The sequence below is a fragment of the Theropithecus gelada genome, chromosome 20, assembly GCF_003255815.1.
Source record: "Theropithecus gelada isolate Dixy chromosome 20, Tgel_1.0, whole genome shotgun sequence".
Classification (NCBI taxonomy): Eukaryota; Metazoa; Chordata; class Mammalia; order Primates; family Cercopithecidae; genus Theropithecus; species Theropithecus gelada.
Window position 1 is genome coordinate 67,163,348 of NC_037688.1, and position 70,988 is coordinate 67,234,335.

At 45.3% G+C, this 70,988-nt stretch overlaps 2 protein-coding genes and 1 non-coding gene across 10 annotated transcripts in view; all 3 read left to right on the forward strand.

Annotated features, from left to right (window-relative positions):
- The first annotated feature begins 21,098 nt into the window (after positions 1-21,098).
- FOPNL (FGFR1OP N-terminal like) lies at positions 21,099-44,547 on the forward strand. Of its 7 annotated transcripts, none has more exons than XM_025370652.1 (6): positions 21,099-21,190; positions 25,846-26,043; positions 27,034-27,105; positions 30,149-30,233; positions 36,720-36,856; positions 42,763-44,547. In XM_025370652.1, the coding sequence occupies exons 1-6, from the start codon at positions 21,163-21,165 to the stop codon at positions 42,837-42,839; spliced, it is 597 nt and encodes a 198-aa protein (XP_025226437.1). In that variant the 5' UTR covers positions 21,099-21,162; the 3' UTR covers positions 42,840-44,547. The 7 variants fall into 7 exon arrangements, with proteins under 7 accessions (XP_025226437.1, XP_025226440.1, XP_025226441.1 ...); XM_025370655.1 differs by lacking the exon at positions 27,034-27,105 and adding an exon at positions 40,753-40,755 and having other exon boundaries at positions 36,720-36,862; positions 42,768-44,547; XM_025370656.1 differs by lacking the exon at positions 36,720-36,856.
- LOC112614936 lies at positions 33,105-33,208 on the forward strand. Its single transcript, XR_003117231.1, has one exon. It is a non-coding gene; the product is annotated as a U6 spliceosomal RNA (small nuclear RNA).
- An 8,683-nt stretch (positions 44,548-53,230) lies between the features above and the next one.
- The window catches only part of MYH11 (myosin heavy chain 11), a 158,421-nt gene continuing 140,663 nt past the window's right edge, over positions 53,231-70,988 (forward strand). For both annotated transcript variants that reach the window (XM_025371299.1, XM_025371300.1), the window contains exon 1: positions 53,231-53,315. The gene's annotated coding sequence lies outside the window, so the exon portion shown is untranslated. The remainder of the gene's footprint in view (positions 53,316-70,988) is intronic.

The window sequence follows — 70,988 nt, forward strand, 5'->3', positions numbered from 1 at the left end:
CCTGTCCATCCATCCATCCTTCCACCACCCATTCACTCATCCATCTATCAACTCATTCATTCATCTGTCCATCCATCCACCCACCCATCCATCTCTTTATTCCTCATTCATTCAATAGTAGAATATTCAAAGTCCCATGTCAGGTTTTTTGTTTTTTGTTTTTTAAGACAGGTCGGCTCTGCTGCCCAGGCTGGGGTACAGTGGCCCCATCTTGGCTCACTACAACCTCCGCCTTCCGGGCTCCACCTCAGCCGCTTGAGTAGCTGGGACTACAGGCATGCACAATTTTGCCCAGCTAATTTTTGTATTTTTTGTAGACACGAGGTCTTGTTATGTTGCCCAGGCTGGTCTCAAACTCCTGTGGTCAAGTGACCTGCCCACCTTGGTCTCCCAAAGTGCTGGGACTACAGGCGTGATCCACCACATGAGCTGGAATATCTTTTTCTAATTTGGTTAAGGTGACCGTATATTACTAGTGGCCGGCCTGGGGTAAACCGTGAGAATATAAAGAAAGATAGCCACAGCCACAGGCATAAATCAACCCTTAAGCCTGCCAAACTGACCAGGCACGATAGCTCACGCCTGTAATCCCAGCACTTTAGGAGGCCAGGTGCTGGATCACTTGAGACCAGGAGTTCGAGACCAGCCTGGGCAACATGGTGAAACCTGGTCTCTACTAAAAATACAATAGTTAGCCAGGCTTGTAGTCCCAGCTACTCAGGAGGCTGAGATGGGAGGGTCACATGAACCCGGAGGTGGAGGTTGCAGTGAGCCAAGATCACGCCACCGCACTCCAGCCTGGGCAACAGAGCTAGACCTTGTCTCAATAAATAAATAAATAAATATGTCAAACATCTAGACTTCCGGTTATGTTTAAGATTACTTTTTTTTAGGCCAGGCGTGGTGACTCATGCCTGTAGTTCCAGCACTTTGGGAGGCCAAGTTGGCTGGATCACTTCAGGTCAGGAGTTCGAGACCAGCCTGGCCAACGTGGTGAAACCCCCTCTGTAAAAAAACACAAAAATTAGCCAGGAGTGGTGGTGCACACCTGTAATCCTAGCTACTCAGGAGACTGAGAATCGCTTGAACCGAAGAGGCAGAAGTTGCAGTGAGCCAAGATCATGCTACTGCACTCCAGCCTGTGCAACAGAGCATGACTTCATCTTAAAAAAAGAAAAAAAAAAAGACTAGGTGCAGTGGCTCGCGCCTATAATCCCAGCACTTTGGGCGGCCAAGGCGGGCAGATCACGAGGTCAGAAGTTTGAGACCAGCCTAGCCAACATGGTGAAACCCTGTCTCTACTAAAAATACAAAAATTAGCTGGGTGTGGTGGCACATGCCTATAATCCCAGCTACTCAGGAGCCTGATGCGGGAGAATCACTTGAATCCGGGAGGCGGAGGTGGCAGTGAGCCGAGACCACGCCATTGCACCCCAGCCTGGGTCACAGAGTGAGACTTCATCTCAAAAAAAAAAAAAACTAAGAAAAAAAAAAAGAAATTGGTATTTTAAAACCAGTAAGACAGTTTGATTTGCAACCAAAAAAAAAAAAAAAAAAAACCAGTTTAACCAATAGGAGGTATTTTGTTTTAAGAGCAGAAAAAATAGGATGAAAATAAATCAGACAGGTAGCTACCTATTTGACACGTTCCTCCAGCTTACTCTGAATAAACCTGCCCAAGTATGCCCAGTGTCCACCCATCCCCTGAAAGGGACTGAGGAAGATCTATTATCTAGACAAATTATTTGAGATATAATATTTGGACATCTTAAACTGCCCTGTAATCTGTCATGTATTTTCTGTTTGATTCATCATTGAACAACAAGCCAATTGCTGTTCTTACATACCATTTGATACTCAGGGACATTTAGTTTTTTTTTTTTTTTTTTTGGTGAGATGAAGTCTCAGTCTGTCATCCAGGCTGGAGTGCAGTGGCACAATCTCAGCTCACTGCAACCTCCACCTCCCAAGCTCTTATAAATGTTGTCTAGAGTATTTTGGAACTCCAAATTTAATTTGACATTCAGACCAAGATGCAATAAAGAAACATTTATTGATCACAAAAAAAGAGAGAAGGCCAGGCGCAGTGGCTCACACCTGTAATCCCAGCACTTTGGGAGGCCGAGGCAGGTGGATCACTTGATCCACCAGAGGTTTGGGGCCAGAAGTTTAGGACCAGCCTGGGCAATATGGCGAAAACCAGTCTCTACTAAAAATACAAAAAGTTAGCTGGGCGTGGTGGTATGTGCCTGTAATCCCAGCTACTCAGGAGGCTGAGGCTGGAGGATCACTCAAGCCTTGGAGGTGGAGGTTGCAGTGAGCCAAGATTGCACCACTGCACTCCAGCCTGGGTGACAGATAGAGACTCTGTCTCGAAAAAATAAGAAATGAAAGAGAGAAGGAAGAGAGGCCAGATGATGTGCTGGAGGCTTCTGAAAGGGTAGGTATGTACCAGGAATGGAGAACGTGCAGTTAAGAACAGGAAGAGAAAAATCCTAACCATAGCGCCTTTATTTATTTGTTTATTTGTTTATGTATTTATTTATTTATCTGAGATGGAGTCTCGCTCTGTTGCGCAGGCTGGAGTGTAGTGGCACAATCATGACTCACTGCAACCTCTGCCTCCCAGGTTCAAGCGATCCTCCTGCCTCAGCCCCTCTAGTAGCTGGGATTGCAGGCACGCGCCGCCACGCCGGGCTAATTTCTGTGTTTGTAGTAGAGATGGGGTTTCCCCATGTTGGCCAGGCTGGTCTCAAACTCCTGACCTCAGGTGATGCACCCGTCTCGGCCTCCCAAAGCGCCGGGATTACAGGCATGAGCCACTGTGCCCGGCCGATGACTCCTTTGACCAGTACTCTCGATTCTGAGTGATAGAAATTCAAATCAGCCTAAACCAACACATATTGGCCCATGGATCTAAAATGTCCAGTGGTAGAGCTGGCTTTGGTCACAGTCCAGGAGCTCAATGGTCTGTGTCACTTGGTTCTACTTTCTCCTTGTTAGTGTCATTTCAACAGGTGATTCTCGCGCAGGGGCAAAGGTGACACCCAACACGTCTGGCTCTATCCTACCTAGCAACCCCAAAGCAAAACTCTGTCTTGTCCAATAGCTACAGCAGATGTCTTGGGTTTGAGCCTCATTGGCCCTTCTTAGGGTCACATGGCCACACCCGAACCAATCAGTGAGACTGGCAAGGCTGGGTGATGTCCCGAATGGCTAGACCTGGGAGTCTTACGCCCACCCCTGCAACCCCATTGACAGGGCTGAGGGCAGGGGAGTCAATGGTTCCCCAGAGGAAAGTTAGGGTACTGTTTCTGAAAACACGGACAATGAAGGCTGAGTGGAAACAGCAGTCGTGGAAAGCACACAACAGACAAGTGCCTGTCTTTCTCTCAGCCTCTGCCACTCAGGGCCGCCTTAAATTCCTCCAGTGTGCTAATTGATCCCCCAGGTCTTTTGCACTGTTGTTCAGTGTTTTTCGAGTGCTCTTCCATTCCTGTGCCTAAGTAACACCTGCTTATCCTTCAGCCATCAGCCTCAGCATCATCTTCTCAGGCAAGCTGTAGCAGTTGTGTTTTCCAAATGTGGCCACAATTATTCATTCATGAGTAGATGCTCAATAGTATCTTTCGAATGAATGAATGCATGAATAAAAGGTTAAAAATGTAAACAACGTGATCTTACACTCCTATTGAGAAGGGTGGTCTGTTTTTCCTTCCGTTGACTCCAGAAGAGCTTGAGGCTACTGTGGAAGTGACATGGTGTGACTTTTTTGTTTGTTTGTTTTTGAGATAGAGTTTCATTCTTATCACCCAGGCTGGGGTGCAATGATGCAATCTCGGCTCACTGCAGCCTCCACCTCCTGGGTTCAAGCGATTCTCCTGCCTCAGCCTCCCGAGTAGCTGGGATTACAGGTGCCCGCCATCACACCCAGCTAATTTTTGTACTTTTAGTAGAGACAGGGTTTCACCATGTTGGACAGGCTGGTCTCAAACTCCAGACCTCGGGTGATCCATCTGCCTCAGCCTCCCAAGGTGCTGTGATTACAGGCATGAGCCACTGCGCCTGGCCAATAATATCTTTTGAATGCATGAGTGAAAGGTTAAAACGCAAACAAGGTGACTTTGACACTCCTGTTGTGAAGGGTGGCCTGTGTTCCCTTCCCTTGAATCCAGATGAGCTTGAGGCTACTGTGGAAGTGACATGGTGTGACTTCTGAAACTGGTCATAAAAGGTGAAAAGCTGGCTGGACATCATGGCTCACACCTGTAATCTCAGCACTTTGGAAGGATGAGGCAGGAGGATCACTCGAGACCAGGAGTTCGAGACTATGAAGGAGTGGAGTGGACTGGGTTGTGACCTGCCAAGGACAACAAGCAAGACCTTTGTTTTTTGTTTTGTTTGGTTGTTTTTTTTTTGTTTTTTGTTTTTTAAATAAAGATGCCTCCCTAGCCAACATGGCAAACATAGCCTCTAGTAAAAATAGAATAATTAGTTGGGCATGGTGGTGCTCACCTGTAGTCCCAGCTACTCAGGAGACTGAGGCAAAATAATCACTTGAACTCAGGAGGTAGAGGTGGCAGTGAGCCAAGATCACGCCACTGCACACCAGCCTAGGTGACAGTGAGATTTTGTCTCAACTGAAAAAAAAAAAAAAAAAAAAAAAAAAAAAAAGATGAAAGTTCCCACTTGGTTCTCTTAGGATGCTCCATCTTGGAACCCAACCGCCATGCCATAAGGAAGCTCAAGCAGCCCATGGAGGGGGCCCACATAGAGAGGAACTGGGATCCCTGCCCACAACCCTGGCTGAGTTCCCACCTGACAGCCAATATCAAATGGCCAACCATGAGACTGAGCCATCCACAAAGTGGGTCTTGCAGAACCCTGATAACATTGTATTCAGTGACAGAAACCAGACACAATAGGCCATGTAGTGTCTAGACACTTTGAAGTGTCTAGAACAAGCAGATCTCTAAAGACAGAAGATAGATTAGTGGTTGCCAGGGACTACGGGAAGAGGGAATAGAAGAAAGTGCTAATGGTATATGTTTTGTTGTTGTTGTTTAGAAACAGGGTCTCATTCTGTCACCCAGGCTGGAGTGCAATGGTGTGATCATAGCTCACTGCAGCATGGAACTCTTGGGCTCAATTGATCCCCCTGCCTCACCCTCCCGAGTAGCTGGGACCACAGGTGTGTGCCACCACATCCAGATAAGTATAGGATTTCTTTTTAGGGAAAAGGAAATATCGTGGAATTAGATAGCAATAGTTGTACAGCCCTGTGAATATACTAAAAAACATTGAATTGTATGGTTAAACGTGGTGAAATTTATGGCATGTCAATTACATCTCAGAGACAACCAAAAACAAGTGGGTCCTCCAGCCCCTGTCAAGCTGCTGCATGCTAAGCATGCCACGTGGAACACAGACTTGCTGTCCAGGCCACATCCTGCCCAAATTGCAGATTTGGGGGTGAAACCAATGATTGTTGTTATTTTAAGCCACTAAGTTTTAGGATAGTTTGTTGCATAGAAACATGTGCTGCCCAGCCTCCTTAACATTGTGGAACCTCATCTCCACTAAAAATACAAAAATTAGCAGGGTGTGTTGGCACATGCATGTCATCCCAGCTACTCAGGAGGTTGAGGCATGAGAATCACTTGAACCTGGGAGGCGGAAGTTGTAGTGAGCCGAGATGGTGCCACAGCATTCCAATCAGGGCAACAGAGTGAGAATTCATCTCAAAAAAAGGAAAGGAAAAGAAAGGAAAGGAAAGGAAAGGAAAGGAAAGGAAAGGAAAGGAAAGGAGGAAGGGAAAGCAAAAGAAAGAAGAAAGGAAAGAAGGAAGGAAGGAAAGAAGGAAGGGAAGGAAGGAAGGAAGAAAGGGAAGGAAGGAAGGAAGAAAGGGAAGGAAGGAAGGAAGAAAGGGAAGGAAGGAAGGAAGAAAGGGAAGGAAGGAAGGAAAGAAAAAGACATGCTGATACGGAAGCCTTCCCTAACCACCAACCTAGGCTAGGTTATGGCCCCTGTCTGTCTCAGAATCTATGCATTTTTCATCGTAGTATTTATCTCAGTTTGCAATTAAATATTTGATGAATTGCTGCCCTCTCTCTTGGCCAGTGAGCTCTGTGTGAGTAGGAACCGGACCGTGTTTATTTTTTTGAGACAAAGTCTTGCTTTGCTGCATAGGATAGAGTGCAGTGATGTGATCTCAGCTCACAGCAGCCTCCACTTCCTGGGTTCAAGCAATTCTCCTGCCTCAGCCTCCTTAGGAGCTAGGACTACAGGTGTGTGCCACCATATCCAGCTAATTTTTGTATTTTTACTAGAGACAAGGTTTTGTCATGTTGGCCAGGTTGGTCAAACTCCTGACATCAAGCAATCCACCCTCCTTGGCCTCCTGAAGTGCTGAGATTACAGGTGTGAGCCACCTCACCCAGCCAGGATCCTGTTTATTTTATTCACTGTAGTATCCTTAGTACCTGGTACATAGTAGATGCTCAATAACATCTTTTCAATGAATGAATTCATCAATGAAGGTTAAAATGCAAAGAGATTTAGGGTTCAAGTGGAGGCTTCCTGGGGTCTTCCTTGTTGAGTAGGAGACAGAGTGACCGAAGAGCAGGAGGATGGAGGTGAGGTAGAGGATTTGTGGAGAATGGAGAACATCTGGGAAGGGGAGAGGAAGGATGAGGAATTTGACAAGAGAAAACTGGAGCATAAATATGTTCTTACACACCTAATCCAGGCCCTCTGGTGTCCAGGCAACAAGAATGGAGACCACGGAGGAGTGGAGTGGACTGGGCTGTGACCTGCCAAGGGGAGAATGGTGAGGAAATAGCCACTTTTTTTTTTTCTTTTTTGAGACAGTGTCTAGCGTCACCTAGGCTGGAGTGTAGTGGCACGATCTCAGCTCACTGCAACCTTAGTCTCCTGGGCTCAAGTGATCCTCCCACCTCAGCCTCCCAAGTAGCTGGAACCACAGGTGGGTATCACCATGCCCAGCTAATTTTTGTAATTTTTGTACAGATGGGGTTTCACCATGTTGCCCAGGCCGGTCTTGAACTCCTGGGCTCAGGTGATCTGCCCGCCTCAGCCTCCTAAAGTGCTGGGATTACAGGCATGAGCCACTATGCCCAGCCCACTTATCAAGTGCTTATTATGTCCTAGGCACTGTGCTAAGTGCTTTTCTTGCATTAGTTCACTTTATTTTATTTTATATTTTATTTTATTTTATTCTATTTCTTTGAGAGAGAGTTTCACTCCTGTTGCCCAGGCTGGAGTGCAATGGCGGGATCTCGCACCTGGCCCATTAGTTCATTTTATCCACAGTAATATCGCAGGAGTTAGGTACTATTATGGCCTCCTTTTAATAGCTGTAGAAATGGAGGCTCAAGGACGTGTGTGGTGGCTCACACCTGTAATCCCAGCGCTTTGGAAGGCCAAGGTGGGCGTATTACTTGAGGTCAGGAGCTTGAGACCAGCCTGGCCAACATGGCAAAACCCTGTCTCTACAAAAATACAAACATTAGCTGGGCATAGTGGTGCATGCTTGTAATCCCAGCTAGTCGGGGGACCGAGGCAGGAGAATTGCTTGAACCCAGGAGGCAGAGGTTGCAGCGAGCCAAGACTGAGCCACTGCACTCCAGCCTGCGCAACAGAGTGAGACCCCATCCAAAGAAAGAAAGAAAGAGAGAAAGAGAGAAATAAATAAATAAATAAAGGAAGTAAGGAAGAGAGAAAGAAAGAAGGAAGGAAGGAAGAGAGAAAGAAAGAAGGAAGGAAGGAAGGAAGGAAGGAAGGAAGGAAGGAAGGAAGGAAGGAAGGAAGGAAGGGAGGGAGGGAGGGAGGGAGGGAAGAAGGAAGGAAGGAAGAAAGGGAGGGAGGGAGGGAGGGAAGGAGGAAGGAAGGAAGGAAGGAAGGAAGGAAGGAAGGAAGGAAGGGAGGGAGGGAAGAAGGAAGGAAGAAAGGGAGGGAGGGAGGGAGGGAAGGAGGAAGGAAGGAAGGAAGGAAGGAAGGAAGGAAGGAAGGAAGGAAGGAAAGAAAGAAGGAAGGAAGGAAAGAAATGGAGGTTCAGAGAGGTGCAGCAATTTGCCCAAGGCCACACAGGTAGCCAGGATTCATCATCCAGTTCTGTGTAACAACGGAGCTTGGGCAGATAATCAGGATGCTGCAGTGGGGCTCTAGGTGGAAAATCAAAGCTTCAAGGAGATCAGGGACATGTGTGTAAGAATATTCTCAAGAACCAGTGCAGCAGGGAGGTTCCAGGCATGGAACCAGGTGCCACCTCACCTGACTGAGTTCAAGATTGGCTCTAACCCAAATCACCTGCAAGACCTTGAGCAACATACTTAACCCTTCTCTGCTTCAATTTTATTTTTGTTACATTGATCGAAAGTCTGAAAGGAAAGGAAGTCCTCATTGGTACAGAGGTTAGGAAAATTGGGAGAGATTTTGGAAAGGATATCAGGTTTATCCTACATTCTTTATCAGTATGAAAAAATCCTCCTTTGGGCTTTTTGTTTGTTTTGATTTTTGTTTTTTGTTTTGGGTTTTGGGGTTTTTTTTTTGAAACAGTGTCTTGCTCTATCACCCAGACTGGAGTGCAGTGGTACAACCTCGGCTCACTGCACCCTCTGCCTCCCAGGTTCCAGCAATTCTCCTGCCTCAGCCTCCTGAGTAGCTGGGACTACAGGCGCCCACCACCATGCCCAGCTAATTTTTGTATTTTTAGTACAGACAGGGTTTTGCCATGTTGGCCAGGCTGGTGTTGAACTCCTGACCTCAGGTGATCCACCCACCTCGGCCTCCCAAAATGCTGGGATTACAGGGGTGAGCCACCACACCCAGCCAAAAAAGTCTTCATTTGGTTAAGCACAGTGGCTCACACCTGTAATCTCAGAACTTTGGGAGGCCAAGGTGGGAGGATCACTTGAGGCCAGGAGTTCAGTACCACCTTGGGTAACATAACAAGAACCTGTCTCTACAAAACATTAAAAAATAAAAAAAAATTAGCCAGGTGTTGTAATGGTGTGCGCCTGCAGTCCCAGCCACTCAGGGAGGTTGAGGTGGGAGGATTGCTTGAGCCCAGGAATTCAAGGTTGCAGGGAGCTATGATTGTACCACTGCACTCTACCCTGGGCAACAGAGCAAGACCCTGTCTAAAAAAAAAAAAAAAAAAAAAAGTCTAGGCACAGTGGCTCATGCCTGTAATCCCAGCACTTTGAGTGGCTGAGGTGGGTGGATTACTTAAGATCAGGAGTTTGAGACCAGCCTGGCAAACATGGTGAAATCCCGTCTCTACTAAAAATAAAAAAAATTAGCTGGGCATCGTGGTGTGCACCTGTAGTCCCAGGTACTCAGAAGGCTGAGGCAGGAGAATTGCTTGTACCCGGAAGGCGGAGGTTGCAGTGAGCCAAGATTGCACCGTTGCACTCCAGCCTAGGCAACAAGAGCGAAATTGTGTCTCAAAAACAAACAAACAAACAAACAAAAAACCAAAAAACTCTTCGTACTAGGATCTGTGAGTTCATTACAACAACTACACATCATAGATTTGTCTAGTCCAGCCCGACTATCAAATACTCTGTCTACTTGCTGGACAGATGAAACTGAAGGACCTTGAACTGGGTGTCAGACTGTTTTTTCATCTGGCCAAGTCTCTTCCCAGCTGTTTGACCTTGGGCAGGTCATTTTAACTCCCTCAGGCTTGCTGTCTTCATCTTAAAATCAGGATGACAGTAGCATCTACCTCTTGAGATCGCGTGAGAAATAAATGCAAGGATGCATGTATAATGTTTCATACTGTGTCTAGTATAGGGTGAGTACTTCTTCAAAAATAACAGCCACACCTTTTCCTAGGATTGCATGCAAAGCAATAATATTGCAAATAAAGGCAGTTGTTGTTTTCTTCCTTAATAAATCAAGAGAGAATTAGGATTCTTTTGGGATTCAGACTAATCTCTTTGAACCAGCAGTTTGCATTTGGTTGCCATAGTGTCCTGGGCCATGAATGGCTGATAGAGAGGCATGTCATATTTTCAACAGTTGCCTTGACTTGTCTGATGAGGAGATGCCGTTTCTATTAAGTAGCTGTCTCCAATTTGTAATATTCCATCTGTGGCTTTTCCCAACCCTTATTCTTCAACAGCCTCTCTCTCCAGATCCTGAGAAAAGCCATATCTACCAGGAAGAAAACGACTAAATCGTGGTAAAAGACATTTACCTTTTCTGAACTCAACCTGTAGGTTTTGTCCAACTGCGTTCCCCTGACAAAATGCATTTCAGCAAGTTTTACTTCAAGAATTTGTTAATCCCTAATGCTTTTAGTAAAGAAGGCATTGAATGAATTTATTGCTCATCCCTCTGAAAGTGACCTGAGAATGTCATTGTACCTGGAGGATTTATTTTACTTCCTCTAAAGGACCGAGAGTAATATCCAGCACCTTCCCCCCACCAAAAACGTTCTACTTTGAGGTCAGGTACAGTGGCTCATGCCTATAATCCCAGCACTTTGGGAGACCAAAGCAGGAGGACCGCTTGAGCTGAAGAGTTTGAGACCAGTCTGGGCAACATAGCAAGACCGCATCTCAATTAAAGACAAAAGTCCACTTTGAATTTGGTTCACACCTACAATGCCAACAATTTGGTAGGCTAAGGCAGGAGGATCGCTTGAGGTCAGGAGTTTGAGACCAGCCTGGCAACATAGTGAGACCTTGTCTCTACAAAAAAAAAAAATTTTTTAATGAAACTTCTCACGTGACAATTTTAATCATGAAAGCTATGTACATGCCACAGTCTGGAACTTGGGATCTCAAATGGTCATGGATTCCATGTTCTCCGTCCCCATATAGAAGGGAGGAGGGCTGGCCTTTGGACTCCCCCAAGTCTGGGTTTGAATCCCAGTTCCACCACTTTCAGTCTGGTTGCTCTAGACCAGTTATTTAATGTTCTCTCAACATCAGTTTCATCTGTGAGATGAGCTACCTTGCAGGACTTCATTCGGTCCTTCCGCAAATATTTGTTCTACCAGAGCAGAGCGAGATAACAAGATGTCTGTCCTGTAAAGCAGTCCAGGGTGGGCACCCAATGTGAAACAGAGCCTCAGCCACGCAATGCCACAGCGTGTTCCAGGGTCGGGGAATTCCGGGGAGCTCCCAGGGTGCCTACACTCCTGCTGTGCTCCTGGCACACACTGAGGGGAACGCCCTCTGCTCTGAAATTACTGACTGATGAGTCACCCTTGAGCGCCTGAGGAAGTGGAGCAAGTAGACCACAGGCAGCCTGGACCTGCCATTGGTTTCTAGGATTGAGTCACAGGCTCCCTGGAAGACTGAAAGAGAGATCAATTCGATCAAGGCTCTTGGGCTGGATCAAAGCCTAAGAAGTGGGGGAAAGGGAGGAGGAAGCTGGGCTTCCACGCAGTCTCAGCAAAGGCCTCAGCCTGCAAATATTCTACAAATATTTGAAGAAGGACTGAATGAAGTCCTACAAGGTAGTTTATTGTACAGATGAAACTGATGTTTAGAGAACATTAAATAGCTGGCCTAGAGCAACCAGACTTGCAGTGGTGGAGCTGGGATTCCAACCCAGATCTGGGGGAGTCCAAAGGCCAGCCCTCCTCCCTTGTATATGGGGACTAAGAACAAGAAATTTAAGATTATTTGAGATCCCAAGTTCCAGACTGTGGCATGTACATAGTTCTCATGTTTAAAATTGTCATGGGGAAGCCAGGCTCTGTGGCTCATGACTGTAATCCCAGCACTTTGGGAGGCACAGGTGAGCAAATCACTTGAAGTCAGGAGTTCAAGACCAGCCTGGTCAACATGGTGAGACCCTGTCTCTACTAAAATATATAAAAATTAGCCAGACGTGGTGGCGGGCAGCTGTAATCTCAGTTACTCGAGAGGCTGAGATGAGAATCACTTGAACCTGGGAGGCGGAGGTGGCAGTGAGCTGAGATTGTGCCACTGCACTCCAGCCTGGGTGACAGAGTGAGACTCCATCTCCAAAAAAAAAAAAAAAAAAAAAATTGTCATGTGGGAAGTTTCAGTTTTTAAAACAATGTTTTCATAGAAACAAGGTCTCACTATGTTGCTCAGGCTGGTCTCAAACTCGTGGCCTACAAAGGCCTCAGCTTACTCCCTCAGCAAGCTCTGCCATTGAGACAATCCTACAGAATTGTCCCAAACTGGGGTGAGAGGGCTGGAACTTGATACCCCAGCATGGATCAGGCATTGGAAGTTGCCTCCCCTCAAGCAAGGGGTATGACCTTGGACCTGGGAGAAGGGCACTGGTGATGCATCTCTATTAGAAGTTTCCTTTATCTCTATGCCCCTCCCTCTTCTCAGACCTTCCACCCCCAAAACACATTTGAGAAGAAGAATCGAATTAGCCAGGAAAGCTTTAGGAAGAAATGACATTTAAACAGACCTGGAGACCAGGCACAGTGGCTCATGCCTATAATCCCAGCACTTTGGAAGGCTGAGGCAAGTAGATTGCTTGAGCCAGGGGTTTGAGACCAGCCTGGCCAACATGGTGAAACCCCATCTCTACTAAAAATACAAAAAAATTAGCTGGGTGTGGTGGTGCACACCTGTAGTCCCAGCTACTCGGGAGGCTGAGGCACGAGAATTGCTTGAACCCGGGAGGCGGAGGTTGCAGTGAGCCGAGATCGTGTCACTGCACTCCAGCCTGGGCAATACAGCAAGACTCAGTCTCAAATAAATAAATTAATTAATAAATTAAAATAAGTCTATGGACAGAAGTAAGGCTGGGTGTGGTGGTTTATGCCTGCAACCCCAGCCTTTTGGGAGTTCTAGGCAGGAGGATTACTTGAGCCCAGGAGTTTGAGATCAGCTTGAGCAACATGGCGAGACCCCAGGTCTATGAAAAGTAAAAATAGCTGGGCATGGTGGCACGTGCCTGTGGTCCCAGCCACTAGGGAGACTGAAGGATCACTTGAGCCTGGAGGTCGAGGCTGTAGTGAGTTGTTAGTTACTGTATGGTTACTGTGTAGTTAGTTACTGTATGGTGCCACCGCATTCCAGCCTGGGAAACAGAGACTCTTGTCTCAAAAAGAAAAAAAAAAAAAAAAGTTAGTCTCTGTAGAACGCTGACCCTCAATCACTGAGTCCTCCCCAGAGGACTTTTTTTTTTTTTTTTTTTTGGGGGGGGGTCCCCCCCTTTCGCCCAGGCTGGAGTGCAGTGACCGGATCTCGGCTCACTGTAAGCTCCGCCCCCCGGGTTTACGCCATTCTCCTGCCTCAGCCTCCTGAGTAGCTGGGACTACAGGCGCCCGCCACCTCGCCCGGCTAGTTTTTTGTATTTTTTAGTAGAGACGGGGTTTCACCATGTTAGCCAGGATGGTCTCAATCTCCTGACCTCGTGATCCTCCCGTCTCGGCCTCCCAAAGTGCTGGGATTACAGGCTTGAGCCACCGCACCCGGCCCCCATTTTTTATTTTTTTGAAACACAGTTTCACTATGTTGCCCAGACTGGAGTGCAGTGGTGTGATCACAATCACGACTCACTGTAACCTTGACCTCCCAGGCTCTGGAGGTCTTCTCACCTTAGCCTCTGGAGTAGCTGGGACTACATGTTCACACCACCACGCCTGTCTAATTTTTGTAATTTTTTTCTTTTTGTAGAAATGGGATTTCACCATGTTGCCCAGGCCGACCTCAAACTTCTGGGTTCAAGCAATCATCCACTTTGGCCTCATAAAGTGTGGGGATTATAGGTGTAAGCCACTGTGCCTGGCTACAAGTTCTTTCTTTCTTTCTTTCTTTTTTTAATGAAGTTTAGCTCTTGTTGCCCAGGCTGGAGTGCAATGACACGATCTCGGCTCACTGCAACCTCTGTTCAAGCCCAGGTTCAAGCGATCCTCCTGCCTCAGTCTCCTGGGTAGCTGGGATTATAGGCATGTGCCACCACACCTGGCTAATTTTCCTGGGTGGCTGGGATTATAGGCATGTGCCACCATGCCTGGCTAATTTTTGTATTTTTAGTAGAGACAGGGTTTCACCATGTTGCTCAGTCTGATCTCAAACTGCTGACCTCAAGTGATCCACCCGCCTCAGCCTCCCAAAGTGCTGGGATTACAGACGTGAGCCACCATGCCTGGCCTACAAGTTTTGCTTCACTTGGGCGAACACCTAGTTTTGGGATTACTGGGCCAAGTGTACCTATGACTTAATAAGCAATTGCCAAACTGCTTTCCAAAGAGACTATACCACTTTGTCTTCCAACCAGCAGTCTATATGTGTTTGCCAACAGTATTATCAGTTGTCTTTATTTTAGCCTTTCTGAAAGGTGTGCATACTTTTTTCTACTATCAACAGTGAATGAATATTCTTATACATATATCCCTTGTGAGTAGGTGTGATTATATCTGTAAGATACATTCTTAGAAGTAGATTTGATGAGTCAAAGGGTGTGAAAATCTGATTAGATATTGACAAACTGCCTTCTGGATGGTGGTGTTAATTGCCTACCTACCAACTACGTATGGCAGTGCCTGTTTCAACATATCCCCAGCAATTCAGTGTGTTACTCAATGTCAGTGCATGTTTTTAATATATGTATATAGGTATTTATTTTTTTAGAGATGGGGTCTTGCTGTGCTGCCCAGGCTTGAGCCCACTGGTTCAGTCATAGCTCACTACAGCCTTGAACTCCTGGGCTCAAGCAATCTGCCTACCTCAGCCTCCTGAGCAGCTAGGACTACAGGAGTGGGCCACCATGCCCAGCTACTTTTTTTTTTTTTCTTTAAAAAGACATGGGTTCTTGATTTGTTGGCTGGGTTGGTCTCAAACTCCTGGCTTCAACTGATCCTCTCACTTCAGCCTCTCAAAGTGCTGGGATTACAGGCATGAACTGCTGTGCCTGGCCATTAGTACCTGTTTTTTTTGTTTGTTTGTTTGTGAGACAGAGTGTTTCTCTGTTCTGTCACCCAGGTTGGAGCGCAGGGGCGCATTCTCAGATCACTGAAACCTCTGCCTCCCAGGTTCAAGTGATTCTCATGCCACAGCCTCCCAAGTAGCCTGGATTACAGGTCCGAGCCACCACACCCAACTAATTTTTTGTATTTTTAGTAGAGATAGGGTTTCGCTATGTTGACCAAGCTGGTCTTGAACTCCTGGCCTCAAGCAATCCACCTGTCTCGGCCTCCCAAAATGCTGGGATGATAGTCATGAGCCACCACACCTGGCCAGTACATGCTTTTAAATACAGTTTTACTTGAGACAATTGCATGTAAGTATCCACCTCATAGGGTTGTTGGTGAATACTTAATGTAAAGCTTTTAGAGCAGTCCTTATCGTACAGAGAGTACAATGAATGTTAGTTACTGTATGATTACCACTGCCCATCAGTCAATCACATTATTATTTGCCTCTCTCGCCGAGTTCCTCGTCAATATATTCAGGAGTTGTTTGGATATAAACTTTCTTAAACTGCGTTTTTTATCTGCTCGTCCATCAGCACACCAATAATCAACACGGAAGACTTCTGTGGACTCCAAAAATGTGTGGGGAATTCCCCCCGCCAGCAAGCATACAATTTTTTTTTTTTTTTTTTTTAAAGATTGAGCCTCACTCTGTCACCCATAGCATGATCTCTGCTCACTGCAACTTCTGCCTCCCAGGTTCAAGCGATTCTCCTGGCTCAGCCTCCTGAGTAGCTAGGATTACAGGGTGCATGCCACCACACCCAGCTATTTTTTGTATTTTTAGGGGAAACAAGGTTTCACCATGTCGCCAGACTGGTCTGGAACTCCTGAGCTCAAGTGATCCACGCACCTCTGCCTCCCAAAATGCTGGAATTACAGACTTGAACCATCACACCTGGCCAGCAAACATCAATTCTGCAGCTGACACCAGCTGGGTGTCCTTCCATTTAAGCCTGACATCTTCTACCTGAAAATAGTGTCGTTTCCCACAGGGTGAGGGCTCCGTCCCCAAGACTGCCCTACTTCAGACACCAGTCACAAGTCTGGGCCTCTGAAACTTCTGATGGACCGCCTTCAAGTTGGGGCTTCCATGACCCCCATTTTGGGTTCCATTAATTTGCTGGAGCAGCTCACAGAATTCAGGGAAACACTTAATTTTGTTTACACAGATGAAGTGACACATAGGGCAAAGTATAGGGGAAGGGGTGTGGAGCTTCCATGCTTTCCCTGAAAGCAACACCCTTCAAGAACCCCCACATGTTCTGTTATCCAGAAGTTCTCTCAACCCAGTTCTTCTGGGTTTTTATGGGACACTTCATTACATAGGTGTGATTGAACACTGTATAGAAATGTGATTGGACAGGCCAGGCACGGTGGCTCAAGCCTGTAATCCCAGCACTTTGGGAGGCCGAGGTGGGTGGATCACCTGAGGTTGGGAGTTCAACACCAGCCTGACTAACATGGAGAAACGCCACCTCTACTAAAAATACAAAATGAGCCAGGCATGGTGGTGCATGCCTGTAATCCCAGCTACTCAGGAGGCTGAGGCAGGAGAATTGCTTGAACCCGGGAGGCAGAGGTTGCGGTGAGCCGAGATCATGCCACTGCACTCCAGCCTGGGCAATAAGAGCAAAACTCTGCCTGAAAAGAAAAAAAAAAAAAAAAGCCAGGCACGGTGGCACACACCTGTAATCCCAGCTATCTGGGTGGCGGAAACAGGAGAATCGCTTGAACCCGGGAGGGAGAGGTTGCAGTGAGCGGAGATCGCACTACTGCACTCCAGCCTGGGTGACAGAGCAAGACTCCATCTCAAAGAAGGAAGGAAGGAAGGGAGGGAGGGAGGGAGGGAAGGAAAGAGAAACAAAGAAAGAGAAAGAAAGAAAGAAAGAAAGAAAGAAAGAAAGAAAGAAAGAAAGAAAGAAAGAAAGAAAGAAAGAAGGAAATAAATCTATTGGACAGAAAGTACATGATCTGAACCCAGCAAAGCCTGTCTGCTCAGACTTTTCTTGGCCTCTCTGTGCAGCATTTCTTCCTTGAGGGTAGCGGGCAGACCCTCTCTGGAATGAGGATCTTTTGACCCAGTCAGATTAGAGTCCTGCCTGAAGCAGGTCAGAGGTGGACAGGAGACGATCAGAGAGGGAAATTCTGTTTCCTGAGGCCTACAGTGCCTCAACATTATAATGAGGACAATGGGAGTTAGATGCCAGGAATTGTGGATTCGAAAATTGATACCTATATCATAACACCACAGCAGTGCTTTTTCTGAGGGACTTAAAAATACCACCTATGGAATTTAGTTAATCCCCAAAAATGTCTTGAAATGTCGGCCAGGAATTCAGTCACTGTGGTTTTACAGAGTAGAGAAACAAGATAAGACCTTTTCAAGATTACAGAATAGATATGTGTCCCACAGACAATATTAATCTAGTTTGGAGTAGGAAGACATTCCTCTAGGTTACAACCACTTTCAAACTTTTTTGATGGCTGATCACTTTAAGAAATTCAACAGGTACCAGAACACACATGTATACCTGAAATGAAAGCTCCAGAAAACCATACTTTCATGTTTTCTTTTTTTTTTTTTTTTTTTTTTTTTGAGACGGAGTCTCGCTCTGTAGCCCAGGCTGGAGTGCAGTGGCCGGATCTCTGCTCACTGCAAGCTCCGCCTCCCGGGTTCACGCCATTCTCCGGCCTCAGCCTCCCGAGTAGCTGGGACTACAGGCGCCCGCCATCTCGCCCGGCTATTTTTTGTATTTCTTAGTAGAGACGGGGTTTCACTGTGTTCGCCAGGATGGTCTCGATCTCCTGACCTCGTGATCCGCCCATCTCGGCCTCCCAAAGTGCTGGGATTACAGGCTTGAGCCACCGCACCCGGCCACTTTCATGTTTTCTATTGTTACATTCCATTTCACTGAAAATGTGCTCATAGGGATCTACTAATAAATAGATTTCAAAACCTATTATTTGGTTAACCAGCAGTTTAAAGAGCATTATCCTAGAATCTAGGTCAAGATACTCTCCCCACCCCTCCCCGCTCCTTTTTTAAGTCTCAAAAAAAAAGCAAGAGAGAAAGAGGAAAGAAAGAGAGAGAGAGAGACAGAGAAAGAGAGAAAGAAAGAAAGAAAGAAAGAAAGAAAGAAAGAAAGAAAGAAAGAAAGAAAGAAAGAAAGAAAGAAAAGAAAGAAAGAAAAGAAAAGAAAAGAGAGAGAGGTAGGGAGGGAGGAAGGAAGGAGAGAAAGAGAGGAGGGAGGGAGAGAGGGAAGGAAGGAAGGAAGGAAAGAAAGAAGGAAGGAAGGAAGGAAAGAAAGAAGGAAAAGAAAGAAAAGAAAGAAAAGGCATCTCCCCTTGTCACCCAGGCTAGAATGCAGTGGCATGGTCATGGCTCACTGTAGCCTCGACCTGGTAGGCTCACGTGATCCTCCTGCCTCAGCCTCCTGAGGAGCTGGAACTACAGGGACACATGCTAGGCTAATTTTTTGTTTTGTTTGCTCTTTTTTTGTTGTTTGTTCGTTTTGGTGTTTTTGAGATGGAGTTTTGCTCTTGTCGCCCAGGCTGGAATGCAGTGGTGTGATCTTGGCTCACTGCAACCTCCACCTTCCAGGTTCAAGAGATTCTCCTGCCTCAGCCTCCCGAGTAACTGGGATTACAGGCGCCTGCCACCATGACCAGTTAATTTTTGTATTTTTGGTAGAGATGGGGTTTCACCATGTTGGCCAGGCTGGTCTCAAACTACTGACCTCAGGTGATCAGCCCACCTCGGCCTCCCAAAGTGCTGGGATTACAGGCGTGAGCCACTATGCCTGGCTGGTTGCTTTTTGTTTTGTTTTGTTTTGTTTTGAGATGGAGTCTTGCTCTGTTCCCCAGGCTGGAGTGCAGTGGCTTTTTTCTAGGCTCACTGCAACCTCTGCTCTAGGCTCAAGCAATTTTCCTGCCTCAGCCTCGCGAATAGCTGGGATTACGGGCGTCTGCCACCACGCCCGGCTAATTTTTGTATTTTTAGTGGAGATGGGTTTCACTGTGTTGGCCAGGCTGGTCTCGAACTCCTGACCTCGTGATCTGCCCACCTCAGGCCTCCCAAAGTGCTCGGATTACAAGCATGAGCCACCGCACCAGGCCTTGTTTGCTCGTTTTTAAAGACAGTTTCTCCCTATGCTGCCCAGACTGTTTCCTCTCCCTTTTAAAAAAATAGTTAACAATTATTGATTGTATATTTAAAAATAACTAGAATACTTGTAATGTTTCCAACACAAAGAATGTTTGAGGTGATGTTTATTCCAATTGCCTTGACTTGGTAATGACGCATTGTATATGTGTATCAAAATATCACTTCCCTCCCCAAAATATCATGTCCCTCCCCAAAATATGTATAATTGTGATCTTTCTCTTTCTTTTTTCTTTCTTTCTTTCCTTTCTTTCCTTTCTTTCCTTTCTTCCTTCCTTCCTTTCTTTTCTTTCTTTCTTTCCTTCCTTCCTTCCTTCTTTCTTTTTCTTTCTTTCCTTCCTTGCTTCCTTTCTTCCTTTCTTCCTTCCTTCCTTCTTCCTTCTTTTCTTTCTCTCTCTCTCTCTCTCTTTCTTTCTTTTGAAAGGGACTCACTCTGTCGCCCAGAATGGAGTGCAGTGGTACAATCAGCCAACCTGGGCTCAAGTGATCCTCCCTCCTCAGCCTCTCCAGTAGCTGGCATGCACCATACCTGGCTAATTTTTTTTTTTTTTTTTGTAGAAATGCGTCTCATGTTACCCAGCTTGATCTAGAAGTCCTGAGCTCAATTTGGAGAGATAGGGTCTTGAGTTGCCCAGGCTGATCTCGAACTCCTGAGCTTAAGCAGTCCTCCCTCCTCGGCCTCCCAAAGTGCTGGGATTACAGGGATGAGCCACCACACCCGGCCAATGTATCAATTTTAAAAACAAAAGGCGTGGAACCAAAAGTATGCTGGAAGTTCCTAGGAAAGAGGTTTCCTTGCTCTTAGGTGCATTTTTTTTTTTTTTTTTTTTTTTTTTTTGAGACGGTGTCTCGCTCTGATGTCGAGGCTGGAGGGCAGTGGTGTGATCTCAGCTCACTGCAACCTCTGCCTCCCAGGTTCAAGCGATTCTTGTGCCTCAGCATCCCGAGTAGCTGGGATTACAGGTGCCTGCTACCACGCCCGGCTAATTTTTGTATTTTTTTTTTTTTTTTTTAGTAGAGACAGGTTTTTGGTTTTTTTTTTTTTAGTAGAGACGGGGTTTCACCAGACTGGCCAGGCTGTTCTCGAACTCCTTACCTCAGCCTCCTGCCTCAGCCTCCCAAAGTGCTGGGATTCCAGGCGTGAGCCACCGTGCCCGGCAGCTCTTAGGTGTACTTCTAATCGACGTTTCTTATTTAGCCAAGTGTTTGGCTCTCCCTGGCATGACAACTGGAATCATGCAACCTCACACTCAGTTTAGGGTACATTATTCCCCTGTTCCTTTTTCTTTACTTCCATGGGATGTTAGAGCTTATTCCTTCATTAGTTAGTTCCACAAAAGGCTCCTGGACTTCTTACGTGCACTGTGTAAGTGCGACTGGAAGAGGACAGGCTGGTGATCTTGGTTAAGTCTCTTCAGCGATGGAGGACCCAGTTTCCTTCTTCGTAAAAACGGCGTGATCGTAGGGAAATAATGCACTAAGGTATAATAGTAAGTGCTTAATACAGTGGTTCCCGAGGTGTGATCTCCAGACCAGTAGCACCAGTACCACCTAGGAACTCCACAGAAATGCAAATTCTAGGGCCTCACCCCAGATTTACAGAATCAGAAACTCTATGGGGAGGACTAGGAAGCAATCTGTTTAAACAAGTCTTGGAGGTGATGAGGATTCATGCTCAAGTTTGAGAACCGCAGGGTTAATAGGTGGTAACTATTAGCAGTTGGTACTTGAGGCTGCAGAGACAACGAAAAACTCAGCTGGCTAAAGTTAAGCACTAAGGTGCCAGCAGCACCCACAGGGCTCTCAACTGCCTGGGTCCCCGCCCTCACTCCCGTCTCCCTCAACAGGCCCCTCCGAGAGCGCTCTCTGACTGGTGGAGTTTCTGGTTGACATTCACCACCCACCCAACCGCAGAGCGCGTAAACTGAGAGGGGCGGAAGTAGGCGGGGCGAGAGCTGTGTGCCTACTGGCTGCAGACCACGCCGCAGAGTGAGTGGGGCGGAGCTGCGCGTGCGCGGGGCCGAGGCGCGCCCCTGGCGGCCGTTGAAAAATGGCGACTGTGGCGGAGTTGAAGGCTGGTGAGTGCGAGCCGGGAGGGCTGCGCATGGGAAACGTCGGGCCATCCTCTTGTGGAAAGGATGGGATGGGAGGAGAGAGCGCGGAACACAAGGGTTGGCTTTTGCAGAGGTTATTCTTCGGTGTGAGGGCCTGCGGGGAACGTCTGGCTGCTGTCCCGGCCTGTGCGCGGGGGGCTCTTATGGGGAAGACGTTGCCCACTGGCGAGTTTTAAACCAATTTGGAGCTGAAGGAGTTGCATAATCTTCAAGCACTAAGAGGCCTATAGGCCTGCATCTTGGGCCCCTGGCGCATCTTATTGGACCCTGCCGGGGGCTGGAGGGCTTGCTTGGACCGGTCTTGGCACTCAGGGCTGATGACTACAATTCCCACAACCCCTATTGGGTTAGGCACTGCCCTAAACAATTTGCTTAGTTGTCTCGTTGGATCCTTACAACAAGCTGTTAAGTAGCCCTCCCCCCCCCGCCTTTTTTTTTTTTTTTTTTTTTTAAACAGATTGGGTCTCTCTGTCGCCCAGTCTGGAATGCAGTAGCGCGATCACAGCTCACTGCAGGCTGGAACTCCGGGACTCCAGTGATCCTCCCATCTCAGCTTCCAGATCAGGTGGGAAATACAGGCGCTCTTCACCATGCCCGGCTAATTTTTCTATTTTTTGTAGATACGGGGTCTTGCTGTATTGCCCAGGCTGATGTCGAACTCCTGGTCTCAAGCTGTCCTCCCACCTTGGCCCCCTCAAAGTGCTGGGATTACAGGCGTGAGCGCCTGGCCCGTTTTTCATCGGAAGAAACTAGAGGCAAAAAGTTTGGTGGCCAGGCCATTCTCCTGTCTTTTGAGGAAAAGATACTCTAAGCTAGTTACGTGCGAGTCATTGATGACGTTTGTACACTGTTTACTTTGAAGCAAATGTCCAGACAAGTAATAGTAATAATAGTTATCATTGAGCCTCATGTGTCAGGCACTACTCAGCCTGTGTGTTACCTGATTGAAACAACCCTATGCCCGTTTCATAGATTGGGAAACTGAGGTACTGAGAAGTGAAATAGCCCAAAGTGATTTCACTAGAAAGAGACACAGGGTGGAAACCTAGTTGTGATGCACCTGTTTGCCACGTCTTAATCACTGAGCAATATTGCTGTCCAATAAAACCAGTTCCAGTTTGCAGGGAACCCAGGGTTTAAACTAGTAATTCTTAGAGATTTTAGAGAGGAGACGTGTATAAAAGTGTGTATTTGGGGCACAGGGCTGGTGAACAGTCATAAAACAGCAGGCATGCGTCTGTCCATAAGAACAGACTTCACACGAATCTACAGATTGTGTTCCCAGGGAAATACACATCATATGTAATATTGCATACATTTTCAGAGGATTTAAAGGTACACTTGGAATGAGCCAAGCACAGTGGCTCATGCCTGTAATCCTAACACTTTGGGAGGATTGCTTGAGCCCAGGAGTTTAAGAGCAGTCTGGCCAACATAGTGAGACCCCATCTTTAAAAAAAAAAAAAAAAAAAAAAAAAAGCCAGGCATAGTGGCCTGTGCCTGTAGTCCCAGCTACCCCACAGGCTGAAGCAGGAGGATCGCTTGAGCCCAGGAGATAGAGGTGACAATGAGCTACAGTGGTGCCACTGCACTCCAGCCTGGGCAACAAAATGAGACCTTGTCTCAAAAAAAAAAATACAAATTAAAAAAAAAAAGAAAAGGTACTCTTGAAATATAAACGAGGTTAAAACCTTTCCGAAGAAGTTCTGATGGCCCAGTGTTCTAAGCATAATAGAGGGAAAGATAAAATGGTATGGACCTCCAAAAGGAACCCGGTGAAAACTTGTTTGCCAGCCAGTTACCTTATATTTTATGGGCTTTTACCTTTTTTAAGCACGATCACATTTTTCCTCCTTATTTGGTTCTATCTCTGAGAGGTAAAGCTCATTATTTTAGAGAAGGCAACTGAGGCATGGGTTGGTAATCCACCACTGAGGTGCTGATGAGACATGCTGGCTTTCCTGTTTCCACTGTCACTAATTCTCGTTTCTCTGCCCAGTTTGAGGCTGTCCTGTGTGTAATACAGAGTAATTGGGACAGGATCCTTGCCAGTGGCAAAATCTCTCCATCTAATTTCCAAAGATGGAATTAGAGAATAGGGGTTCAGTTATGATTCTAAGAGTACAGTAAGGCTGTACCTTCCTTTTATGGGCCTGTGACAAAGTCTGATTGGGTGATAACTGTACGTAACCTATTTGCAAGAAGGTTGAAAGGATGCTTTAAAAATGAGAGGAAAGAAAGGTCAAAAGTCAGTAAAGAGTGTATCTCTTTAGTCATATGATCCAGGGTTATTGTTGATGTTATTTATTGAAGCTTAGAAAGATCTTATGTCCATACTGACTTGGATAAGCTCCTGGGCTGTCTTTATGGATTTCTGTTACTGTGGTGTACTTATTTGGTGCCTTTGGCAAGGTGCAGAACAGTGTTAAACTACATTGATTTCCCAGTAGTATACAGCAATGTATTATAATCCTCCTAGGTGACTCCTACTGAGCTCTTGCTATGTTCTTGGCTCTGTGGATGAGATATGTTCATTCTCTGAAGTTGTCATTTAGCTGGTAGGAACTCTTTGAAAATAGAAAGTTCCAGATCAGTACAAGGGATGGTGCCAATTCAGTCCTAAGATCCCCATTATCTATGCAAAATCTCATGATCATAACTGCTTTGTCATGGTGACTCTGGCTAATCAGTAAGTTAGGTTTACATTCTGCATACACATCCCTGACTCCTTAAGATGGCATTGATATAGTCACATGCTAGATTTCTAACTAGGCTTAACATTTCAGAATCCTGCTGTTCTAAGGAATTAACTCATAGTTGTCTTTAAAACAACAAAGAGGCCAGCAGGCGTGGTGGCTCACACCTGTAATCCCAGTACTTTGGGAGGCTGAGGCGGGCGGATCACGAGGTGAGGAGATGGAGACCATCCTGGCCAACATAGTAAAACCCTGTCTCTACTAAAAATACAAAAATTAGCCGGGCGTGGTGGGGCGCGCCTGTAATCCCAGCTATTCAGGAGGCTGAGGCAGGAGAATCACTTGAACCGGGGAGCCTGGAGATTGCAGTGAGCTGAGATCGTGCCACTGCACTCCAACCTGGCGACAGAGCGAGATTGTCTCAAAACAATGAAAAACCCAAAACACCTTTTCACTCCCTAAAGGGTTCTGGATTATCAAAGGTTTGTGTTTTTTTTTTTTTTGGTTGGTTGGTTGGTAAGTTGGTTGTTTTAGACAGAGTCTCTCTTTGCCAAGGCTGGAGTGCAGTGGCACCATCTTGGCTCACTGCAACTTCTGCCTCCCAGGTTCAAGCAATTCTCCTGCCTCAGCCTCCCAAGTTGCTGGGACTACAGGCACATGCCACCACACCTGGCTAATTTTTTGTATTTTTAGTAGAGACGGGGTTTCACCTTGTTAGCCAGGATGGTCTCAATCTCCTGACGTCGTGATCCGCCCACCTCGGCCTCCCAAAGTGCTGGGTTACAGGCATGAGCCACCATGCCCTGCCATCAAAGGTTTTTACACAGTAACCCAACAGACTTCTTTTATGGAATATAGTTGTGTTCTTTAATCATCTTTCTAGACCAGAGGTTGTTATGACAAGCAGAACTTGTGTGCAGTGGCAGACACTCTTGAAAATATATGAGAGACAGGGGCTTAAGTTCAGGTCCAAGTAAGCAACTGTAATTCTATCCCCCACCTTTTCGCCTCACTAAAGAATTATGCATTGGCCGGGCACTGTGGCTCACGCCTGTAATCCCAGCACTTTGGGAGGCCAAGGTGGGTGGATCACGAGATCAGGAGATTGAGACCATCCTGGCCAACACGGTGAAACCCCGTCTCTACTAAAAATACAAAAAAGAATTAGTTGGGCATGGTGGCACGTGCCTGTAGTCCCAACTACTCGGGAGGCTGAGGCAGGAGAATTGCTTGAACCTGGGAGTCAGAGGTTGCAGTGAGCTGAGATCACCACCACCGCGCTCTAGCCTGGGCGAAAGAGAGAGACTCTGTCTCAAAAAAAAAAAAAAAAGAATATGTATTAGACTGGCCGGGTGCGGTGGCTCATGCCTGTAATCCCAGCACTTTGGGAGGCCGAGGTGGGTGGGTCATGAGGTCAGGAGATCGAGACCATCCTGGCTGACACGGCAAAACCCCGTCTCTACTAAAAAAAAAAAAATTCAAAAAATTAGCCGGGCGTGGTGGCAGGTGCCTGTAGTCCCAGCTACTTGGGAGGCTGAGGCAGGAGAATGGTATGAACCCGGGAGGTGGAGCTTGCAGTGAGCGGAGATGCGCCACTGCACTCCAGCCTGAGCGACAGAGTGAGACTCCTTCTCAAAAAAAAAGAGTATGTATTAGACTACAGCCCCTGACAATGCTGTTGAGGTAGGAATAAACTTGAATTTGCTCAAATATATTAAGACTAAATCAATGCAACATGAGAACTGTATTTTTTAGTATAAACGTGGCTGGTGGTAGTTAGTGTAATTGTTTAATAATTTGTTACAATGTTTAGATTGAGAGCTGCTTTTGTACCATTTACCTTTTCAACATTTCTTTTCAAAGTATGCCTAAGAATGATAAATTTACTCTGTAACCGAAACCTTAATATTTTATATCAAACAGTTTTAAAGGACACCTTGGAAAAAAAGGGGGTATTAGGGCATTTAAAAGCAAGGATCCGAGCTGAAGTTTTCAATGCCCTAGATGATGACCGTGAACCCCGACCGTCATTGTCTCATGAAAACCTTCTAATTAATGAATTAATTCGGGAGTATTTAGAATTCAACAAATATAAGTATACAGCATCTGTCCTCATAGCAGGTAAGTGGTTATTGTTTATCACATAAAATCTGTTTCTCCCCTTTCCCCAATTCTCAGAAAGTGTTTATCCTAGAAATCTAATTCTTTTACCAAACAGTGCCATCTGGGTGACTGGGACACAAAAGTCACATGGGCTCTTTCTGTAGCTTAAACAAATTCTCACAAGGGAAAATACATAACTTAATAATCACTTAAAGTAGGCATATATTTGGAAAAATCATCTATAATTCCTGGTACTAAGAATAAGCAATTGTTGACTTTTTGTCCTGTTTGCCACCAGTTTTTTCCTGTGTATTAAGCTTTGAAAATATATGCTGATTAAATATATTATTTATTAAGAAATAGGCTGGGTGGGTGGCTCACACCTGTAATCTCAGTGCTTCGGGAGGCTGAGGCAAGAAGATTACTTGAGCCCCGGAGTTCGAGACCAGCCTGGGCAACACAGGGAGACCCCATCTCTGCAAAAGAATTTTTAAATTTAGCCATGCATGGTGGCACGTGTCTGTAGTCCTAGCTGAGGCTGAGCGGAGGCCCAGGGAGTGGGGGGATCATGTGAGCCCATGTGCTTTGGGCTGCAGTGAGCCATGATCGCATCACTGCACTCCAGTCTGGGCAACAGAGAGAGACCCTGTCTCTTTTTTCTTTTTCCAGAGACAGAATCTCGCTCTGTTGCACAGGCTGGACTGCAGTGGTGTGATCATGGGTTATTGCAACTTTGACCTCCCGGGCTCAAGCAGTCTTCCTGCGCCAGTCTCCTGAGTAGCTGGAACCACAGGTGCATCCCTCCACGCCCAGCTAAATGTTTTATTTATAGAGGTGAGCTCTCACTATGTTGCCCAGCCTGGTATTGAACTCCTGGGCTCAGGTGATCCACCTATCTCAGACTCCCAAAATGCTGGGATTACAAGCATGAGCCACTGCACCCAGCCCCTGTGTTTTTTTTTTTTGTTTTTTTTTTTGAGATGGAGTCTCACTCTATCGCAGTCTCAGCTCTCTGCAACCTCCACCTCCTGGGTTCAAGCAGTTTTCCTGCCTCAGCCTCCCAAGGAGCTGGAACTACAGGTGTGTGCTAGCACACCCGGCAAATTTTTGTATTTTTTTAGTAGAGACGAGGTTTCACCATATTGGACAGGCTGGTCCAACTCCTGTCTCTTAAAAAAAAAAAAACCCTTCCTCTCTGTATATAGGTATGTAGATATCTGTGTGTGTGTGTGTATGTGTCTGTGTGTATATATCTATCTATATATATATAATGGAGATAAAACTTTGAAGTGTTACTACTATGTAGTGGTTAGGTATATTTACAAATGTATGTATCTAAAAGCATGATATTTTTAAAGGACTAGGCATTATATTAGGTTATTCTTGGATTGCTATAAAGAAACACCTGAGACTGGGTAATTTATGAAGAAAAGAGGGGGTTTTTTGTTTTTTTTTTAGACAGAGTCTTGCTCTGTCACCCAGGCTGGAGTGCAGTGGTGCAATCTTGGCTCACTGCAACCTCTGCCTCCTGGGTTCAAGTGATTCTCCTGCCTCAGCCTCCCAAGTAGCTAGGACTACAGGCACGTGCCACCACGCCCGGCTAATTTTTTGTATTTTTAGTAGAGACAGGGTTTCACCTTGTTAGCCAGGATGGTCTCAATCTCCTGACCTCGTGATCCGCCCACCTCGGCCTCCCAAAGTATTGGGATTACAAGTGTGAGCCACTGCACCCGATTGAAGAAAAGAGGTTTAATTGGCTCACGGTTCTGCAGACTGTACAAGCATGGCACTAGCATCTGCTCAGCTTCTGGGAGGCCTCAGGGAGCTTTTACTCACTGCAGCAAGCATGTTACATGGTGAAAGCAGGGGCCAAGTGTGGGGAAGGTTAGTGCCACACACTTTTAAATGACCAGATCTCATGAGAACCCACTCACTGTGGTAAGGACAGCACCAAGCTATGGGGGATCCACCCCCACGACCCAAACAACTCCCGCCAGGTCCCACTTCCAACACTGGGGAGTGCATTTCAACATGAGATTTGGGCAGGGACAAATATCCAGACTCTATCAGCGGGGAAACTCCAAACTCATCCTAGTGGTAGGAGGCAGAGAATGATATTGGGGGTTGGCGGTCGGCAGTTGAAGATAAATTTCCTTTATCTGTTGAATTTTATTTCTTAAGAAACAAAATTTTTCTTCAAGTGTAATAGTTATTGAGTGGTGAGAATATTTTTAACACCTTCCGCTGACTTTTTAAATGTCTTCTCTCAAAAAAGTGAGGAGAGACTGGATATAAATAAGTCAGAATCCTGGTTACTCCTGGACTTGGTGGGGTGGGGGATGAAGTTGGGGTGTGGTCCAAGGCACCCTAATGTACATCATCGGATTCCCTTGCTTCAGGTTCTGTCTCTGCTTTGACTACTTCATGCCTCAGAGATGTGCCTCAGCAAAGAAACGAGGCCAGGAGGTAGATTTTGCAAGACAGAGTGAATTCTTTGTGAAGTTAGAATTTTTCATTACAGATCCTTTATTTAATATTAAACATACATCTTAACTACATAAAGACTCATGATTTTTATTGGTTTAAGGATCTTTGATATCAGCATCTCTACTTTCATTAGTTTGTTATAGATGGCTGTATGATACCAGTTACACCCAGAAAAGAAGAAATTATGAAAATATCTGTTAGGGACTTGGGCTTCACTAGAATGAAATATAGTGACAGTAGTCAAGTTTTCATATTAAATGTTTTGGCTTTTTTAAAAAAACTGGGATATAATTTACATACAATAAAATTTACCTTTTCAACTGTACAGTTCTATAGCTTTAGTCAAATGCCTGCAGTTGTGTAATTACTACCAGATCACAATCAAGATATCACCAGCCTTTTTGGCATCAGGGACCGGTTTCGTGGAAGACAATTTTTCCATGGCCCTGGGAGGATGGTTCCGGATGATTCAAGCATACTACATTTATTGCGCATTTTATTTCTATGATTACATTATAATATATAATGAAATAATTATATAACTCACCATAATGTAGAATCATTGGGAGCCCTGAGCCTGTTTTCCTGCAACTACATGATCCCATCTGGGGGTGATGGGAGGCAGTGAGAGATCATCAGGCATTAGATTCTCATAAGAAGTGTGCAACCCAGATCCCTCGCATGTGCAGTTCACAACAGGGTTCACGCTCCTATGAGAATCTAATGCTGCCAACAGGAGGCAGAGCTCAGGCAGTGATGCAAGGGATGGGCAGCAGCTGTAAACACAGATCAAGCTTCGCTCACTTGCTTGCCCACTGCTCACCTCCTGCTGTGCGACCCGGTTTCTGATCTGTGGCCCAGGAGTTGGGGACCCCCGCTATAGATGGAACCATTCAGGATGTAGCCTTTTGAGTCTGCCTCTTTTCACTTAGTATAATACATTCAAGATTCAGCCATGTTTGTTTTCCTTTGAACACTGTTCTATTGTGTGGCTGTGCTAGTTTACTCATCTATTACCAGTTGATGGGCATTGAGTTGTTTCTAGTTTTAGCAATTAGGAATCAAGCTGCCATAAACATTTACATACAGGTGTTTGTGAGAACATAAGTTTTCATTAGTCGTGGGTAGAAAGGTAAGAGTGGGATTGCTGGGTTGTGTGGTTAAGTGCACGCTCACCTTTATGAGAAAACTGCTCAACTGTTTTCCGAAGTGGCTGTACCATTGTGCTTTCCCACCAGCAAAGTGTGCAAGTTCCAGTTGCCCCACTGGGGTTAATTTTAATTTTAATTTTTATTTATAATTATTGTTACCAAATGGATATTCTTTTCAAAAATAACTTATTGGTAAACAGACTTCTAAAATTTAGTATTATAATTGGGATATAGAAACGATATTTTCCCAACCAAACACTGGGGAATTTAAAAAGTGAATTTATGTTAAACTGTATTAAGACATGCATTTAACAAAAGAGATATTTTGAAAGTCATAAAATCACAGGCAATTTCATCTGTCTTGGTATGTGTTGTCATCATTCTTCCAAAATCTGAAAAGTGTATGTCTGGTAAATGTGATTCTTTTCAAAATCTTACTTGCTTTTTAGTTTAATAGGCTCAGTGTTCTCATGAATTTCTTCCAGAATCTGGTCAACCTGTCGTTCCATTGGACAGACAGTTTCTCATCCGTGAACTAAATGCATTTGAAGAATCAAAGGATAATACAATGTAAGAATTTTTTTTTAAAGAAGTTTCCAAATATTGTATTAGAGTCATAATTGCACCATGGTGGTTTTACTTCATTTTAATTCAAGTATTTGTTCAGATCTAGTGTGTGTCAAACATTGTACTAAATCCAGGGTGTGCAGCAGTGAACAAGTCAGATGAGGTCTGTGTTTGCTGAAGCTAAATTTCCATGGCCTCAGAGTGACTAAGCATCTTCTTTCTGGGGTTAGCTCCTTTTGACTTCTTGATCCTTTGTCCTTCTAAGGCTTTGTTCTTTTTTTTTTTAATTTATAATTCCAACTTTTATTTGTATTTTCTTTTTTTTTTTTTTTTTTTTTTTTTTTTGAGACGGAGTCTCGCTCTGTAGCCCGGGCTGGAGTGCAGTGGCCGGATCTCAGCTCACTGCAAGCTCCGCCTCCCGGGTTTACGCCATTCTCCGGCCTCAGCCTCCCGAGTAGCTGGGACTACAGGCGCCCGCCACCTCGCCCGGCTAGTTTTTTGTATTTTTTAGTAGAGATGGGGTTTCACGGTGTTCGCCAGGATGGTCTCGATCTCCTGACTTCGTGATCCGCCCATCTCGGCCTCCCAAAGTGCTGGGATTACAGGCTTGAGCCACCGCGCCCGGCCTTATTTGTATTTTCAAATTATTTTTGTAGAGATAAGGCCTCACATTATTGCCCAGGCTGGTCTTGAACTCCTGACCTCAAGTGATCTTCCTGCCTTGGCCTCCCAAAGTATTAGGGTTGCAGGCGTAAGCCCCCCATGCCTGGCCTCTGAGACTTCGCCTTGTCAGTTGTTTTCTTCATGTTTAACTCTTCCTTCACTTCAACTTAGGAATGTACTCAGATCTCTCCTCTCCTGAAAAAAAACAAAAAACAAAAAAACAACCTATGAACTTCCAACCCTCAGCTTCTGCTTGAATTCCTTTTCCTGTCAAGATGACTGAGTCAGCCCACTGCTTTCGCTACTATTACTCTCTCCTTTGCCCTCCATGCACCTCCTCTCACTAGCTATGCTCTTGAAAAGGAGGATGACCACTTTCTAGTTTTCTTAGGTTTTTTCTATTTCAGTGTTTCTTAAACTTTTTCAGGAGGGTTCCTGTATGGCCAAAAAAAAAAAAAAAAGTACATAGGAAACCTGAGAACATAGCTTAAAGCAGCCTTTTTAAAAAAATCTAGAACTTCCTTTGAAGCCTTATGTTTTCTTATCCTAGAAGTTCTTAAGGCCAGGTGAGGTGTCTCATGCCTGTGATGCCAGCACTTTGGAAGGCTGAAGTAGATGGATCACTTAAGCTCAGGAGTTCAAGACCAGCCTGGGCAACATGGGGAAACCCCATGTTTAGCCAGACGTGGTGGCTCATGCCTGTAATCCCAGCACTTCAGAGGCTGAGGCAGGCGGATTACCTGAGGTCAGGAGTTCAAGACCAGCCTGGCCAACATGGTGAAACCCCATCTCTACTGAAAATACAAAAAGATTAGCCAGGCATGGTGGCGTGTGCCTATAGTCCCAGCTACTAGGGAGGCTCAGGCATGAGAATTGCTTTAACCTGGGCAGCAGAGGTTGCAGTGAGCCAAGATCATACCACTGTATTCTAGCCTAGGTGACAGAACCAGACCCTGCCTCAAAAAAAAAAAAAAAAAAAAAGTTCTTAAAAGTTGTTTGGTTTACCGTACAAATGTTTTAAATGACATTCCAGTTAAATTTAACTCTCCCACAAATCCTTGTGTAAAATTAATGTTCCAGGATCATATACTACCTTTGTCATTGTGTGTATAGTGAAGTCCCAGTTGCTTAGCATAGCATTTTAGGCCTCTATCTTTCTACCCCATCTGTTGTTGAATCTGCTTACACCTGATTTCTGATTGTGCCCTGAAGACATTGTGCAACTTTATGCTGCTTTGCCTTGTAAACCATTCCCTTATCCCAGAAGTCCTAGATCACCTTTCTCCCTCTTAACTTCTATTGGAGCATTTTCCTTTCTGTTGGCCCTGTTCAGATAGTAACTCCTTTATGACATTTTCCTTTTTCTCTTCCCCTCATCTTCCCGTGTTTCTTTTTCTTTTTTTTTTTTTTTTTTCCTTTTTTTGAGATAGGGTCTCTCTCAGTCGCCCAGCTGGAGTGCAGTGGCCCCATCTCAGCTCACTGCAATCTCCTCCCGGGATTCTCCTGCCTCAACCTCCTGAGTAGCTAGGATTACAGGTGTGCACCACCATGCCCAGCTAATTTTTTTTTTCATATTTTTTAGTAGAGATGGGGTTCCACCATATTGGCCAGGCTGGTCTTGAACTCCTGGCCTCAAGTGATCTGCCCACCTCCACCTCCCAAAATGTTGTGGGTTTTATTTTGTTTGTGTTTTCAAGGCGGGGTTTCACTCTGTTGCCCAGGTCTCTAGAGTGCAGCGGCTTGATCATGGCTTACTGCAGCCTTGAACTCCTGGGCTCAAGCGATCCTCCCACCTCAGCCTCCCATGTAGCTGGAATTACAGGCATGTGCCAGCATGCACCATCATGCCTGGCTAATTTTGTATTTTTTGTAGAGATGGTGTTTTACCACGTTAGCCAGGCTGGTCTCCAATTCCTCGGCTCAAGTTATCCACCTGCCTTGGTCTTCTAAAGTGTTGGGATTACAGGCATGAGCCACTGCACCTGGTGACAAGTGTTTTGAAAAGTATTAAAACTGTGTAATTGAGAACGGTGGGAAAAATAATTGGGGGAATCTAAGCGTGACTTAGGATGAGCAGTGAGGTATTACATGGTTTAATACAAGACAGTATTTTACATTTAGCAGTTGTTGGAAATAAGCAATGATTTTACTCCTACTGGCTTCTTGGTAGCTTTTGAGATACCTACTTCAGATGGAAGTATTAAGAAGTTTGTGCTTGCTTTAGCAGCACATATACTAAAATTGGAGCAGTACAGAGATTAGCATGGCCCTGGCAAAGGGATGACATGCAAGTTCGTGAAACATTTCATATGTTTTAAAAAAAGAAGGCTGGGCCCGGTGGCTCACGCCTGTAATCCCAGCACTTTGGGAGGCCGAGGCAGGCAGATCACAAGGTCAGGAGATTGAGATCATCCTGACTAACACGGTGAAACCCGTCTCTACTGAATATACAAAAAAATTAGCCAGGCGAGGTGGTGGGTGCCTGTAGTCCCAGCTACTCCTGAGGCTGAGGCAAGAGAATGGCATCAACCCAGGAGGCGGAGCTTGCAGTGAGCTAAGATCGTGCCACTGCACTCCAGGCTGGGTGACAGAGCGAGACTCCGTCTCAAAAAAAAAAAAAAAAAAAAAAAAAGTTGCTGAAACAGCTTTAGTTTTTAAAAGTTAGGCAACTTCTTTATGCCCTTGTTTCTCACGGTTCAGTGATTGGCATTCACAAAGTTTGCCATAGTCACATATTACTCATTTACTTACAGATCTACAGTGCTGCATCTCAAACCATTGAGGCCAGATATATGTTTGAAAATCCAAACGTTTTCAGGTTTTAAAATGACATGCCTGTAGTCCTAGCTACTTAGGAGGGTGAGGCAAGAAGATTGCTTAAATCCTGGAGATCGAGGCTGCAGTGAGCCATGATCTTGCTGCTGCACTCCAGTGTGGGCCACACAGCAAGAGTTCAATTCTTTTTTTTTTTTTTGAGATGGAGTCTCGCTCTTGTCATCCAGGCTGGAGTGCAGTGGCGCGATCTCGGCCCACTGCAACCGCCGCCTCCCAGGTTCAAGCGATTCTTCTGCCTCAGCTTCCCAAGTAGCTGGGACTGCAGATGCGTGCCACCACGCCCAGCTAATTTTCTGTATTTTTAGTAGAGACAGGGTTTCACCATTTTAGCCAGGATGGCCTCCATCTCCTGACCTCATGATCCATCTGCCTCGGCCTCCCAAAGTGCTGAGATTACGGGTGTGAGCCATCACGCCTAACCCGAGACTTCAATTTTTTAAAAAAATAAAGTAATATGGTACATATGCCAAATACTACATATATGTGCTAGGGAGTCCTGAAGTAGTGTTCCACAATCATGTTAATTTTTTTTTTTTTTTTTGAGAGGGAGTTTTGCTCTTGTTGCCCAGGCTGGAGTGCAATGACACGATCTCGGCTGACCGCAACCTCTCCCTCCCAGGTTCAGGCAACTCTCCTGCCTCAGCCTCCTGAGTAGCTGGGATTACAGGCATGGGCCACCACACCCGGCTAATTTTGTGTTTTTAGATAGGGGGTTTCTCCACGTTGGTCAGGCTGGTCTTGAACTTCTGACCTCAGGTGATCCTCCTACCTCGGCCTCCCAAAGCGCTGGGATTACAGGCATAAGCCACCGCACCCAGCACATTAATATTTTCACACAAAGTAAGATAAAGTCTGTAATAGCCTTGTTAGGTCAACCCTTGCCATCTGATGATTTTTTTTGCCAGATATATGAAGAAAGTCCAGTTTTCAGAATTTTGCATTTCAGAATTACAGGCAAGGTATTGTGAGGACGCACTTTTCTTTAAATTATCTTTTTGAAACGTATTTTTAAAAATAAACCTTAATCCATGAATTTGCACGTTGCCTCTCCCTCCTGGACTCAAGCGATCCTCCCATCTCAGCCTGCCCGTAGCTGGGACCACAGGTGCATATTTCCTTGTGTGGCTAATTTAAAATCAAATTGCTGTAGAGCTAGGGGACTCACTGTGTTGTTCAGGCTGTCTCAAACTCCTGCTTAAGGCCAGGCTGGCCCCCCAAAGTCCTGGGATTACAGGCCTGAGCCCCCATATCCAACCCAAAATTTAATCACAAGTAAATTTTATTGACTATCAATTTAAAAAATAAAATTTTCAACATTTAAAAATCATCTTGAACCAATTAACACTTCGGGGAAGATTAAACGAAGAGACCTGTTTTATATTACTAGGTGATGCTTTCATAAGAGTTGAGGCATCTTATTAAATAAAGAAACTTACTTTCCTGGTTTCCTTGTTGCATGGAAAAATTGGTATGATATTATTCCAGAATTTGGTGGCTTAAAACAACAACATAGATTATTTGTGGGATATTTGGGGATTTGGGATCGGCTTAGTCACGTAAGTCTAGCTCAGGCTGCCCCGTGAGGTTGTAGTCAAGATGCCAGCCAGGGTTGTAGTCTGAAGCCTTGAATGCGGCTAAACTATCAGCTTCCAAACTCATAATAATATTGACAGGCGGCCTCAGTTTCTTATCGCATGTACCTTTCTGGGGCTGCTGAAGTGTCCTGAGGCATCTGACTTCTCCCAAAGGCAGCAATCCAAGAGAGAAAGCAAGGAGGAAGCTGCAATACCATTACCACATGACCTCTGAAGTCAGCCTTCTGCCAATTAGAAGTGAGTTCAGCTCACACTCAAAGGGAGGGCAATGAGAAGGGAGTGTCATACTGTAAACCATTATACCAGCTAGTAAACAGATACATATCTCAAAAAATAAATCCTCCCCACAAATATATACACCTGCTATGTACCCACAAAAATTAAAAATAAAAAAGATTAAATCCTTTTAATTATATTTTCAAATATGAGATTGGAAACAAAGGAAAACATTTCTGTTGTACCACTCTTTATTGTCAGCAGAGCAGCTTTCCTTTATGCAAGAGTACTAATAGAAACCCCCAGGCAGCACATTGTAAGGAAAAGAATATGGGATTTGGAGTTCAAGGGTAAACTTTATTTACTGTCTGAGGGAATCTAGCAAATCTCCTGGCTGTGGTTTTCTCCTTTATAAATTGCAGTTGATCATTTTGACATTACATGATGAGGATCAGAAGAGAAGAGGTATGTGTTCTGTAAACTATAAAGAAGATTTTAAAATGTTAGGTAATATAAATATTAATCTAAATAAATGTTAGCTACACAGGAGCTAACATTTACGTACTATTTCATATGTGCCAGGCACAGTAAAAAACACTTGACATTTATTAACTCATTTAGTGCATAACAGCCCTGTAAGGGAGGTATGGTGCTTATCCTAATTTGTAAAGGAAGAAACACTTATGAGGCTGGAGAGGTTAAGAATCTTACAGAGTCCCACAGCTAGCAAATGGCAAAGCCAGGATTTGAACCCAGGTCACCTGGCTCTCAGGACTTAAGACTTTTTCAGGGCAAGGACTTATTAATCAAGAGGTGTTTATTGAATACCTGTTGTGTATTAGATGGGGTTAGGTGTTGGGAAATAGTAAACTGGACTTTGGAGTTTAAAAGATAAATTCCTGTGGATTAATAGAAATTATATTTCAGTGTAGATGAAATTTAAGTTGTTAACATGTTTTCTCTGGGTTTTAAAATTGTTGTGAAATTAAGTGGTACTCTTAAATTTAAAAGTACGAACAGTTTGCAGTTTGGATAATAATCATGCAGCTTTTTCAAGTCTAGTGAATCACTTGGTCATTTTGATGTCAGAGGTTACCTTTTAAAGAATAAATGTTTTAAGTTTTTCCTGTTCACGCAGATTTATTACTTTTGGTTTTGTTTTGTTTTCTTCCTGCTATAGACCTCTTTTATATGGGATTTTAGCCCATTTCTTGCGTGGAACTAAGGATGGCATGCAGAATACATTTCTGAAAGGGCCTTCACTTCAGCCTTCAGACCCAAGTCTTGGCAGACAACCTAGTAGAAGAAAGCCAATGGGTATGAATTTTCTGAGATACATCATTTAGCGGTCAGCAAATATATTTTCTTCCTATATATTTTTCTTTGGAGTCTTTACTGAGCTTTTGAGTCATAGTTTAATTCTGCTTATATCTAATATGGTTAGCCTGTGTTACTCCAAGAAACAATGCTTTTTGGAAAGAATCTTGGACAGGGAAGGGTGGGAGGCATAACTGGGCAGAATTCTTAGATGTAATTTCTTTATAGAAGTATTGAAAACTCCGGGTCAGGCACCGTAGCTCATGCCTGTAATCCCAGCACTTTGGGATGCCGAGGCAGGTGGATTGCTTGAGGCCAGGAGTTTGAGACTAGCCTAAGTGACATGGTGAAACCCCATCTTTCTTTTTTTTTTAATTAAAAAAATTACATTAATTAAATTTTTTAAAAAAATAAAAAAGTATTGAAAACTCCAATTTTCATGTAAATTCTTAGTCTTTGGAGCAGCTTAGATCCTTAGTATACTGAATAAATAGCTTTTTATTAAGTAATCTTTTTTTTTTTCCTCTCCATGACTGCAAAATAAAAGGTAAGATTGCTAAATACAGATAGAGAAGTCATTTGCATTTTTAGGATACTGTTTATGTTAGAGTGGAAGTTACCTGCAAGTTACAGATTCTTAGGAGAATGGCCCACGTTTCTTTCAGATTGCCTGTGTTTTAAATGAGCTTTTAGTAGCTTTTAAATTTTTATGTATTTTTTTGAGACAGGGTCTCACTCTGTCGCCCGACTAGAGTGCAGTGGTGCGATCATAGCTCACCATAACCTTGAACTGCGGGGCTCAAGCAATCCTCTCACCTTCTTGCCTCGTCCTCCCAAGTAGCTAGGACTTCAGGCACCATACCCAGCTAATTTTTAACTTTTGTAGAGATGGAAGTCTCACTATGTTCACTGGGCTGGTCTTGAACTGGGTCTTAAGTGATTTCCCACCACGGCCTCTCAGAGTGTTGGGGTTATAGGCACGAGCCTGTACCTGGCCCTCATTTTGATTATCCCAGCAATAGGATCCCATTTTCACCATTTGAAATGAGCGGGTTATAGCTCAGTGTTTGCAGTTGTGGTAGAGAGCTGATCAACTTTTTTTTTTTTTTTTGAGATGGAGTCTCGCTCTGTTGCCCAGGCTGGAGTGCAGTGGCGTGATCTCGTCTCACTGCAAGCTCTGCCTCCTGGGTTCACTCCATTCCCCTGCCTCAGCCTTCCGAGTAACTGGGACTACAGGCGCCCGCCACCACACCCAGCTAATTTTTTGTATTTTTTGTAGAGACAGGGTTTCACCGCGTTAGTCAGGATGGTCTTGATCTCCTGACCTCGTGATCTATCTGCCTCAGCCTCCCAAAGTGCTGGGATTACAGGCATGAGCCACCGCACCCAGCCGAGAGCTGATCGATTTTTAAGGACAGTTAAAGGTGGGGTTTAGGCTGCCAATTATCAGAATAAATGTAAATCTTGAATGTTGACACAAACTTTTAGGAAATGCCTAAAATGTGGATTGCCTTTGTAGTTTCCTAAACTGCTATGACCAGTAGTGACCGTGTTAGATGTTTGGTGTCTCTTGAGGTCTGAAAGTCAACAGTGAATCAGGATAACCTCTTTTGGAGGTGGTTTCTGACTGTACTAGGAGATATCTTTCTATATATCTTAGAATTCTGAACTGGATGGAATGTTTGGAAATAAGTCATTCCCACCTACTTATTTTACAGTTGAGAAAACCTTAAGAAGGTTCCAATACTAAGAGGTTAAGTAACTCATCTGAGGCCTATAGCAGATAATTAGTAGCAGAATCAGCACATTTGATTGCTATTCCCGTATACCTTTCCACATGTAGATTATGGAGAAGTTTTCTAAATTCTCTTCTTAGGGATTGGTAAGGAACTGACATTACTGCCTACTAATTGGCAAGTATTTAATGAGCAAAATAAAACATTAATTGGGCAAGTACATGAGTAAATCTCTAAATTTTTTAAATAGTAAAAAGTTCCCTTTAATTTTCCTTTTTTCTTTCTTGCCTCTCCCTAACTCCTCAATTCTCCCTTTTTATAGAAGGTATCCCTGTTAGCAGTTTGCAGGGTGTTCTTTGGGACTCATTTCTATTTTATTTTATTTATTTTATTTTTATTTTTATTTTAGATGGACTCTCACTCTGTCACCCCGGCTGGAGTGCAATGGCACTATCTCGCTCACTGCAACCTCCGCCTCCCAGTTTCAAGCGATTCTCCTGCCTCCCAAGTAGCTGGGACTGAAAGCATGTGCTACCACACCCACCCTAATTTTTGTATTTTTAGTAGAGATGGGGTTTCACTGTGTTGGCCAGGCTGGTCTCCAACTCATGATCTCAGGCGATCCACCCACCTTGGCCTCCCAAGGTAGTGGGATTACAGGCGTGAGCCACTGCACCTGCCCATGCCCAGCCCTTTCAGGACTCATTTCTGTGTATTTAAATATGTATGCATTGTTATGGTGCACGTTATCCTGTAATTTGCTTTTTTTCACTTGTTGATACATGTAGATCTCATTTTTAACTTTGTTTCATATTCCAGAGTATTGTTATAATCATCCTTTTTTTAATTTTAGAGATGAGGTCTTACTCTGTCATCCAGGTTGGAGTGCAGTGGCACAATCATGGCTCACTGTAGCCTCAAACTCCTTGGCTCAGTCTTTCCACATCAGCATCCCAAGTAGCCAGGACTATAGGGGCGCACCACCACACCTCGCTTATTTTTTAATTTTTTGCAGTCAGGGTCTTGTCATGTTGCCCAGGCTAGTCTCCCACCTTATAATCACTCTTAATGTAGTTTTAAATATTTTGCTTTTACAGTATTTTGATGTAACATTGTATCTTTGTCCACACATTTAAATATTGTCCACACATTACAGTATTGTGATGTAACATTGTATCTTTGTCTATACGTTTCTCTTGTGTGGATGCCTAAAGTAGAGTTGTTGGTTCAAAGGATATGCATATTTAAAAATATAGTAGATATTGTCTAATTCCCCTCCAAAAAGGCTTTATCAGTCTATATGCTTACCAAGAATATATGACAATATGGGTTTCTGAGTTCAGTTGTCACCAGTGGATATTGTACACCTTAACACTTCTTAACACAGCAACCCCCAGTCATTAATGCTATCAGTCCTGTAAAGAAAAATAACCACTTGAGAAATAACTTTCTGGTTTTTAAGTTTCATAATCAGCCTCGTTAATACTCACAGCTCATGACTAGTAAGAAAGTTATAAAGAACACTATTTCCTAACCGGTTTCTGTTCTTTTGAGATGAAAGCGGTAGATTACGCATACACCATAGGGCTGGAGGGAGGGAGGGAAAGAGACACACAGACACACGCCCCCTACACCACTAAAGTGCCAGGAACATCAGAGTCGAGTTCAAGTCAGTAAAGCCACCTTGTGTGCCTGTTCTGTGGAAAGCTCTGTAGACAGCTCAGAAATGAGGATGACTGCTGAATGAATTGGGAAAGAACAGTGATTTTGCACATTATTTTCTTGGTCATCAAAAATTTTTTTGACACAACCTCTTTGTGTAGTGCCTTGAAAGTTGTCAGCCAAAATTGCATCGTTTCAGTAACACACTTAAGCATTCCATTTACTTTCTCAACTCTAGCTCACTGTCTCCAGAACTCTTATTTGACAGCATTGAAAAGGTTGTGAAGATACTAAAATCCTTATTCTCTGCATCACAGCACCTTATCTCCACAGAAGCTCATTCAGCGGAAATATCAAACCCTGAAACTAAATTGGCTTTTATTTGAAAGTTCAGGCCAGGCCACGGCAGCTCACCCCTGTAATCCCAGCACCTTGGGAGGCTGAGGTGGGTGGATCACCTGAGGTTAGGAGTTCGAGACAAGCCTAGCCAAGTGAAACCCCGTCTCTACTAAAAATACAAAAATTAGCTGGGTGTGATGGTGTGCGCCTGTAGTCCCAGCTACTTAGGAGGCTGAGGCAGGAGAATCGCCTGAACCCGGGAGGCAGAGGTTGCAGTGAGTAGAGATTGCGCCTCTGTACTCCAGCCTAGGCGACAGAGCGAGACTCCATCTCAAAAAAAAAAAGGAAAGAAAGAAGTAAGTCCAAGTCATGCCAAGATGAAAAAGTGCTTCTCTCATCCAAGTTTTCAGTGCTGAAAAAAAAATGAAGAGGGTTTATGTAGGCACACCCACATTTGAAATGACAGCCAATGCATTTGTACTGCTGCTGTTAGTGCTTGTAATCTCGGAGGCAAAGTAGTTTTTGCTATTCAGTAAATTTTATATATATATATATATATACACACACACACACACACACACTTTTTTTTTCCTTTTTTTGTTTTTAAGAGATAGGGTCTCACTCTGTCACCCAGGCTGGAGTGCAGTGACACAATCATGGCTCTCTGCAACCTTGACCTCACAGGCCCAGGTGATCCTCCCACCTCAGCCTCCCAAGTAGCTGGGACTACAGCTGGGACTACATGCCTGGGGAAGATTTTTATTGTAAATGAATGACCAGATTTTTATAATAGAGGCAATCACCAGCTTAACTTTATTGCACATCTATCAAGCATAATAGACTTTATTTTTTATAACACTTTTCTAGAAGACCTAAAATTGTTGCCTTCTGAGGAAATTGTTAATTTATTTCTGTCCAGCAAAGTTACCTAAAATAAAGGAAGAGAGAGTTCCATCTGTTATCCAGACCCTTAAAGTAGTATTGGCACTGAGAATAATCAACTGAGAACTAATAAAGCGTGTGTATAATCACATTGTAGAATTAGAAAATCCAGTAGGTGTTATGGTGATAAAATTGCATTTTCTAGCAGTTTATCTAAATTTGTGTGTATATTTTTTCCTATTACCAAAATTGTTGCAAGAAAGATGTTTTGTCGGTGGTAGAAAGTGTTTGGGGTTCATATATTCTCAGGAATCTAGTTTTTGCATTGCATTTTTGTTGCATTAGGATATTAAGTCTCCACATTCTTTTTTTTTTTTTTTTTTTCAAGACAGAGTCTCGCTCTGTCGCCCAGGCTGGAGTGCAGTGGCACAATCTCAGCTCACTACAACCTCCACTTCCTGGGTTCAAGCGATTCTCCTGCATCAGCCTCCCGAGTAGCTGGGATTATAGGCGCCCGCCACCATGCCTGGCTAATTTTTGTATTTTTAGTAGAGACGGGGTCTCTAACTCCTGACCTCAGGCAATCCTATTTGAAGTGCTTTTCATTGTGTTGTAATTGAAGAGCTTTGGCAACCCTCAAAATGCTGATTGAACACCTTGTCCTTTCTTGCAAATTTCATTCCTTACATGTAAGAGAGAGGTTTGTAACTACTTAGGCATGGGTTTACTGCAGGTTGTACTAAAAAAAAAAAGTCAAGAAACACTTTTGAATAATTAGAGTCCCTAATGCCAGATATTTCTGATTTCTTTTTTTTTTTTTTTTTTTCTGAGACCGAGTTTCACTCTTGTCCCCCAGGCTGGAGTGCAATGGCACGATCTTGGCTCACTGCAACTTCCACCTCCCGGGTTCCAGCGATTCTCCTGCCTCAGCCTCCTGAGTAGCTGGGATTATAGGCGCCTGCCATCATGCCTGACTAATTTTTGTATTTTTAGGAGAGACAGGGTTTCACCATGTTGGCCAGACTAGTCCGTAACTCTTGAGACCTCAGGTAATCCACCCACCTCGGCCTCCCAAAGTGCTAGGATTACAGGCCTGAGCCACCACACCTGGCCTCTGATTTCTTCAATAGTGTTTAAAAAATAATGAGTTTTTTTCATTGTCCTAAACCATCTAAAGAACTCATAGAATATTGAATATGTAACATCCTAAACTGTTTGTAGCTGTGTCTACCTATCTGCCTGTTTTGACTTAGGATAAGTATTAACATTGGTTTCTGTGCATTTCAGATGAGCACCTAAGAAAGGAGGAGCGGAAAAGTACTAACATTGAAGATCTTCATGTTTCTCAGGCAGTAAACAGATAATGCTTTGTTTGGTGTATCTTTTATCTTAAAATTGTAGTATTAAATAACTTATTTATTGTTCCAGTGTCACCAAAATGCACCACTAATATTTGTAGAAATTTGAGTTTCTACAATACACCCCTCATGTTTAACTACATTTGTGAATAAAAGCTAACTCTGTCATCTAGCTTATTGGATTTGACTTGAAAAAAAGAAGTATTGTTTTTAGGAAGTATTTTTTTGTTTCTTGAGGCAGAGTCTCGCTCTGTCACCCAGGCTGGAGTGCAGTGGCATGATCTCAGCTCACTGCAATCTCCGCCTCCCAGATTCAAGTGATTCTCCTGCCTCAGCCTCCCATGTAGCTGGGACAACAGGCCTGTGCCACCACACCGGACTAGTTTTTGTATTTTTACTAGAGATGGGGTTTCACCATGCTTGCCAGGCTGGTCTCGAACTCCTGACCTCAAGTGATCTGCGTGCCTCAGCCTCCCAAAGTGCTGGGATTACAGGCGTGAGCCACCGAGCCCAGCCCTTTAGGAAGTATTGTAAAGGCCCTTAAAGTTTGTAAGGAAATGAAAGGGCTTTGTATTACCTTTTCAATAGGCAACAACGTACTTTTTCTTTCCTTAGACTATTTTGGCTTACTGGAAGATTTAATTAAAAGGTAGAGGGGAAGTAAGTTTGCTGTAATAATTTTTCTGTAAAGAAAACAAAGAGTTTATTTTATTAGATAAAGAATGTGAAGTAAGCATGAAGAGACAGGCTTTGGGGGAAATACCAGAAAGTGATTTTTCAAAGATGGCATTGTTTAACCTCCGTGTGGCCCTGGGTTGTGCAATCACACATGAGCCAGAAGAGGGCCAGCCCCCAACTCGTTTGGGCTCGGAAACTCTTATCAAACATCAGTTTCTATTCTTGGGATAGAAAAGTAGTATGTGCTATCTCTAATACGCTACTTTGATATTTATTAAAGAAGTTTTTATAATGTAGTGTCCACAGGCTCATTTCGTTGAAAACAGCTGACTATGATGGTAGACAGCTCCTGATTGGCAAAAGTTCGATGGTATATTCAGAACTAAATTTTGCCTGCGCACCTGTACACTGACAACATTTGCTTAAAGGTTTTCCATGGAGAGGAGTGGTAAGAGCTGTAGTTAGCAAAATTGACAGCCTCTTTAGGATGTCAATTCTGTGCTGCTTTGCAAATTGTTGAAACTTTTGATTTTCTGTTTGACGATGCTAGTCAGTGTTCACTTCTTACAGCTTAGCCAAGAATTTTTATCTAAATGCAGAAACTTATTAATGAAATCCACTTAAACTATACACAACATTTCGAGAGGCCCTGTTGGTAAAATTATATATGGATGCAGAAGTATTGCAAGAGTCCATTTTCCAGTTTTAAATCTGTAATATCTGATTACAATGATGAATTCCGTTGTATTGTATGTGCGAATATAAATATCTGAATTCTCCCGGGGGACTTGGTTTTCGTCCAAGGATGTTGGCAGTAGGCACTTAGTTTACCTCAGGAATTGCAATCATGTAAGACTAGATTTGGAAAAAATGCCGGAGTATATAATTTTGGATACTGATATAAAATCATCAAGATGGAAGTTAAACAGAATTGTCACATGTAGTCCATAGCACTTTTGTATGCATTATTCTGTAATTTGTACTGAGGCAACTTTTTATACTTTCAATGTATCATGTAATAAAAAAAAAAAAGTCACTTTGGTGCAAAGGGTGTTTATATCACTGTTCTCTCATCAAAAGACACACATCAAAAACAGAAGAATGATTGGAGATGGCTGCCAGGCTGTCCGTTGGGATTTTCAGAAGCTTCGCCATTGAGGGGTGGAGGCCGGGGGACTTTCCTGCCGTCTGCACATGTTTATAGGAAGGAAGAAAAAGCGCAGAGGACAAGCCAACTCTTCTTACAAATGTGTTATATTAAGTACCTTACTCGTGGGTTTCTTGGAATTGTTGGGAGAAGTTATCTTCTAGAGTTGCTAGAGAAGTTTTAGGAGAAAACTTGGATTTACACAAAAACAGGTTGGGAATGGGAACTGAAGAGGGATTTAGGAAGTATACGACTTGGGTGATCTAAAACCTCATAGCAGGAGCAGAGGTGGCTTTTGAAGGAGATAAATTTAAGCTTAGCATATATGCTTGCATAGAACAAACTAATAGCCTTATAATGATGTGCAAGAACACATTTGTATATCACTCACATACCTTTATGATTATGTAGAATTTGATGTGTTCTTTTAAAACCAAGTGTACATGAAAGATGAACATTTGTGAGAATATGCTTTTAAAGGCATTTGGGACAATGCTTCCCAGCCACTTGGTACTTGATTTTTTGGTAACAACCACGATTCGAGGATTGCGTGGTATTCAGCAATCTTTTAAAAATAGAAGTGAAATAAAACTACTGGCCGGGCGCAGTGGCTCACGCCTGTAATCCCAGCACTTTGGGAGGCCGAAGCGGGCGGATCACCTGAGGTCAGGAGTTTGAGACCAGCATGACCAATATGATGAAACCCCGTCTCTACTAAAAATCAAAGAATTATCTGGGTGTGGTGGTGGGCGCCTGTAATCCCAGCTACTCGGGAGGCTGAGACAGGAGAATCACTTGAACCCTGGAGGCAGGGGTTGCAGTGAGCCAAGATCGCGCCATTGCACTCCAGCCTGGGCAACAAGAGCGAAATTCCGTCTCAAAAACAGTTACCTTTAGGCTGGTCGCGGTGGCTCACGCCTGTAATCCCAGCACTTTGGAAGGCGAAGGCAGGCGTATCACCTGAGGTCAGGAGTTCAAACTGACCAACATGGCAAAACCCTATCTCTACTAAAAATGACAAACTTAGCCAGGCGTGGTGGCGTGCGCCTGTAATCCCAGCTACTGGGGAGGCTGAGGCAGGAGAATCGCTTGAACCCAGGAGGCCGAGGTTGCAGTGAGCTGAGATCACGCCATTGCACTCCAACCTGGGTGACTGAGACTCTTGTCTGAAAAAAAAGTAGACTTTTGTTTTTCAGAGCAGTTTTAGGTTCATGGCTAGATTGACTGGAAGCACAGAGCTCCTGTCTGCCCCCTGCACCCATGCATGTCTAGCTTCTCCCACTGTCAAGATCTGGCATCGAGTGGCACATGTATTCATTCCAATGGGTGAACCTATTTTGACACATCATCATCACAAAAAGTCCATAGTTACATTAGGGTTCACTCTTGGTGTTGTACAGATGCTCTTTGACTCATGGGGTTGCGTCTCAATAACACTATCAAGTTGAAAATAAGTCAAAGTTCATTGATTCATTGATTGATTGGGTAAGGTCTCTAGCACCCGGGCTGCAGTGCAGTTGCGCGATGTTCTCCCTGCAACCTCCGCCTCCCAGACTCAAGCGATCCTTCCGCCTCAGCCTCCTGAGTAGCTGAGACTATAGGCACATGCTACCACACCTAGTGAATTTTTGTATTTTTTGTAGGGATGGGATCTCACTATGTGGCCCAGGCTGGTCTCGAACTCCTGAGTTCAAGTGATCTGCCCATCTTAGCCTCACAAAGTACTGGGGTTACAGATGTGAGCTACCATGCCCAGCCCAAAATGCATTTAATACACCTCACCTACCGAGCATCATAGCTTAGCCAAGCCTACTTAACATGTGTTCAGGTCACTTAGATTAGCCTACAGTTGGGCAAAATTATCTAACACAAATTCCATTTTATAATAAAGTGTTGACCATGTAATTTATTGAGTACTGTATTGAAAGTGAAAAAACATGGTTTTGTAGGTATTCAAAGTACGGTTTCTACTGAATGCCCCATTTTCCCACCTTCATAAAGTTGAAAAATTGTAAGTTTAACCATTGTAAGTTGAGGACTGTCTGCACATTCCATGGTTTTGGACAGATGTCTAGTGACATGTATTCACCATTTTAGTATCATACAGAGGAATGTCACTGCCCTAAAAAAATCCTCTCTACTCCACTTATTCCTGTCTTTTCCAGAATGTCGTATAGTTGGAATCATACAGTATGTGGCCTTTTCAGATTGACATCTTTCCCTTAGCAACAGGCATTTAAGTTTTCTTCATGTCTTTTTTTTTTTTTTTTTTTTAAGACAGAGTCTCGCTCTGTCACCCAGGCTGGAGTGCAGTAGTATGATCTCGGCTCATGGTAACCTCCACCTCCCTCATTCAAGTGTTTCTCCTGCCTCAGCCCCCCAAGTAATTGGGATTACAGGTGCCCACCACCACACCTGGTTAATTTTTGTATTTTTAGTAGAGACAGGGTTTCACCATGTTGGCCAGGCTGGTCTCGAACTCCTCACCTCAGCTGATCTGCCTGCCTTGGCCTCCCAAAGTGCTGGGATTACAGGCGTCAGCCATAATGCCCAGCTGTAATTTTCATTCATCTTTTCTTGCCTTGATAGCTCATTTCTTTTTAGTGCTGAATAACATTCCATTGTTATTTATCCATTCACCTACTGAGGGACATCTTGGCTGCTTCCAAGTTTTGGCGATACTGAGTAAAGCTGTTATAAACTTCATGTGCGTGCAGGTTTTTGTATAGACAAAAGTTTTCAACTCTTTTGGGCAAATCCTAAGAAGAATTTTCTGGATTATATGGTAAGAGTGTGTTTGTTTTTGTTTTTGTTTGTTTGTTTGTTTGTTTTTATTGAGACGGTGTCTCACTCTTGTTGCCCAGGCTGGAGTGCAATGGCATGATCTTGGCTCACTGCAACCTCTGCCTCCCAGGTTCAAGCAATTCTCCCACCTCAGCCTCCCGAGTAGCTGGGATTACAGGCACCCACCACCGTGCCCGGCTAATTTTTGTACTTTTAGTAGAGATGGGGTTGCGCCATGTTGGCCAGGCTGGTCTCGAACTCCTGACCTCAGGAGATCCACCTTAGCCTCCCAAAGTGCTAGAATTACAGGCGTCAGTGACCATGCCCATGCCCGGTGTGTTTCATTTTTTAGAAACCTGTAGAACTACTTTTATTGAGAGTTTTAGGACCCTTCCTGATAGACATAGAGAATCTATCAGGAATGTCACCCACCAAATCATGATATCAGAGTTGGAAATTGATGATGAAGGAAAGACCATTGCAGGTTACTATGCAATGCCATCTAGTGTCGGGAGAAGTGTGAGGTTCATCATGGGGGCCATCATGGGTGAAACAAAGTACTTTCGTGCAAGAGTTGGAGCGTGGTCGTGCTTGTGGTCACGAATGATGTTCCTTTATTCACAGCTCTTGGGCCAGATCTAGTTGTCTCTATATGCTTGGGCTGATAATGCTTTAAAATTTTTAAATCTTCTTCTTTTTTTTTTGAGATGGAGCCTCTCTCTGTAGCCCAGGCTGGAGTGCAATGGTGTGATCTTGGCCCACTGCAACCTCCACCTCCCAGGTTCAAGCAATTCTCCTGTCTCAGCCTCCCGAGTAGCTGGGACTACAGGCGTGCACCACCACACCGGGCTAATTTTTGTATTTTTAGTAGTGACAGGGTTTTACCATGTTGGCCAGGCTGGTCTCGAACACCTGACCTCAAGTGTTGCACCCACCATGGCCTCCCAAACTGCTGGGATTACAGGTGTAAGCCACTGTGCCTGGCCAAAAAATATTAAATCTTGAGGCACATGCAGGAGTAAAACACACTCAGACTCAATCTTCAATGTTCCTAAAAATTGGAGGGGATCATACTTCATGGTTTTGTTTTGTTTTGTTTTGTTTTGTTGAGACAGGGTCTTGCTCTGTTGCCCAGGCTGGAGTGCACTGGTATGATCACAGTTCACTGCAGCCTCAAACTCCGGGGCTCAAACAATCCTCGTACTTCACTCTCTAGTTGGGACTACAGACACACACCGTCGTGTCCAACTAATTATTATTATTATTATTTTATAGAGACAGGGATCTTGCTATGTTGCCTAAGCTGGTCTCGAACTCCTGGGCTCAAGCGATCCTTCCACTGCAGCCTCTCAAAGTGCTGGGATTACAGGCGTGCCCAGCCACTTTGGGGCTTTTTTTAGGCCAACAGCAAAAAAAGACTGTAAGAGAGAAATTTCCCCTTGGCCGTCTTGTTTCATGAATTCATGGAAACTCCCATTAAACAGCCCGTCATAAAAAAAGATATGCCAAGGAAAATTACTTGACAGCACTCAAAGTGACATTTTAAAAAGTGACTATTGCCTCTTCCATCTTAAAAGAACTGACCTTTTGAGCCATGAGAAATAAAACAGAGGCATCTGATCGAATGATAACAATGCACTTTTGAAGATTCAAACATCAGAACTTCATGCATTGGACAGATATCTATTGAATGACTGTTAGGTGACATACTGTCCCTGCCTGCTTCCAGAGTGTACCAGAAAGGTCTGAGATAGTTCGTAAAGGCCTTCATAAGTGCTGTCATATTTAACAATCAGAAAGGTACTTGAGGCAAAGAATCTGATCATCTTTGCTTTTCCTTGAGAAAATGGGCTCAAAGAGGTTTACTGACAATCCCAAAGCTGCTTGGTTGGTGCTGAAGAGATCTGGGTTTAAAAAACTCAGACTTCTGTCTACTATGGACTGTGTCAGAAAGACTTGGGTTGGAATTCCTGTTCTACCACTGCTGTGTTATTTAACCTCTCCAAACCTAGATTCTCCACAGTAAAATGGGGGTAGGGAGGGGATTAAAGTACGTACCTTATTTTTTACAGACAAGGTCTTGCTCTGTCGCCCAGGCTAGAGTGCAGTGGTGCAATCATAGTTCACTATAGTTCACTGCAGTTTCAACCTTCCAGGTTCAAGAGATCTTCCTACCTCAGCCTCCCTAGTAGCTAGAACTGCAGGCTACACCACACCCAGCTGCTATTTATTTATTTATAGAGATAGGATCTCACCACGTTGCCCAGGCTGGCTACTTAAAAAAAAAAAAAAAAAGTTTTTTTTCAAGACAGGGTCTCACTCTGCCACCCAGGCTGGAGTATAGTGGCACAGTCTCAGCTCACTGCAACCTCTGCCTCCCAGGCTCAAGTGATCCTCCCACCTCAGCCTCCAAAGGAGCTGGGATTACAGGTGCCCACCACCACACATGGCTAATTTTTGTATTTTTTGTAGAGACAGGGTCTCACTATGTTTCCCAGGCTGGTCTCAAACTCTTGAGCTCAAGCAATCCTCCTGCCTTGGCCTCCCAAAGTGCTAGGATTACAGGTGCGAGCCACCATGCCTGGCCTTGGCTACTTTAGTTTGTTTGTTTGTTTTTGAGATGGAGTCTTGCTCTGTCACCCAGGCTCCCAGGCTGGAGTTCTATGGCACAATCTCAGCTCACTGCAACCTCTGACTCCTGTGTTCAAGCAGTTATCGTACCTCAGCCTCCCAAGTAGCTGGGACTACAGGTGTGCACCACCACGCCCAGCTAATTTTTGTATTTTTAGTAGAAATGGGGGTTTCACCATGTTGGCCAGGCTGGTCTTGAACTCCTGACTTCAAGTGATTCACCAACTTTGGCTTCCCAAATTGCTGGGATTACAGGCGTGAGCCACTACTCCCGGCTGCCTACTTTAATTTTTAATAAAGGGTTGTTAGATAAGGGGTAGGCGAGAGAATGAAGTAAAACTGAGTGTTTGTTACAAAGTCTCCAATTGTTAATCACATTATAATTATTCTCTTTTAAAAGTTACCAACAAGTTATTTAAAAAATCAAATGGAACCCTTTGGAAGTACAGTGTTCACGCCTCTAGTATTAATGCCACTTTTTACTTGGGGCCAGCAAATTAGATTCCGATGGCCTGCCCTGCATTCTCTTTCCAGGATGGGAAGGGGATGGTTGACTTCAATTTTCCCCCTTCCATTACTTCTCTGCTCTATATCATTTCTGGGCTGATGCAGGGATGATTTCCACTCCTTTTACAGCGTAGATGTTAAAAGCATGTGGGGAGCAGCTCATTCATCATTTTCCGTAGAGCTTTACCCCTCACTTTCCCAGCCAGCTGAATGTAGGCTGTTCTTGACTCTCTGATCTAGGCCCCTTGCAGGGCAAGGGCCAGGCTCAGGAGTTGCCAGGGTGAAAACCAGGTGAGCTTGATGCTGGAAGGATGAAGAAGGACCCAAGAGGGTCTGAGATGCAGAGGTCTCCAGAGGGACCTGGGAGCCTGCAGGGAAAGAGTGCTCTCGTTGTATCCCGAGGCCTGGTGCAACTCTAGTTGGTTTCACGTTTGTTACCAATAACAGCAGCTAACATGAAGCAGTGCACAGTGTTCATTTTACATGGATCATCTCAAGGACTGCTTACAAAAAGGCCAGGAAGTAGGTGATGTTCTTCCCATCGTACAGGTAGGGAAACTGAGGCATGGAGAGGCAAAGTTACTTGCCCACGGTCAAATAGGTAGAAAGCAGCACTGGCAGATTCAAAGCCAGACATCCATTCTCAAAGACATGCCCTGGGCCTCAAATCCAGTCTGCCTGGACACTTCCCTTCAATGTCTCCTTTCTGGAAGTGAATGTCGTCATCAGAAAGGTTCCAGTGCCAGCACCAATCCATGACTGTCCCAGTGAGAGCTTGGGCAAATCCCTTTACCCCTGCGGGGACTCAATTTTCTCACCTGCAAAATGGGGGTATTAATGAAGCCACCCCCCCACCCCGCCCGCACGCCCCTCGCCCTCAGTCCCTCCACCTGGTTGCAGGAGGAGGGATTGTAGAATAAGGGCCTGCGCCAAGTACAAAATCCAGGAGGGGTCTGCCCAACTTTAACCCCTTCTCCAAACCCTCTGGCCTGAAGCAGCAGAAATCCACGTGGGACTGGGGGCTGCCCCCTTCCGGGCCTGCCCCAAGCAGAGGGGTCCCCTTCGCGCCCAGCGGGGCGACTGCCGCCCGTGGCTGCGTGAAGGGCCCCCTCCCCCGACGCCGGGGAGCAGGGAGGCCTCTCGGCACCATATTTAGTCAGGGGGAGCGGGCAGCCCCGAGCTGGTATGCGGAGCTGGGAATTCCTGCAGGAAGGAGTCCGCGCCTGCCCTTTTTGGGTTGTCTCCCGCCCGCCGCTCCCGCCGCGCCCGGGGAGGGGGACCGGCTCGGCCCGGCCCGGGAACCTCGGAGAAGCCGGTGCCGCGCGGGGAGCGGAGAGCCCGGGCTGCCCGCGGGTCCCCGGCCTGGCGTGGGGCCAGCCCACCGCCTCGACTTCCTTTTATGGCCTGTGTGTGCGTGCGTGGACAGGAGGGGAGAGGGACGGGGAGAAGACGGAGAGCCTGGGGAACAGAGAAAGAGAGAGAGATCGCACAGAGATAGGAGTGAGACACGCGGGAGGGATGGAGAGCAAGAGACATAGAGACCAGAGACAGGGTGAGACACGAGGGAGAGACAGAGACATCGACAGACCTAGAGACAGTGAGAGGGACAGAGACAAAAGATAGAGCGAGAGACAGCAATGATCAGAGTGACAGACATGCAGAGACAGTGGCAGAGACACAGCAAGAGAGACTGTGATGGAGAGACAGCGTCAGTCACACAGGAGAGACACAGACTGGGACCAACACGGGGCAGAGGAGAGTGGCGCCGAGATAGAGAGACAGGGAGTGCAATTTTAGGCGAGGAATCCTTGGGGAGGGGCAGTTGTAGAAGGGAACTCGCAGACTCTGGGGGCGCACCCACTTTATCCTTGAATCTTGACACTTGCACCTTGTAAATTACGTAATTATCACCGCCACCGCCTCCCCACATTTTGCAGCTGCGGACACCAAGGCTCAGAGAAGTGAAGTGACTTGCCCATGGTCACGCAGCTGGCGAGTGGCACACAGGGTGGGGGGACTGCTGAAATAACCACAGTGGGCTTATTTTTCATTTTTATTTGTATTTTGGTCGTGGAGGTGTGGGTGGAAGTGGAGATGGCAAGTTGGGAAAGTAAAAACTTCCCCTTCCTGCACCGTTCCCAGCAAGGGTGGGGGCCTCCTGTCTTGCACTTTGCAAAGTTCAAGAAATCCCCTTTCCCTACCCTTCACGCTGCACAGCCGGCCCTCTTTCCAGACAGTGCGATGCCAATAAAATGGGAAGTGGGGTGGGAGATGTCAAGTCAGATCCACCACAGCCCCAACACGGGGAGGAAGAGGTTAAAGCCTGTGCGGCTGCAGCCGACTCAGGGAAGACATTCTCAAGCATCCCGCACACACGCTGCCTGCTCGACCCCCTTTCTCTAGGGATCCGGAGCGTCTGCGATCGCCTCCGGCCGGGAGTGAGACTCCGGTCCCTGTGCGCACCTGTTCTGTGCGTCCTTGTCCCCGGAGCGCCCCAGCCCCTTGCGCTCCCGCCCCGGGTGCGCCCTGCAGGGGGCGCGGCGAGGGGGCCGCGAGGGACCCTCCCCAACTCCACCCCTTCGGCCTCCTCCCCTTTCCCACCCGCGGGCAGCTCCGGGTCTATAAAGAGAGGCGTCCGAGACGCGCAGGGAGATTTGGACGCTCCGGCCTGGGAGGTGCGTCAGATCCGAGCTCGCCATCCAGTTTCCTTTCCACTAGCCCCCAGTGGGAGATCTGTAAGTAGTAGTTGTCCTTCTGGGGGCAGATTGCAGGGGGGTGGGGGTGTTAAAAGTCCTATAGGGTATTCTATAGGGGCTGGGTTGCACTTAGGGGTCCCTGTTGTCAACCTCGTAAGGACCATGGTGGGGGTAGAGTTGTGATTTGGACGTCTCTCTGCCCTATCATCCTAGATTATCCTAGACTTTCCCCAAACAGCATTTCTCAAGGTTGCCAGTGAGAAGTACTATTTTGGGGGTGCTTATTAACGATATCAATGCCTGGACCCAACTCCATTTCCCAACTCTAGAATCCCCAGAAAAAACGGCCTTAAAAAAGAAAATCAGTCCTGGGTGATTCTTGGTAAGAGGCTAATCCAGGAGATACACTCCCTTGGAAATCTCAGAGGTTCAGTGCAGACAGTCAGGCATCTCACTTTTATTCTAGGCACCAAAAAAACACAGCTCAACTTCACTGAAAAGTCACTTGCTATCACACAGACAGGTAAGGTGAGGCTCCTAGTGGATTTGACGGTATTGCACAGTTGTGTTGATAATGCATTAAATCAGTTAAAAACACATGGGCATAGGCTTAGCAGAAAGGAAAGTGTTTTTATCAGTTCTATCAGGTACTATGTTGAGAACCCCTGGGAGATAAGGCTGGTTGTGATCTAGTTTATTACAACCCACTTTTTCATCTTCTCCAAATTAAAAAAAAAAAAAAAAAATCTCACCCAGGTTGACCCCCAAGGGCCCCCAGATACCCAGGTGGGCTCCAAAGTCTCCATTTGCTTCCACGATCTGCAGGTGCATTAGGTAAGATTACACTGGAATTTCCCGCAGAGTCACCTGTGTCAATGCCTCTCTCGTGTCCAAGCAAATGGGTAAAACGAGAGAAAGTGTGGCTACTGTCTGTTGTAAGTTTTCTTCCAGCACAGGGTCTGGTAGGGATTTTGCCACTTGAGAAAAAGTACCATTGAAACCATGCTTGTCCAGAAGTAAAAGAAAACATTTAGAAACCCAAGGCTGGGAGGGTTTAGTTGCAGTATGAAGAACTGAGAGATTAAATTGTGAACTGTCCGGCATTTGATGAAAAGAAGGCAGGCTGTTAGTAAACTGCTTTGTGTAGTTTTTTGTTTGATTTACTTAACGATGCTATTTTAGAATTACTGAGAGAGGGAACTTGTCGCTGAACTGAAAGTCATTAGATGGCAGGATGTGAAATAAGATAGGGAATTTTGTTGGAAGGAAATTGATGTTTTCCCATTGAGATAGCTACTGTTGATGGAACACTTCAGTGCCACACGCTGTTGCAACATTTAACTTATCTCATTTAATCTTTGCAGCAACTTCATAAGAAAGGCATTATGATGTCTCTTTAGTATACAAGGCAGCTGAGGCTCAGAGAGGTAAAGTGCCACACAGCCATCAAGTGGTAGAACCCATTCCCGGGTCTGTTTGAGTCCAAGTTCATACCCTTGACCCCACTATCTTCTTTACCATGGACTCAAACTTGTTGGGGTCAGGTTTCTGGTGGGACTAAATGCTTCCAACAAAGTAAATGTTTATCACCATGTCTTTTGAAGAAAACATAAACTGACTTTTTGCACATTTAAAATAAAAGGCACTGTTTGTCCCCTGGTTGTGGGGGCGGGAAGTGATCTAGTTGAAACCAGTGACCCTACGTGGGCTGCCACCCCTAGAGTCCAGAACGTGAACTAGTTGGGCCTTTTTCGAGAAGCCGCCGGGCTTGCCCTGTAAACACCATGTATTTTTATTATCATGTCCAAAATAGATGTGTTATTCCGTACAAGGTATTTGTTATGGATTTGTTATCATTACTTTTCCGTGGGAGGGCTGAGATTGAGGCAAACATGCCCATTTATGGAAGCGTTTTCCATGAGGCCATCCCCAGCCCCCTCGTCAGTTACCCAGCCTTGCACTACTGCCCGGTTGGTCCCGGCCCTGGGGATTTCTCTATTGTATCCCTCACCCATTGAAGAACTGGTGGAGAAGCCCTAAGGAGAAGAGATTTGGGAGAAAAGTGGGATTCTTTTTCCCTAACCCTCTTATTCAGAAGTTTGACTTTTTGGGGTGGGGGATGGGAGGGAATTGTCTCCTTTCCACAGGGCTTGAATCGAAACAGGTGGGTTTTAGGCTTTAGGCACAAGGTTGTAATTCCAAGAGTAGATATATAGTAGATTTTTCTTGAAAACCAAGTTCAATTTTCAATCCAGTAGAATCATAGAAGGTCATAAACAAATTTAGAAATCATCTCTAGCACCTCCCAAAACCTCACTTTCTCATCTGGGCAATGGGGTAATGAGAATAACTCATGTTTCTTGGGTACTTTTGCCTGGTGAGATGCTAAGCCCTTTGTGGACATGATCTTAAGTCTTCATAACAACCCTTTAGAGTAGATACTGTTATTATAACTGGCTTGATTTTACAAATATGGCATCTGAATAACTTGCTCAAGACAGCTAGTCAGTAAGGAAAACAAGATTCTACAAATCTAGGTCTTTCTAACTCCAGAGTTTAACAGATTACCCTCATGGGAGGATTTGATGAGCTAATGTGTATGAAGGGTTTAGCACAGTGCCTAGGCCCTGGGAAACTTTGGTCGATGGTTATTTATAGCAAACACAACCAGAGTTCAAGATGTTTGCTCAGTATGGCATGGCTCATCTTTGGCAGAACTGGGAAGCCTAAATTATGTGGCCTTTAAAGGAGAAGCTTTTCTTAATGTTTCTTCCCTTTGATGTCATCAACCCCATTTCTATTGGGCTGAAAGTGGTGATTAGAATCTTTAATATGTTAAGCTACCTTTCCTTTGCTGGATCGGGAATGTTACAAACTCCAGTAACATTTGTTTAGGGTTTTGTTTGTTTTTGAGACAGAGTCTTGATCTGTCACCCAGGCTGGAGTGCACTGGTGCGATCTTGGCTCGTTGCAATCTCCACCTACTGGGTTCAAGTACTTCTCTGGCCTCAGCCTCCTGAGTAGAGAGTAGCTGGGATTATAGGCGCCCACCACCATGCCTGGCTAATTTTTGTATTTTTAGTAGAGATGGGATTTCACCACACTGGCCAGGCTGGTCTCGAACTGCTGACCTCAAGTGATTCGGCTGGCTTGATCTCCCAAAGTGCTCAGATTACAGGCGTGAGTCACCGTACTTGGTGTATTTAGGGTCTTGATGGCATACTTTAAGGCCTTAATGGCCTTTTTGCTCTCTAGGCCTCCCTCCACCCCTGACCTTTCAACATTTAACCCTGGCCACACAATGGAGGAAAGATTGAGTTTAGGGAAAGCCAGGCAAGAATTTGAAAGAAACCTTGTATGTGATCTGAGGACAGAGGAAGAAGCTGTTCACAGTGGCTGAAAGGGGAGGTCGGACATCTGTGACTTGTATCAGGGTTTCAGGGGCTAGGGAGGAACAATCTCATCAAAGTTGTGAGGAAAGGGCCATAGAGGCCAGGTATGGCAGGTCACACCTGTAATCCCAGCAATTTGGGAGGCTGAGGTGGGGGGATGGCTTGAAGTCAAGAGTTTGAGACCAGACTGGGCAACATAGCAAGGCACCATCTCTACAAACAAATTTTGAAAATGAGCTGAGCGTAGTGGCATGCATCTGCGGTCCTAGTTATTCAGGAGGCTGAGGCAGGAGGATTGCTTGAGCCCAGGAGTTCAAGGCTGCAGTGGGCCATGATTGCATCACTGCTCTCCAGCCTGGGAAACAGAGTGAGACTCTGTCTCAAAAAAAAGATGCGGGGCATAGCACTTTACTGTACCAGGCTGAAAAATACAAGGCCCAGAGAGGGCAAGTGACTTGCCTAGCATCACCCAGCGAGTTTTAGGCAGAGCTGAGACTTGTAACTCGAAGTCCTAAGGTCTTCCACAGGCTAACGAATAGCTTGTTTGTGCTCAAAGGATGAAGCAGTGAGTTGTTAGGACAGGACTGTGAACAGGGCTGACACATTCAGATGTGTTAAACATCGCTAATGCCATCTCGGAGTAAATTAGGCTTCAAACAGATCTGGATTCTAATCCTGGCTCCAACTTTTACAAGGGAGGGCTTTGCATTTACCTTTCAGGACCTTGATAGTCTTAGCAGAAAAATGGGAATAATAGATAATACCACTCTTTCAGCCTTGGACTTTTTGTCTAATTATGTGAATTTACCTGTAGGATAAATTCCCAGAAATGCAATTGCTCAGTTAAAGGGCATGTGTATCTAAAATTAATAGATATTGCAAATGACCAGCTAAAGACATTGCAGGCCGGGCACAGTGGCTCATGCTGTAATCTCAGCACTTTGGGAGGCCGAGGCAGGTGGGTCACCTGAGGTCAGGAGTTCGAGACCAGCCTGGCCAACATGGTCTCTGCTAAACCCCATCTCTACTAAAAATACAAAAATTAACTGGGTGTGGTGGTGTACACCTGTAATCCCAGCTACTCGGGAGGCTGAGGCATGAGAATCGCTTGAGCCTCGGAGGCAGAGGTTGCAGTGAGCTGAGATCATACCACTGCACTCCAGCCTGGGCAACAGAGTGAGACTCAGTCTCAAAAAAAAAAAAAAAAAAAAAAAGTATTGCAAATTGCAACTTGTTGCAGTCACATATGACAGCAGTCCCCAACCTCTTGGCACCAGAGACTGGTTTTGTGGAAGACAATTTTTTCCAGGGACCTGGGATGGAGTGGGGGTGGGGAGGATGGTTTTGGGATAAAACTGTCCCACCGCAGATCATCAGGCATTGGTTAGATTCTCATAAGGAACGCACAACCTAGATCCCTTGTATGTGCAGTTCACAATAGGGTTCACGTTCCTGTGAGAATCTAATGCTGCTTATCTGACAGGAGGCGGAGCTTAGGCAGTGATGCTCACTCACCCACTGCCCAGTCCTGCTATGTGGTCTGGTTCCTAACAGGCCATGGACTGGTACTGTAGCATAAGGGTTGGGGACCCCTGACATTGGAGGCTACACATTTATTTTAATCTGTGGTATGCCAGAATTGTAAAATAAAAACACAGTGGGGCTTTTAGGGCCAGAAATAACCAGTTCTTGCTCACTTTCAGAGGCCTCCTTCACAGGGGCTACAGTAACTCTTATCAACCAAGTTTTCTTGGTCGGGAGGAAAAAGTAGTGTTACACAGTAAGATAAGTTCTTTCTGCAGTTATTTGAAACCATTGGTATTCAGATGATTAGGCAGATGTCACAAGGCAATAAGAAAGTGACAGGTTCACCATTCACTTTTTTTTTCTGTGAAAGTGAGGTAGGGCTTTCTTGGGAACAAGCCCTTGGGAGGTGTGGGGGATGTGAATGGTGAGGGGAGGGTGGAAATGGCAGAGGAGGGTCAGGGGCAAGAAAGGGACTTTCTGCTAAGAATTAATTGGGTATCCATTTACTCTTAGCAGAAAATTAGGATTAGATTCTGGATTCTACTCCTGATTCCAAATTTTACAAGTAGGGGCCTTGCATTTACCTTCCAGGACCTCAGTCATCTTAGCAGGAAAGTAGCAACAGCAGGTGATGCCACCTTACAGAGCGCTTATGAGACATAGTCAGATGGTCTGTCTAGGCAGCTGTCAGGCCCGATACCTGATGAATACAAGGGGCCCAATAAATACAGTGGCTGTTACTAATAATAGATCTAAACTGCCTTTTTGGTACTACTGGGCACCTGCTGAGCAGGTGCATTTAGAGTACCCAGTCCCTCTCCCTGCGACATATTTAACGCCTGGACCAGGCCTCGAACGAGGATTTCCACTGCAGAGGTCCTTCCAGCTGGTGAACTGTGTTGCGGATCAGGTTCAGAGAACTTCCGTTTTGCCTGTGTGGCATTCATTCATTCGTTTATTTGAGAGATGGGATCTCACTGTGTTGCCCAGGCTAGTCTAGAACTCCTAATTCAAGCAATCCTCTTGGCTTGGCCTCCCAAATTGCTTGGATTGCAGGTGTGAGCCACTGTGTCCAGCCCTTTATGATGTTTAGAATACAAGCAATTTTTCTTTCTTTCTTTTTTTTTTTGAAATGGAGTCTCACTCTGTCACCCAGGCTAGAGTGCAGTGGCATGATCTCAGCTCACTGCAACCTCCTCCACCTCCCAGGCTCAAGCGATCTTCCCACCTCAGCCTCCCGAGTAGATGGGACTACAGGCATGTGCCGCCATGCCTGGCTAATTTTTGTATTTTCTGTACAGATGGGGTTTCACCATGTTGCACAGGCTGGTCTCAAACTCCTACGCTCAAGTGATCTGCCTGCCTTGGCCTCCCACAGTGTTGGGATTACAGGCGTGAGCCACAGTGCTGAGCCCTGCATGGTATTTAGAATATGTGCAATACTCTCACTTCTGGTCTGGGTCACTCTGTATGACTTACCTGATCTCCAAAAACATTTGGGTTTGTGTCTCTGGTCCAAAATCTTCAGCCAATGGCTTGACAGAAAAATCCTGAGGAAAGCTGTTGACCAGGCGAGGTGGCATGCAAATCCTATACTCTCTGGGCTCTGGGATATTTAATTTACTTACTTATTTATTTATTTATTTATTTATTTTGGAGACAGAGTATTGCTCTTGTCGCCTAGGCTGGAGTGCAGTGATGTGATCTCAGCTCTCTGCAACCTCCATCTCCTGGGTTAAAGCGATTCTCCTGCATCAGCCTCCCGAGTAGCTGGGATTTCAGGCGCCCACCACCACACCTGGCTAATTTTTGTATTTTTAGTCGAGACAGGGTCTCACTGTGTTGGCCAGGCTGGTCTTGAACTACTGACCTCGGATGATCCTCCTCCCTCGGCCTCCCAAAGTACTGGGATTATAGGCATCAGCCACCACGCCCGGCCTAATTTACTTTTTATTAATGTTGAAGCAGAGAGGGCAAGATCTTTTGCCCCTGAGTTCCTCTGGGAAAAATGAAACTGATGACAACAAAACCTAAAGCAGCCTGACATTCTCAGTTGGTCCAGTTTCAGCCCTTTGGCCAGGAGTCACAGACGGGTCCCACAGCACGGTAGAGCTAGGTCAGCCTACCATTGATTTCTTTTCCCTAAATGAAAAACACAAGGCCCAGAGAGGGCAAGTGACTCCTCCAGAGTCACCCAACGGGTTTGGGGCAGAGCTGAGACTTGTTACTTGACATCCTAAGGTCTTCCAGAGGCTAATGAATAGCTTGTTTGTGCTCAAAAAATGAAGCAGCCTGGACACGGTGGCTCATGCTTGTAATCCTAGCACTTTAGGAGGCTGAGGCAGGCAGATCGCTTGAGCTCAGGAGTTCGAGACCAGCCTGGGCCACAAAGTGAGACCCCCTGTCTCTACAAAAAAATGCGAGAATTAAAAAATTAGCTGAGTGTGCTGGTGTGTGCCTGTGATCCCAGCTACTTGGGAGGCTGGGATGGGAGAATGGCTTGAGCCTAGGAGGCAGAGTTTGCAGTGAGCTGAGATCGTGCCTCTTCACTCTAGCCTGGGCAACAGAGGCAGATCCTGTCTCCAAAAAAAAAAAAAAAAAAAAATGAAGCAGTTGTTGGTCAGGACAGGACTGAAAACAGGGCTGACACACTCAGATGTGTCAAACGCCACTAATGCCAAAGGTGACAGAGACATTTGTTTTCATCAAAACATTCAAGAAAGTCGGACGAGGTGGCTCAGGCCTGTCATCCTAGAGCTTTTGGAGGCCAACGCAGGAGGATCATTTGAGATCAGGAGTTTGTGACCAGCCTGGGCAACATAGCAAGACCCCCATCTTTACAAAAAGTAAAATTAGCCGGGCATAGTGGCCCACACCTGAGGTGGGAGGATCCCTTGAGCCCATGAGTTTGAGCCTGCAGTGGGCTATGATTGCACCACTGCTCTCTACCCTGGGTATATAATGAGACCCTTCCCCCAACCAAAATCATTGAGAGCAGCTCTTGATGTGTGAACTGTACTTCGTGATCAGCAGTTCTGGGTAATAATTTCAGAGATGTCCTTTCAGCCCTTGGAGCTGATGTAGGACCTTAAACATGAGCGATGGTGGAGGAGGGAGGGTTGGGAAGGTGCACCAAGGTAGATGGAGAGTGTCCCTGGAGTTGGGCCAACTGGTGGTCCGTCTCTGGTCCAATGTGTTCACCTTGCCCCCGTCTGACCTTCTGCAGTCGGTACTCCAAGTTGAGTTTGACTCAGGGAGAGCTGCTCTCAGCTTTAACGGCCTTTCCCAAGACAGCCCTTGTTTTTATTCTAAAGCTGTAGTTCTCAACTGGGAGCAGTTTTGCCACCCCAGGGGACATTCAGCAGTGTCTGGAGACACTTTTGATTGTCATGAGTGGAGGAAAGGGTGCCACTGGTATCTTGTGGGCAGAGGCCAGGGGTGCTGCAGAACATCCTGCAATGCACAGAAGAGCCCCCCTCACGACACAGAATGACCCAGCCCGAGAGTCAACAGTGCAGAGGTTGTGGCCAGGTGCGGTGGCTCACGCCTGTAATCCCAGCACTTTGGGAGGCCGAGGTGGGAGGATCGATTGCTTGAGGCCAGGAGTTCAAGACCAGCCTGGCCAACATGGTGAAACCCCATCTCTACTAAAAATACAAAAATTAGCCAGGTGTGGTGGTGCATGCCTGTAGTCCCTGTTACTTGGGAGGCTGAGGCACGAGAATCACTTGAACCCAGGAGGTGGAGGTTGAAGTGAGCTGAGATTATATCGCTGCACTCCAGCCTGGGTGACAGAGCAAGACTCTGTCAAAAAACAAAAAAACAAAAAAAACAAAAAAACAAAAAAAACAAAAAAACAAAAAAACCGAGTTAACAACTACTATTACTAGTATTAGTATTATTAATTTGTCAGGCTCACTGAATTTTCTCAAGGGCAAATCTGTGGCCAAATGTTGTTTTGGGGACCCAAGGCTCATAGCAGCAAAACAGCTTTCAGGTTTCCAGATCTGCCAGAGACTTAAATGTCCTGATGTGTGTTTTGTGTCTCAATGAGGGAAAGGGAATATGTAGCACCTTCCAAATGGATTTGACCTTGACTGCCCCACTGTTGGAAGAGCTTCTCAACCTCCCCGGCTCCACCCCAGCCCAGATATTTCAGGGAATTACGGTTCCAAGGAGCATGCTATGGAAAACAGCATTCTAGCGTGAGTCCAAGCTTCTCATCCCCCATCTTGCTGCCTTTTGACCAAAGCAGATTTTGCACGTCGTAACTGTCAGAGACATCAAAGCCAGAGGGAAGCCAGCTTGCTCCAAGCCCTCCTTTTTTGGACAGAGACTGAATCTTTGCACTTGATCTTGTTTGTGTTTTTAAGTCTGAGGTTAGACAGGGTCCCGGGCAATGGAGATGTACGTGTCCTTTAATTTTTCTGCTGTATTTTTTGCTATTTTTTCTGACTTTTAAGGCAACTCATCAACATGGTAATTAGAGCCCACTTAGGGCCGGGCACAGAAGCTCATGCCTGTAATCCCAGCATTTTGGGAGGCCGAGGAGGGAAGATCACTTGAGGTCAGGAGTTTAGGACCAGCCTGGGCAACATGGTGAAACCCCAAAGAATACAGAAAAATAGCTGGGCATGGTTGCAGGTGCCTGTAGTCCCAACTATTTGGGAGGCTGAGGTGGGAGGATTACTTGAGCCTGGGAGATGGAAGTTACAGTGAGCTGAGGTCATGCCACTGCACTCCAGCCTGGGAGACAGAGCAAGACCATGTCTCAAAAAAAAAAAAAAAAAAAAAAAAAGTCCACTTTACTTGTTATGGTGCTTAGAACAAATGAACCATTCTCCTATCCCTCTTGGGATGTAATTGGCTACCATCTGCACAAACTCTTAATTACTGCACAATAATATCAATATACTTAATGCTACTGAACTGCATTTAAGTGGCTGAGGTGGTGAATGTTAGCTGTATTTTACCACAAAGATAAGAGGGAAGGAAAATGAAGTGTACTTTACAACCAAAAAAGTCCACACACCGTGGGTGTGCAGCTTGATGAGTTTTTGAGAGGATATATGTATATATTTTTAGATGGGGGTCTCTGTCACCCAGGCTATAGTACAGTGGCATAATCATGGCTCACTGCATCCTCGACCTCCTGTGCTTAAGCGTTCCTCCCACCTCAGCCTCCTGAGTAGCTGGGACTGCAGGTGCACACTATCACACCCAGCTAATTTTTGTATTTTTGCTAGAGACAAGGTTTCACCATGTTGACCAGGCTGGTCTCAACCTCCTGGGCTCAAGTTATCCTCCTACCTCTGTCTTCCACTCAGGTAATTACTTAGAGATGGGTCTTGCTGTGTGTGGCCAGGCTGGTCTTGAACTCCTGGCTCGTGATCCTCCCACCTTGGCTTCTCAAAGGCTGGGATTGCAGGCGTGAGCCATGTCACCTGGCCCAGCAGTTCAGTGAATTTTCGGGAAGTGAACACTCATAGGGCTGGCATTCAGATGAAGATCTAGAGCAACAACCCTCTCCAGTCCCCGTCACGTTCTGTCCTTGCAATCACTGCACCCCCAAGGCTCATTCATTCCTTACCTGAGCTCTGTCACGGTGGATGTAGCCTGCCTGGTTTTGGACTTCAGTTCAACAGTCAGCCTGTGCTTTTTGTGACCACCTTCTTTTGCTCAAGCGTGTGTTGTGAAACGTCCTTTTTTGTGGTGTGGAGCTGTAGTTTACTTCACCTGATTCGAGTCCTATTTTGGGTGTTTGTAATGTGTCAGGCACTGCGCCAGGTGTCTTAAAGGATGGATTCCTTTATGGGCATCTGACAAGGCCACCCACCTTATGTGAAAGCAGAACCACACAGACTCCAGAATGAGATGCAGGTTCAGGTCCCGGCTCTGACATTTCTGGTTTTTTTTTTTTTTTTTTTGAGATGGAGTCTGACTCTGTCACCAAGGCTGGAGTGCAGTTGTATGATCTTGGCTCACTGCAACCTCCACCTCCCAGGTTCAAGTGATTCTCCTGACTCAGCCTCCCCAGTAGCTGGGGCTACAGGCACACACTCCTGGATAATTTTTAATTTTTGTATTTTTAGTAGAGACAAGGTTTCACCATGTTGGCCAAGCTGGTCTCAGACTCCTGAACTCAAGTGATCCACTCACCTCGGCCTCCCAAAGTTCTGGGATTACAGGTGTGGGTCATCACACCTGGCCTACTTGTGGTCAATCTTATTTCATCTTTATATCCTCCCATTTCTCTTATGCATCCTCCAGTTTCTTTCTCTCTCTCTTTCTCTCACACACACACACACACACAATCTGCTGCAACATCTTAAGAAACAAGACATTATCAAGGAATTATTGAATACTTTGTCGCATTTTCTATTATGCTGCCCGTTTAAACTAACCTTGGTTACACTATTAAAGGAACACGTATCGTATTGAGCCACTTCTGTGACTATGGCTGTCCAGAAATAAACATAATTAAAACATCCAACAGTAGTAAATGCTCTTGGTTAGGAATGAGAGAAGTGGCTTAGAGTCATAGGAAGTGGGAAAGGGTGTAGAAACAGAAGGTACTTGGTGTAGACCAGGGGTGTCCTATCTTTTGGCTTCCCTGGGCCGCACTGGAAAAAGAATTGTCTTGGACCACACATAAAATACGCTAACACTAATGATAGCCGATGAGCTAAAAAAAAAAACAAAAAACAAAAAACAAAAAACAAAAAAAACCACACACAAAAAAATCTCATATTGTTTTAAGAAAGTTTATGAATTTGTATCGGGCCGCATTCAAAGCCATCCTGGGCCACGTGCAGCCTGTGGGCTGCAGGCTAGACAAGCTTGGTGTAGAGAGTTTCATCTAAACCTCATGGCAGCTCTGTAGGGCACTTATTAGGCCCCCAGTATTAACAGATGGTAAGTTTCAGTCTCAGAAATCTACGTGAGTCGCCCAGAAGCGTGCATTCTGCAGTGGCAGAGTCATGTTTGAATTCGCATCTGATTGCAAAATCTGGGTGTCTTTTCATGACTGCAGGTTATCTTACCTTTCAAGATGAGGCAACCAATCCAATTTTGCCAGCACCAATGAAATTGCAATTTATTTAAAGGCTCAGAAAGATCTTTTAGGCTAATGAAAATGCTCTATATTTATGAAATGTTTTCATTCTCTGTGGCTTTTTCTTTTTTTTCTTTTTCTTTTTTCTTTTTTTTATTTTTATTATTATTATTTTTTGAGACGGAGTCTCGCTCTGTCGCCCAGGCTGGAGTGCAGTGGCCGGATCTCTGCTCACTGCAAGCTCCGCCTCCTGGGTTCACCCCATTCTCCGGCCTCAGCCTCCTGAGTAGCTGGGACTACAGGCGCCCGCCACCTCGCCCGGCTAGTTTTTTGTATTTCTTAGTAGAGACGGGGTTTCACCGTGTTAGCCAGGATGGTCTCGATCTCCTGACCTCGTGATCCTCCCGTCTTGGCCTCCCAAAGTGCTGGGATTACAGGCTTGAGCCACCGCGCCCGGCCTTTCTTTTCTTTTTTTTTTTTTTTGAGACAGAGTCTCACCCTGTCACCCACGCTGGAGTGCAGTGATGTAATCATAGCTCACTACAGCCTCAAACTGCTGGGCTCAAGCAACCTTCATGGCTCAGCCTCCTAGTAGCTGGGACTACAGGCACGCATCATCACGCCTGGCTGATTTTTTTAAAGGGATGGGATCTTGCTATAATGCCCAGTCTGGTCTTAAACTCCTGGGCTTAAGCAATCCTCCTGCTTTGGCCTCCCAAAATATGGGATTATACATGTGAGCCACTGCCAGCTTCTTTTCTTTCAATTATTTTTTAATCTATAGGTTCCTCTCCTTTTTGTTTGTATTTATTTGTTAAAGAAACAGAGTCCTGGCCAAGAATGGTGGCTCACACCCATAATCTCAGCACTTTGAGAGGCTGAGGTGGGCAGATCACCCGAGGTCACGAGTTTGAGACCAGCCTGGACTATATGGTGAAACCCTGTCTCTAACAAAAATACAAAAATTAGCCAGGCATGGTGGTGTGTGCCTGTAATCCCAGCTACTCGGGAGGCTGAGGCAGGAGAGTCGCTTGAACCTAGGAGGTAGAGGTTGCAGTGAGCCAAGATCCCGCCATTGTACTCTAGCTGGGTGACAGAGCGCAGTCTCTCACCTTTGGGATTTTATTGCATTGTTTAACGTGCTCTCCTGTGCCTTGCATTTTCCATAGACAGGCATTAGATCTGGAGGTTTCATCGCTTGCATCCCCCATCTCCATCCCCTTTTCTTTTTAGCAAGAATATGTCATTAGTGGTAATGGTACTTCCTGTGGTGTCCCATCTGCAGGCATGTAATGTTTATAATGTCTAGTCAGTTCCCTCTTTTTGTGATGTTAGGATTAATTAGTAGATTTCGGTAATGTCAGGTGGACCCGTCCCTTATAAAATTCCACAGCAGCTCTTCATCTGATATAGTCAGTCTTATGGTGGGGACCCTAGACCAGCATCTTCATTATCACCCGGAAGTTGGTTAGAAATGCATATTCTTGGGCCCCATCCCAGTCCTGCTGACTCAGAAGCTAATGCACCAGGAAATGTGAGCCCCATTGGCCTAACGGTTTTAGCAATTACAGGTAGCCCTTGCCAAGAGCCAGCCTGCCTGCCTGCCTGTCTGCCTTCCGGTCTTCCTTCCTCCCTTCCTCCCTTCCTCCCTTCCTCCTTTCCTTCCTTCCTTCTTCCCTCCCCACCCCTCTCTCTCTCTCTCTTTCTTTCTTTCTTTGCAAAGTCTTGCTCTGTTGTCCAGGCTGGAGTACAGAGGAATGATCTCAGCTCATTGCAACTTCCACCTTTGGGGTTCAAGTAATTCTCCTGTCTCAGCTTCCTGAGTAGCTGGAATTACAGGTGCACGCCCCTATACCCAGCTAATTTTTGTATTTTTTAGTAGAGACAGAGTTTTGCCATGTTGCCCAGGCTGGCCTCAAACTCTTGACCTCAGGTGGTCTGCCTGCCTGGGCCTCTCAAAGTGCTAGGATTACAGGTGTGAGCCACCGTGCCTGGCTTGAGACCTACTATTTTATTAGAGTTTTACAAACAGTTACATCCTAGTTTTATTGTTGTCCATGTATTCGCTGGAATTCTTCCATGTGGAAGGGAGTCTTTTTTAAGATAGGGTAAGTGGAGTCAGGGGCAGGACACTGTTGGTCTTACTAAGCTAAGCCAAATGCAACAATGATGTTAAAATGCAGGAAGGCTTTTTTGTTAAACCTAGGAAAAAGCATGTTGTCTACCAGATCCGTATTTCTCTTTCTGGATATCTAAAGTGATTATTCAGATTTAGATAGGATTTCCTCATTTCTCTGCCTTTTTTCTTCTTTTCTTACAATTTTTTTTTTTTTTTTTTTAAGTCTTCTTTGTTGCCTGGGCCAGAGTGCAGTGGCGCAATCTCAGCTCACTGCAACCTCCGCCTCTTGGATTCAAGCGATTCTCATGCCTCAGCCTCCTCAGTAGCTGGGACTGTAGGTGCCTGCCACCATGCCCAGCTAATATTTTTGTGTTTTTAGTAGAGCAGGTTTCACCATGTTGGCCAGGCTGGTCTCGAACTCTGGACCTCAAGCAGTCCTCCTACCTCAGCCCCCACAAAGTGCTAGGATTACAGGTGTGAGCTACCACTCCTGGCCACCACTTTTTTTCATCAGCTACTATATCAGGTCTCCCAGCAGAAAATCTCCTCTGAGCAAATCAGCTTCCAGGTTTGTTTTTTTGTTTTTTTGAGACCGAGTTTCGCTCTTACTGCCCAGGCTGGAGTGCAATGGCACAATCTTGGCTCACTGCAACCTCTGCCTCCTGGGTTCAAGTGATTCTCCTGCCTCAGCCTCCCGAGTAGCTGGGATTACAGGCATGTGCCACCACACCTGGCTACTTTCTGTGTTTTTAGTAGAGATGGGGTTTCACCATGTTGGCCAGGCTGGTCTCGAACTCCTGAACTCAGGTGATCCACCTGCCTCGGCCTCCCAAAGTGCTGGGATTGTAGGCATGAGCCACCGCACCTGGCTGCAGGTTTTTTCAATTAGTTTTTTAATTATTATTGTCAGCCCTGAAATAAAAAAAATAAGGATTAGAATATCTGCCACTCCCATTCTGTCTTGCAAAATCTCCATCACCCAAAAGGTTGGGTTTCAGGAGTTGGCTGCTCAGCTCTAGGGATCCGGTAGTGGGACATGGGTCTTTATTCTGTCTCTGTGGAATCTGGGGCCCAAGCATGGGGATTATCAGTGAATTGAAAGGAGCTGTGAATTCCCTCCTGAAGGAGGGATGTGAACCGCACATAGATCCTGGTGGCCGTACGTCCTCACTTAGCCAGCAACTCAGTTCTTTGGAGCCCAGCAGCAAGAGGTGAAAGGGGCTGTGAGCCAGCGTTTCCCGGACAGCCCCTGCAGCTGCGGTCAGAGAGCCAGGAACAGGGGGCTGGACAGGCCTGTTGAGCAAGTTGTCTCTGTCCCTCTTCTCATAAACACATCTGCATAACAGGACAGATAACGTGAATCTATCATCAATGGGCTTCCCATGTAGAGAGGACATCTAATAACCTAATCTTCCATCGAGAGAGTTCTCCTTTTCAATCTAGTTACCCTAAGGAACAATTCGTATAGAAAAGGCAGAATCAAGATTTTCACATTTCCACCCCACTTTCTGTACCCATTTAAAAAATAATGCATTTGGGGCTGGGTGCAGTGGCTCATGCCTGCAATCCCAGCACTTTGAGAGGCCGAGGCTGGTGGATCACTTGAGGTCAGGAGTTTGAGACCAGCCTGGCCACCATGGTGAGGCCCTGTCTCTACTAAAAATGCAAAAATTAGCTGGGTGTGGTGGTGCGTGCCTGTAATCCCAGTTACTCAGGAGGCTGAGGCAGGAGAATCACTTGAACCTGAGAGACAGAGGTTGCAGTGAGCCAAGATTGCACCACTGCACTCCAGTGTAGACAACAGAGCAAGACTCCATCTCATACAATAACAACAACAAAAAAAATCATTTTGAACATATGGATTTAAATATATTTGTCTTTCAGCCCTTTTGGGGGTATTGGGGTGGTGGACATACAATTATTTTTCTTATTGATATTCAAACTGGTCTAGATCTTGACCAGCTAGAACCCTAGTATAATATTTTGGTATGCAATTTTCTAGACTTTTAGAAATGTACACACAAGCATGTAAAATGAAGATAAATATTTTATGACAAATATTTTAATCAGCTTTATTGAGGCATAATCTATATAAAGTAAAACTCACCAACTTAAATTCACGTTTTTTAAAGTGTATAGCTTGAGTGAGTTTTTTCAACTTAAAAGCTTTATTTCTTAATTGACAAATGATCATACATGTTCATGGGGTCTATAATGGTTTTTTTAATTGGTTGGTTGGTTGGTTGGTTGGTTTTGAGACAGGTTCTCACTCTGTCGCCCAGGCTGGAGTGCAGTGACTTGATTACGGTTCACTGCAGCCTTGACCTCCTGGGCTCGAGCCATCTTCCTGCCTTAGCCTCCTGAGTAGCTGGAACCATAGGCATGTGCCACCATGCCTGGCTAATTTTTAATCTTTTGTACAGAGACAGAGTCTTCTTAAGTTGCCCAGGTTGGTCTCGAACTCCTGGCCTCAAGGGATCCTCCTGTCTCAGCTTCCCAAAGTGCTGGGATTACAGGTATGAGCCACTGAGTCCAGCTCTTAGTAACATTTTGATATTAATACGTATAATGTGTGGGGAGATAAGATCAGGGTAATTAGCACATCCATCATCTCAAGCAGTTACCATTTCTTTTATTTACTTTGCTACTTCCTATGTGATGACATTTATCTCTTTGTGTTGGGAACATTCAATGTCCTTCTAGCTCTTTGAAACTATGTAATATTTTATCGTTCACTTTAGTCGTCCTATAGGGATACAGAACATTCTTAATGAGTTTTGACAAATGTATACAGTCTTGTAAGCACCACCATAACCACGGCGGATGCTTTTACCACCCTGAAAGGTGGGGCCTCTCACCTCTTTTATACTTCTTTTGTGCCTCTTACCAATCAGTTCCTTTCCTTACCACTGGCAACTCTTTTTTTTTATTTGTTTGAGACGGAGTCTCACTCTGTCACCCAGGCTGGAGTGCAGTGGTGCAGTCTCGGCTTGCTGCGGCCTCTGCCTCCCGGGTTCAAGCGATTCTCCTGCCTCAGCTTTTCGAGTAACTGGAATTACAGGTGTGCACCATCATGCCCAGCTAAGTTCTGTATTTTTAGTAGAGATGGGGTTTTACCACATTGGCCAGACTGGTTTCAAACTCCTGACCTCAAGTGATTCCCCTGCCTTGGCCTCCCGAAGTGCTGCAATTACAGGTGTGAGCCACCGTGCATGGTCTCCACTGGCAACTCTTGATTGCCTGTCACCATAGGTAGGCGTTTTCTATTTTGCCATAACTTTTTTTTTTTTTTTAGACAGAGTCTCATTCTGTCGCCCAGGCTGGAGTGCAGTGGGGTGATCTCAGCTCACTGCAGCCTCCACCTCCTGGGTTCAAGCAATCCTTTCGCCTCAGCCTCCTGAGTAGCTGGGACTACAGGTGTGTGCCACCACATCCCCATTAATGTTTGTATTTTTAGTAAAGACGGGGGTCTCACCATGTTGCCCAGGCTGGCCTTGAACTCCTGACCTCAGGTGATCCACCCAATTCGGCCTCCCAAGGTGCTGAGATTACAGGTGTGAGCCACGGCACCCGGCTGCCATTACTTTCAATCACAATAACCACACTTACTTTTGCACCAG

Bases quoted from the DNA above. Each gene is read 5' to 3' on its own strand.
- FOPNL (XM_025370652.1), top strand. From the start codon at position 21,163: ATGGCGACTGTGGCGGAGTTGAAGGCTG. The intron at 26,044-27,033 runs GTAAGTGGTTAT...TCGCAGTCTCAG, and splicing joins AGCATCTGTCCTCATAGCAG to CTCTCTGCAACCTCCACCTC. The intron at 30,234-36,719 runs GTAAGAATTTTT...TTCCTGCTATAG, and splicing joins GAATCAAAGGATAATACAAT to ACCTCTTTTATATGGGATTT.